General features: G+C 30.4%; 1 protein-coding gene and 1 long non-coding RNA gene across 2 annotated transcripts; one reads left to right on the top strand and one right to left on the bottom strand.

Annotated features, from left to right (window-relative positions):
* The first annotated feature begins 27505 nt into the window (after positions 1–27505).
* Positions 27506–31190, top strand: LOC112714991 (uncharacterized). The gene is made up of 3 exons (XR_003159427.3): positions 27506–28194; positions 28267–28368; positions 30966–31190. It is a non-coding gene; the product is annotated as an uncharacterized lncRNA (long non-coding RNA).
* A 26505-nt stretch (positions 31191–57695) lies between these two features.
* Positions 57696–66874, bottom strand: LOC112714990 (coniferyl alcohol acyltransferase-like). The gene is made up of 3 exons (XM_025766708.3): positions 66397–66874; positions 62469–62882; positions 57696–58435 (listed from the first exon to the last, which is right to left on the bottom strand). Exons 1-3 carry the CDS (start codon positions 66817–66819, stop codon positions 57869–57871), a joined length of 1404 nt encoding a protein of 467 aa, XP_025622493.1. The 5' UTR covers positions 66820–66874; the 3' UTR covers positions 57696–57868.
* Positions 66875–72089: the final 5215 nt, after the last annotated feature.

Here is a 72089-nt window from a genome sequence, read left to right as displayed (position 1 = left end):
AATTTCATCCTGATCCATTTCGTGTTATGCATACAAGATTTATATCCACCAAATCTGATCCTTCCATTTAATTTATTCATAAAATGGACGGTGATTAAATTTGGTATAGCTTAGTTCCAATAAAGTGGAATGGAACAGGTGAAAACTTTCCTAATTTTACACTCATAATATCAATAATTTCATACACCACAAGAAACATCGTTAAAATCGACGGCTAAATCGACGGCTAAGCCGTCGATAATATTAAAATTCGACGGCAAAATAGACAGCAGAGTTGGTCGCTATTAAGCTTGTCGATTTTTCAAAATGCTAATAAAATTGACGGCTTGCCTAGCCGTCGATAATAATTTAATAAAATCGACAGCCCTTCTATCTATAATATGAGTTTGAGAATTTTACATTCTTACTAAAATCGACAACATCGTCGTCGATATTATTGTATAAAATCGACGCCATTTCTGTCAATATTTGATCCAATAAAATAAAACAAGATGTAACAGATTTCATACGCATTCAGCTCTTAAATAGAGTTGACCGGTATGAAGGACTTTGAGTCATAAACTTGAACAAACAAATGTCAAAATGAAAATCATGATCTCAAGTGTTGTAAGAGACTAAGACCAATGTTCACCTTCTCTTCTAGCTAGAGATGATGCCAAGCATCTATTCTCATATCTGAGTGACTCTGTATGTATATGACTAGAGAAGCCTTAATGGCAAACCTATTAGCTGTAAATCTGACTCTGATCCTGTGATCAGGATTAGGAATCTTAGGTATAATAGTGTTGCAATCAAAACATAGAAATCAAGTAAGTGAAATACTAGAAACATCCTCGTACTAGATCTTTGACTATGCTAGACCTTTATGATATCTCTCTTTATAATTAATCACTCTTTTGAGTTGTAGTCGTGCACTATCAAAGTCCTGACTTACTGCAATTACTTGGAGAAATACTATATGAACTAGAAAACTTAATATCTACGTATACAAAAGTTAACAAGAAAATTTGGTCTAATAAATTCAAATTAGTACTAACCGGACAGGCATCCACACAAACATAGTTTGGTTCTATTAAAGTATCAACTTTAGACAAATTGATTAACAAAGAACAAATATGTCTCATGATATCGATAGAACGAGATCAAAAGAATTATATATTCGTTAAAAAAAAATTTCATTATATAAGCAAATATGATTCATGTTTATAAACAAATTTCATAAATAATATAACCAAAGTGCAAAAAATCCAAGTATCTGCAGAGAATGTTTTATTTTTTTTAACGCTAACTATAAATTATAATCAGTCTCATATAGTTTATTGATTAACCCATCCATTTACACAAAAACACACACATGAAAATAGTAAATTACTATATTATTTTCAGGCAATGACCAATTCACCTTTTTGTTTTTTCCACACAAATCAACAAAACAAAGCCTTATGCTGATAGAAGTTACACAAACAGCTTCCACTCACTTTCTTGTTTTCACACATAGACACTTTTAGTATTTGCTAATAATTTTGTATTAACAGAACACTGCTTGAATTAAAGTAGCATTGCATCAATCCTATATTTAAATTTGTCAGAAAGATAACTTTGAAAGCTAATGATATTTTTACTTTTTCTTTTTCAATTTTGATCAGTTTTAAAGAAGATGAAGTATACAAATATGAGTTTGGCCAAGCACACCAAACAAAAAAGTGATTGAAGCTCAATGCTCATAGTTAGCATTGTTGTTGAATTAGGGGAAATAGGGCCAAAGAAGTATATATTACCCGTTCCATATCACAAAACTCACATCACGTGCAGGAAGAGAATTAGGGTTTCGAAGTTGCCGCACAACCAGCAAGGCAACAAAAATTTGTTAATGTTAGCAATTAGGGTTTCGAAGCTGCCACACACAGAGAAAGAAGAGTTCATAGCTAATAAGCAATAAAGGAGCAAGAATTGAATTAGCAGACAAATCGAAAAAGAAATGGGAAAAATTGACCCTCGCTGGAGTCCTACTCGCCTTGGGTTCGTTGTCAGCTAGTGCAATTAGCTGCCGCGCTGGACTATTGAGTAAGGCGCTGGAGGCACTGACCACTGGGTAGGGTTTATGAGTTTCTGAGTTTTGGACGTGGGCAAGTGCTTTTAGTGATAAAAATTGACGGCATATTTGTCGATTTTAATTTAAAAAAAAATTAACACTCTAGCCATCTATTTTATACATTAAATCTGTACCGTACATTTAGTTTTAGAAAACGATCTAAAGCGTTTAAATTTATTGACGGTAATTGTTGTCGATATTTTAAATAATAAAATAGATACCGTTTTCGTCAATTTTAAAATAAAAGTATTCTAAACCCCAAGTTCGTCGATAGTATGACGATAGACTAATGCATCATAAAATTATCGGCATCTTGTTGTCGATTTTAATATTTTATTTTTAATTAAAATAACCGCCGATATTTAGCGTCGAAAAAACACTTTTTCTAATAGTGATACGTATAACATCTATAATTTTAGATATATATATATATAGTTAAATGAATTTTTATAATTAATATTATTCAATTATTTTATTGGATATTTTAAATTATTTCACACGTATACTAATAGTTCAAGATTTTAAATTAATTTAAACTTTTATTTGATATTTATTATATGTAAATTTGTTTATTGATTCTAATAAAATCAATTAATAATTTTATATAAATATTTATTTTATAATTTTTTTTATATTTCATTTTTTATTCTTATTTTATAATAATCTGTATATAAAAATATGAGTTATACAGTAAAAATTATTAAAATATTTTAAATTTAATATCTATAATTTTAAATATATAGCATTTATAATTTTAAACATATAATATTTATATTCAATAAATTGAGACAGATATTTTATCATATCACAAAGACATAAACTAATTGCTTTTGGATGTTTCTTATTTTCAATAAACTGAAACTAATCGAATATGAGATGTTTATTTGAATTTTTTTTATAAAATGTGCTATCATGACTTCAAAACTTTATAGAGAGGATTTGAGAATTTTTTTTGGGAAGAAAGATTGTATAATTATAGATCTAATAATCCAATATTCATTTACTCTACCATATAAATAATCGTACATGTATTTAATTTTAAGCTCACACACTTGAATATATAAGATAATAAATATAAATAATAAAAATAAAAACAGTGTCTTTCATTACATTATTATTATTATTATTATTATTATTATTATTGTACACATATAAATTAACTTCTAGTCAACAAAAAAAATTAATTTCTAAAATTCAACAAATATAATATCTAAAAGTTATAAGTCTAACATCTAAAATTTTAATTCTAGAATTCAAGGTTCTGAAATCCGTACCAAATTGGTCAATTCGGTCGAATTAATCAAGAATTGGTTAATTAGCCGATTCAGCTAATGTCTAAAATCGACTTGTAAAAACCAATAAAAAATCGGTCAAACTAATAATTAATCGGTGAACCGGATAAATCGGACAGCTTTTTTGAAGTTCGGTTCTATCATTCAACACCAAACAGCGTCATTTTGGTTTAATTAAAAAAAAGACAAAACGCGCAGCCCCAAATGCCCCAGTCCCCTCTCCCTTCTCTCCCACCCTCAGTCTCACCAAAATACCAAAATTCCTAATTTAAAGGTGGCAGCTTTGGAGAGCAGAGGAAAATGAGTGGAGCGCTTGTCGAAGCATAGCAGCGATAGAGGAAGGAGGCGGTGGAGCTGTGTCTGAGGTTGATGTGTATGGCTTCCTGAGCTTCTCTGCTTCTCTTCTCTCTTCTCTCTCACTCTCAGTCTCACCAAAATAGCAAAATGCCCCAATCTATCTCACTCCCAGTCTCAGACGCTGCCACTCTTCTGTGTCCTCCCCATCGTCAGCCGTCTCTTTCTCATCGTCAAAAACACCTCTATCTCTGAGACATCTCTCTCTCTGTCTGTGTCGAGCAACACTCTGTGCGAAGTGCGAACGTACCCGTGTTGCCGTGGGCTCTTTGCCGTTGCCGTGAGTTCTTCAATCTTTGCCATCCCTCGACATCTTCGTGGTCTTCTTTATTTTTACTGATTTCTTCTCTTTTTTCACTTTAATTTTTGATTTGTTTCCTCTGTTGTGTGTAGAACAAGTATCTGATTATTTGTTAATTTTATTTATCCTGATTTCTGAGTTGCTTCACTTGTTTGTTGCTTATTTTTTTTTTATTCTCAGTTGATGGTACTATAATGCATTGCTTCACTACATTGTTTATGTTGAAATTTTTTCTGGTTTTGAGTTGTTTATGACTTTGTGCTATGATTCTGATTTTGAATTGTTTATGAGTTTATGCTAATTTTTCTGATTTGGTGATTCTACTTCTTGTTCTTTCTGATTCTGAGTTGTTGATGTGCTATGGTGGAGTATGAAATTTTTGAAAATTTTGAGGTGAATATGCTGATTTTTCTAAATTTTGATTTGTCATTTTTGTCTATTTTAATTTTTGTTAGTTATAAAATTTGATATTTGAAGTAATTTGTTCATTTTTAACTATAGATCATTTCTTATATAAAATTATAAAATTTTAAATTTTATTAACCTAAATATTATTAAATTATTAAAATAAAATTATTAAATTTTTAATAATTTTATTATATATTTATTAAACTGGTTGAACCTTTAAATTATTGAACCAATCACTCTACCAATTCATTGACCGTTTCGCTTCTCGTAACCTTAGAAATTATATTGCATTATATTACCATTGTTTGTAACATTTAATATTCATTTACTGTAACATCTAAAAATTACTTATAACATATGAGACATACTACTTTTTCTAAAGAATAAAGCTCTGCATCCAAAAAAAATCCTTATCCAAATTTATCCAAGTTATTGTAACAACTTTTCAAATTTTCTATTTCTTTCTCCTTCTCCTTCTCATTCTTCTTCTCCTTTTCCTCCTCCTCATATTTTTTCTTCTTCTTCTTTCAAATTCACGCAAGTTCTTCTTCTTCCCTTCTTCTTCTTCTCCTCCTCTTTCTTCTTCTTCCAAATTTGCACATGCAAGTTTTTCTTCTTTCCTTCTTCTTCTCCTCCTCTTAAAGATTATCAATTCAATTCAATTCAGAACATCTGTGTCCATTCAATTCAATTTATAATGAACCAAACATGTTATTAAGGTGAAATAATTGTATAGTACTAAATGAATAAAATATATCCATTATATAAAATCAAATTCAAAATAGCTTTCTGCATAATGAACCGAACACGTTATTAAGGTGAAATAATTGTATAGTACTAAATGAACGGAACATTATCCATTATATACAATCAAATTTAAAACACCTGCGCCTACCATTTAGAGATTATCAATTCAATTCAATTCAATTCAGAACACCTGCGTCCATTCAATTCAATTCATAACGAACCGAACATGTTATTAAAGTGAAATAATTGTATAGTACTAAATGAATGAAACATTATCTATTATGTAAAATCAAATTCAAATCAGCTTTCTGCATAATGAACCGAACACGTTATTAAGGTAAAACAATTGTATAGTACTAAATGAACGGAACATTATTCATTATATAAAATCAAATTCAAAACACCTGTGTCTACAGTTTAGAGATTATCAATTCAATTCAATTCAATTCAAAACACCTACGTCTATTCAATTCAATTCAACTCAAATTAGCAAAATATTAGTGTTATTGGTGATGACAATAACGAAAAAGGAGAAGAAGAAGAAGAGGAGGAGAAGCAAAAGAAGAATCTGCGTGCGTGAAGAAAAAGAAGGAGGAGGAGGAGGAGATATGCGTGAATTTAAAAGAAGAAGAAAATGATGTATGCATGTATTTGGGAGAAAAAGAAGAAGAAGAAGCGCGTATAATGACATTCTTTTAATAAGAGTGGTTTTTATTGGTGTTGGACATACTTGAATAAATTTTGATGAAAAAATATTTGAATGTGTAGCAATCCTATTTTCTAAAATTGTAATAAAATTGGAGTTAAGTGAATTTGTCAAATAAATATGTAAAGATAAGGGATTTTTTTTTCCGATTTTAGGATTGTGAAATTGCATAATCACATTTAAATAAGGGGTGAAAGGCTTTGGTTGGGTTAATTAAAGGCATTATTTTGAGAGTGATTTTGAATTTAATCCCTGATAGAAGAGGTGGAAAATCTATTCTATTATATAAAAATCGAGTTTTTGCATTTAATGATGGAGCTGATGTGGCATGCTTCTGAGAGTGTTTTTCGATTTATTGCTTTTAACTCATCAAATACAAGTTATTATGATAAACTAACTATATCAAATAATTGATTTGATTAGATATTTAAATATCACATAATTTATTATAATTTATATCAATTTGATTTAGTAGTATTTTTTAATTTACTTATTTTAATATTCTGTTAATATTTTTTAATTTATTTTCTTAATTTATTAAACAAAATTTATTGTGTGTACTAATTAATTAATTTGATTAATTTATTAGTTATTAAAATAATAAACATATGAATAAAATAGAAAACTGACATATTTTTAACTAACAATTAAATCAAATCAAATCAAATCATATATATTGAACTAAATTCAAATAATGTGAATTAAAGACTAAATTAAAATAAGATAATTTCTTACTTATTCAAGTTGAGTGTAATAAATACAAATTAATTTTGCTAGATAATCATGGTTGTCTGGTCTACTATATATAGATGGCCACACAAAATTATAAGAATCGTGATTTTTATCGCTTTTACTATTTCAACTCTTCTCTTCTTCTTCTTTTTTTTCTTTATGTATAATTTTTTTATATATAAATGTACCCAAAATGAGAAAATACGGATGAGTATTTTATTGATTGTTTGTTTAGTGAATATATCTCAATTTTTCAAAGTGGCCGATGTATTTTTTTATAGTATTAGATAGAAGAATATTTGTTAAAATGAATATACCCATTGTAATGAATTTTTTTCAATTGTTATATTTTTATGTCAGTCATGTCAATTTTTTGAAGGCACAAGATAATAAAATAGGTTGACTTTAATATCATTAGAAGCTAAATTTAATGGTTCAAATAAGCACTACTAATTATGTTAAAAAGGTAATTTTGTAATAATAATGTGATTTACATATTAATTTTTTTGAGTAAATTCATTTCAAAATGTAAAAATAGACTCAATTACGCTAAAATTTTAAAGGTATTATAGAATTTGGCAACAAAATTAACATTCATTAAGCAAATAAATTTATTTATGGCTTTTTTCAATTATAAATAATAACAAGACTTATGAAAAAATATTAATGTCATCATTCTTATTAATTAAATCATAATATTAGGTAGTTGATAGTTTTATAGGCGAAAATTATTAAATAATTATGAAAAAATTAGAAACGAACAAGCAATAAAGATTAAAAAAATCTATTATATAATACCAATTTCATAATTAAAATTTGTCACATATCATATTCTCATATATTCTATTTATTATCTATTCTATTATATAAAAATCAGGTTTCTGCACTTAATGATGGAGTTGACGTGACATGCTTATGAGAGTGTTTAGCGATTTATTTCTTTTAACTCATTAAATATAATTTATTATGATAAATTAACTACATCAACTAATTGATTTAATTAGATATTTAAATATCACATAATTTATTATAATTTATATCAATTTGATTTTCACTATTTTCCTTGCTTCCAGCCCTGGTTGTTCTCCCTTATTTATAGAAGGGAAGCCTCCACGGTTGAAACTGTTGAACTAAGCTAAACTTCTTCTTCTTCATGCAAAATCGGTTCGGCCAGAGAGAGAGAGAGGAGAGATAACCGAATGTAAAACCCAACATGTAATTACCTCTGTGTCTTCCCTTCACACCAAGCTTCATCAATCCAAACCATCCATCTTGACTTGCACTCCAAGAAGATTTCCTAGCCCTTGATGCGTTCTTGATACATGACAGCTCCTCTTGCTCCACTTTTGCTTCCTCCTTCACGTAGCCTCCTTAGCTACCTTCTGTGATGGCTGAGCACAAAACAGAGACGAGCCATGCCTCTGAGATCTTCTTCCTCTGACCGAGATCATCTTCTTCCATTTTTGGTATGGAGAGCATGAGCTTACTTCACCAAATCTTACCCCTTTTTGGTGAAGATCTCAGCCACAACATACTTTTTGTTTTCTTTTTCTTTCCATCATTACAATGGTCTTTAGCTTGCTTCTAGCTTCTTCTTCATTACTCTGATAGCTTGCAAAAGCTTCCATGCTTTTTCTGTAAAGTGACCGAATGCAAGAAGAGAGATGAGAGAGAAGAGAGAAAATTTTTAATGGATTTGAATAAAGAAATCAAAATGAATTAATTCACTTCCCTTTTTCTGCTTTAGGTAACGTGTAGCATTGATGATAACAATCAAATCAATTGCTAATTTCTCTCTCATGGTTCCATGTGATTAATGATAATTGAATTAAATTTGGAATCTATCACATGAGAGAGAGAGAGATCCGTTGGAAGCAAGAAGCATTTTCTTTCTCTCTTTTCTTTATTTCGGACCAAGCAAGCTAGTGTCTAGCAAAAGATCAATTTAGGCTAATAGTAATAATTGAATCTGGCCCAACTAATCATAGAAACAATTCAGCCACTTAATATAACAATTTTTTCTCAAAGCTGAATGTATTGGGCTTTGTTTACCAAGATATTGGCCCAATTAACAAAACAATTCAGCCAATATTCATATAATAATTTCATAACCAAGGTTGATTCTCCTTCTCATATTGGGCTAGCAATTTTTTCGGCCCAATAACAAAATCTGCACAGCAAAATTATTTAATTAACACATATGAACCAAAATCAAATTAATAATTTTGTAATTAATCATATTAATAATATTTAGTCATCACTAATTTAATTTAGAGTTTTCCAAACACATCAATCTCCCCCTTGATGACAAAAATTAAAATGAAAAAAATCAAAGATTATAGTACTCCCTTTGAGTATTTGGATTCCTTCCCTTCCAATTATCACATGGCTCCCCCTTAATATATGCCATTTTGCCAAGGGAAGCTTTTACCTGTAACTTTTGAAATCAAGCTTACGACACTATGTTATTCAACATATAAAATTTGAGATGTTGAATGGCTTGATTTATGAGCAGAGTTGAAGTGACAAATAAAACTCATTTGTTATCATGCATAAGATTTTCTGCTCAATCAAAACAAAAATAAAGCATGCTTGAGTACCCTCGGAGTACTTTTCAACATATAATCAAGACTCAACATACTTTGAATCAATCAAACTAATTCTTGTAAAAAAAGTTTCTTGCCAAAAGGATTTGTCAACCAATAATTTATAATTTATGAAGCTGTTTCTAAGATAGATCATCATCCAAACTTCATAAAATTGGCAGGTTATTAAATTAAAATAATCAGAGCTTAATCAAACTTATCACAACCAAGAACAGATCATGATAAAACATAAACATAAAAAATCAGATCATGATAAAAACATAGACCAAAACAACACAATTAGAGCAACATATGTACATGGGTAATCATGAATCAACTTGATTTCAGCCCCTGTTTCTAGCAACTTTTCAATTTTTCAGCTTTTCTTCCCCTTTTGTCATCAAAGGGGAACCTGAAAAAAAAATGACAATGAAGCACACATAGATATAACTAGAACCAAATTATCCAAAAGTTCAACAAAATAATAGAGGTCTAAAGTATCCAAACAGCCTACAAAGTATCAAAATAAGTCAAACATAGCCAGAATGCAACAAGAGATAAGTAAGTCAATCATCAGAGAGATTGTATTCAGATCCAGATTCCTCATCCTTTTCAGCAGCCCCCATCTCTTCTTCGAAATTCTGCAGCATCAGACCCACCCTTTCTTGGCACTTCATCCAAGCTCTTTTGTTTTCGTATGCTTGCTTGCAGGAGGTCTTGTAAGAATGCACAATCATTTGGGACATGTTAAAAAACTCAATGAGAACTTCCTTGATTGATTCTGCCACCTTGGATGGCTCGGTTGGGTGGCTTTGAAGATCACTGTCAGAGGGCATTAACCGTTTCTCTTTGGTGCCTTTCATAGTACCTAAAACTCCTCCTCCCTTAATAAACGAAACTTTATTCTCTACCTCTTCATTAATTAAATCAACATTGAAGTGTTCAAAGATGCAGGTGAGAAAAATGCCATAGGAAAGGTTTGCCCTTTTGGTACTTCTAACACATTCCCATATATGCCTTACCACGAGATATGCAAAGAAAATAGAAGATGAAGTAATAATAGCAAAAAGCATAAGGGTATCAGAAACGATTACTCTATTGTGTGAGCCACTATGTGGAGTCAAAATGTGAGTGATAATTCTGTGCAGTAATGCCCTTTTTGGACCGAGAGCTTTATGAGTCAAAACAGTGCCATCCAAAGCAGAAAAATTTTCGCATGTTTGATTCAAAGCGATCTGGAGCGTGACCCCCACTTGCGAGTCCCATTTCTCTGTCATATAAGCTGTTGGCCCCTCATCAACATAACCCAGGGCAACGCTTATGGTTTCTCTATTCAGAGTCATGTAAACCTTCTTTACATAGGAATGGATTGCACCATCAATCAGCTGCATGTTTGCATAAAACTCTCGAACCAAGGCTGGGTATACAGGTTTTTGTATATTGAACAGGAGGTCCATTTCATATTCTCAAAAAGGGTGATGAAATTGGTTCCTTTGGCAGCGAGTGAATCCAAGTTAACTAGATATGAAGCACATAGATGACGTTTCTTCAACACGTCTTTATAAAACTCATAAGACACGCAAGAGTTGAACCTTCCAGGATCAAAGTGTGAATGGCCTTTGTTGTATTTATTCTTGAACTCCAGGGATTCCAGATTTGGTGGTTCCTTTGTGTTACGTAGCATGTAACCTTTGGTCTTCTGAGAGCTTCGGGCAGACGCATGTGGGGTTGCCTTCTTCGGTGGTGAGTGAGGAAGGGAAGTGTGAGACTCCTCTTCTTCTTCTTCCATGATTGGTTCCTTATTCTTTCCAAGCTTTTTCCTGGATGAGGTTTTCTGGGTTATCACTTTCCTTCTCATTGTTTCGGTTTGTTTGGATGATGGTGAATGGGATGAAGAAGATGTGGAGTGTATATGAATGTGTGTATGGGTCTGAAGGGTTGAGAATGGAGGACCTTTTGGTAAGGGGGTTCGGCAGCTCTTTCTTAGGGCAACTTTCTTTTTCATGTTATGAAGAAATGGGGAAAGGAGAGGTAAGATGAAGATAGGGCCAAAGTGAGTGGAGAAAGGTGGAGGGAGATTAGGGGAGCATTTAATGCTGAGTGGAGAGAGAATGGAGGCAGTTAATACCCATTAATGAGCGCGGTTATTAACCAAGGAATGATTTAAAATTAAAACTGAAAGTTTAGCTCCTAGAATCAAGGAATGAGGGAAGGATAAAGATTTGATTTGACAACTTCCCAAAAGCATGATTAAGGCAAACTCAAAAACAGGCCAGAGCAAGGTCAAAGAGATTTTGTGGGGCCCAAGTTAATTAATGTCAGCACAGTCTCCCCCTGTATCATGGCCCATTCATTTCAACCTGAAATTTGTCTCCTGTTTTCCTACGAGACAAAACTAAATAGAGTAAAAAAAATTCACAAGTTTTCAACAGAACCTAATTCTATCATTCCCAAACTACTTCTCAAAGTGCAGAATCTGTTTTCACATAAGGGTTTTGTAAAAATGTCAGCAAGTTGTTCTTCAGATTTTACAAATTGAATATCAATATTTTTCTTTTGCACATGTTCTTTAATAAAATGATATTTAATCTCAATGTGCTTGGTTCTTGAGTGCAAAACAGGATTTTTAGAAATGTTTATAGCACTTATATTGTCACAAAATAAGGGTATACTATTGATTTTTAATTTGTAATCCTCTAATTGAGTTTTCAACCAAATTAATTGTGAACAACAAGTGGAGGCAGAGATATATTCAATTTTGACTGTGGATAGAGCTACTGTGACTTGTTTCTTGCTTGACCACATGTTGAGTGAGCTTCCAAGGAAGCAACATATGCCCGATGTGCTTCTTCTATCCACCCGATCTCTCGCATAGTCTGCATCACAAAACCCTACTGCACAAAAATTATCAGATTTTGGATACCATAAGCCATAATCACTAGTTCCCTTAATGTATCTAATGATGCGTTTAACGGCCGAGAGATGGGATTCTTTTGGGTGAGATTGAACCTTGAACATACACCCACACTTTGAATAATATCCGGTCTAGAGGAGGTAAGATACATGAGTGGACCAATCATTCTTCTATACCTTGTTTCATCCACATATTTCCCATCATCATCCTTTTCAAGTTTAGTGTTTGGATGCATTGGTGTTCCCATTGGTTTGGAATTTTCTAGGCCAAATTTTTTGATTAATTCTTTAGCATACTTCCCTTGGTGAATAAAAGTGCCACTAGGAGTTTGTTTAATTTGGAGGCCAAGAAAGAAAGTTAGCTCTCCCATTAAACTCATTTCAAACTCACTAGTCATGAGTTTTCCAAACTCTTCACACAAGGATTCATTGGCTGATCCAAACACAATATCATCCACATAAACTTGAGCTAAGAGAATATCATCATTAGATGCTTTAATAAATAAAGTTGTATCAGTGGTACCCCTTTGAAAGTAATTTTCCAATAAGAAGGCACTAAGCCTTTCATACCAAGCTCTTGGAGCTTGCCTAAGAACATAAAGGGCCTTTGAAAGTTTGAAAACATGATTTGGAAATTCTTTATTTTCAAAATCGAGGGGTTGTGCCACATACACTTCTCTATCAATAAAGCCATTAAGAAAAGCACATTTGACATCCATTTGAAATATTTTAAAACCCTTATGGGCAGCATAGGCAAGAAGCAACCTAATTGCTTCCATTCTAGCTATCGGAGCAAAAGGCTCATCAAAATCTATACCTTCTTCTTGATCGTAACCTTGGGCCACTAATCTAGCCTTGTTATGAATAACTTTTCCATCCTCACCAAGTTTATTTTTAAAAACCCACTTAGTACCTGTTACCTTCTTACCATTAGAATGAGGTACGAGTGTCCAAACCTCATTTTTGTCAAATTGAGCCAGCTCCTCTTGCATAGCTTTGAACCAAGAGGGATCTTCAAGGGCTTGCTTCACATTGTTAGGCTCTATTTGGGACAAGAGAGCAAAATTGCTTGGTTTGGTTTGCTTTTTGGATGAGGATCTTGTTGTTACACCTTGTGAGGGATCACCAATTATAAAGTCATGAGGATAACCCCTCATGGACTTCCATTCCCTTGGTTTCCGAAGTGATGTTGAGCTTTGATGAGTTTCAGTGGGTTGTTCTGTTCCATATTCTCTTGCTGGTTCAGGAGACAAAACAGAAATGTCTCCTCCATTCTGATGAGACAAAATTGGACGGACAGGTTCTTCATTTTGAACACACTTGGGATTTTCTTCATTGGTTTCCTTATTGACAATATCTTCACAATCTGAATCATTTTCTATCACAGTATTGGGAATTGAATTAGAATCACAAAAAGATACATGTATGGATTCCTCTATGGTTCTATGTTCTTTGAGGTAAATTCTATAAGCCTTGCTAGTGGTGGAGTATCCAACAAACATTCCCTCATAAGATTTTAGATAAAATTTACCAAGATTTTCTTTGTTGTTAAGTACGAAGCATTTGCATCCAAAAACATGGAAATACTTAAGATTAGGAGGGGTTCCTTTCCATAGCTCATAATGAATTTTCTTTAACCCTTTTCTAATGATGGTCCTATTCAAAATATAACAAGCTGTATTTACAGCTTCAGTCCATAAAAATTTTGGAATCTCATTTTCACATAACATAGCCCTAGTCATCTCTTGAAGGCTTCTATTCCTTTTTTCAACAACCCCATTTTGTTGAGGGGTTCTAAGACATGAAAAGTTATGAGCAATTCCAAAATCATCACAGAATTTTTTAAAGTCTTGGTTTTCAAATTCCTTTTCGTGATCACTTCTCAAATGGGCAACTTTCAAATCCTTTTCATTTTGAATTTTTTTGCAAAGGGTTGAGAAGGCATGGAAAGCATCATTTTTATGAGCAAGAAAAAGTACCCAACTGAATCTAGAGTAATCATCCACCACCACTAAACCATAGTATTTACCTCTTAAACTTTGAGTTCTTGTTGGTCCAAAAAGATCAATGTGTAACATCTCTAATGGCCTCTTGGTTGAAATTCCATCTTTTGTTTTAAAAGAGGATTTTACTTGTTTGCCTAATTGGCAAGCATCACAAGTAAGATCCTTATCAAAATTAATATTTGGAATTCCCCTCACCAAGTTTTTCTTAACTAGCTTAGAGATTTAGTACATGCTAGCATGACCCAATTTCTTATGCCATAGCCATTTTTCAGATTCAAGAGAGGTAAAACATGTCACTTTTTTATCTTTCAAGTCCTCAAGAGTCAATCCGTACACATTATTGCACCTTTTAGCCTCAAACAAAATATTTCCAGATTTTTCACAAACAACTAAGCACACAAACTTTCTAAAAATAACTTCAAATCCTAGATCACACAATTGGCTAACACTTAGTAAATTATGTTTCAAACCATCAACAAGAAAAACATCATTTATAGAAGATGAGAAGCTTTTACCAAATTTTCCAATGGCAACTATTTTTCCTTTACCATAATCACCGAAAGTGACAAACCCTCCATCATACTCATCAAACCTTATGAAGAAGGTTGCCTTTCTGGTCATATGCTTAGAGCATCCGCTGTCTATGAACCACATATTGTCCTTCCGCTTGGATGCTAGGCATACCTACAAAATGAGCTCAAGTGACCTTAGGTATCCAAATCTTCTTGGATCCTTTCACGTTAAACCATCTCTTATGTCCCAAACCATTGTAGTCAAAAACAACTTTATAAACTTTGTCTCCAATAATTCTTTCACCAAAGAAACATTGAATAGGAAAGTGGCCATTTCGGTTGCATAGTCTACAAAATCTTGGAGTTGTTGTTTTGCTAAAGCTTGTTGGGTTTTGAAACCTTGTATCATTTGAATATGAGGCCATGTTTTCAAATAAGGTTTTTCAACAGATTTAAAATTCTTGTGAAACCCCAAACCAGCTTTATCATAGAGAGGTTTTTGACTAGCCAAGATTTGATTTAAATTTTTAGAACTTTGAGTGAACTTGGCTAAGTCATTTTTAAGATTTTTGATATTTTTAGCAACTTTTCATTTTCTTTAAAATAGTTTACATATGCAACAATAGAATGATCACTTTCACAGCTTCTAAGTTGAGCTTTTAACTGCTTGTTTTCTTCAACAAGTTCAACAGCAATTTCAGCCTCCCTTAGTTTATCTTTAAGAAAACCATTTTCAGCTTTAAGAATGGTGATTTATTGTTTAAGACTTGCTTATCAAGTAAGAAACATATAATTTTTTCAGAAAGGTGGTCTATCATAAGATGAAGATCTTCAGTGTCAGGGTTATGAAAGACTACCTGTTCAATGTGATCTGCCATGAGACATGGTTGGGACTTGGTCTCTGATCTTCATCATCGTCTGAGTCATTTTCCAAGTCCTCCCAAGAAGCCATCAGTCCCTTTTTCTTTCCTCTCTTTGGCTTCTCCTCCTTCTTCAACTTAGGGCAATCAGATTTGAAATGCCCAGTCTCTTTGCAGTTGTAGCATGTCACCTTGCTGAAATCTTTCTTTTGTTTTCTTGAACTACTTCCCTTGCCTCTTTCCTTGAACTTCACCATTTTCTTGAATTTTTGGCAAATAACACAAATTCATTTTCAGAGGAATTATTACTGGATTCATCATCCAGGGGGTTAGTAACAGATGTAAAAGCAATTACTTTCTTTTTTGAATCCTTTTTCAAATAAGTGTTTTCGAAAGCAAGTAAGTTTCCTCTCAAATCATCATATGTCATGGAATCTAGACCACTACTCTCAGATATGATTAATGCCTTATTTTTCCACTCTTTTGTGAGACATCTCAAAACTCTCCTCACAAGCACAGAATCAGGATACGTAATTCCCAAAGCATCCAAGCCAACAATGATAATGTTAAATCTTTCAAACATTTCAACTATTGATTCTCCTTCCTTCATTGAGAACATTTCATATTCTCTGTTCAGCATGTCTATCCTAGTCTTCTTCACTATGGTGATTCCTTCATGAGTGATTTAAAGTTTGTCCCAGATTTCCTTTGTCGTTGTGCATCGTGATACCCGTCGGTATTCTTCGAAGTTGATAGCACAGTTGAGCAAGTTGACAGCTTTGGCATTGAGCTCCACCTTTTTTCTGTCTTCTTTGGTCTAGCTTGCTTCGAGTTTAAGAGAGATTACTCCTTCAGCACTTGTGGTGGTTGAAAATTGAGGACCCTCCAGGATAATCTTCCATAGTTTGTAGTCCAATGCTTGCACAAAAATCTTAATTCTCTCCTTCCATAGGTATAGCTTTTCCCATTGAAAAGAGGAGGTCTGTTGCTTGATTGTCCTTCTATCAGGTTGTAGGACACCATATTTAAGCCACTATTTCTGCCATCTGGATCTTTTCTCTAAGTTGCAAAACTTGATCTCTTTGAGACTAAGCTCTGATACTAATTGATGTTTTATTAGTGGCTAAGAGAAGGGGGGTTGAATCTTAACCCCTTTTTCGCTTAGTAACTCTTGCTGTCCTTCAGAATACTTGAGAAGATATTTCTTGTTTTTGTCTCGTGCCTAGCCAAGAGACTTTTTCGTTTTGCCTCGTGACCAGCCAGAAGATATTTTTCAATTTTGTCTCCTATGCAGCAGAATCAGAAATGGAGTAGAAGAGAGAGAAAATTACGCCAAGATATATCCTAGTTCAGCTGCTAAGTACAATGCAGCCTACATCCAATCTCCATCACAACAACGATGGAATTTCACTATAATCATTTTTTATTACAGACACCAATTCTCCCTAGGAACTACCCTTCCTATCTGATACAAGTCCAGAATCTATTCCCAAAACTGAACTTGACTTGGTAACCCACCAAGTTTTCAACTACAAAGTGCTAACCCAACTTGCAAGGGGATTCCCACAAAATCATGAAACACAATACAGATGTACAAAGGACCTCTAAGGACATCTATGACTTTTTCTTTTAATTTTGTGCATTCTGCCTTTTTCCGCTCTATGGCTTTTTTTTACAAACCTCACTGTTTGCCTTTTTCCATGAGACTCAAGACAGACAAAATTAAACAGATAAATACAAAATAGAAAATATTGAAGAAGAAGAACTTATGTTAGCTTAGGTAGCTATGTGAACACTGTGCTTTTCACTCTTTTCCTTGCTTCAAGCCCTGGCTGTTCTCCCTTATTTATAGAAGGGGAAGCCTCCACGGTTGAAACTGTTAAACCAAGCTAAACTTCTTCTTCTTCATGCAAAACCGGTTCGGCCAGAGAGAGAGGAGAGATAATCGAATGTAAAACCCAACATGCAATTACCTCTGTGTCTTTCCTTCACACCAAACTTCATCAATCCGAGCCATCCATCTTGACTTGCACTCCAAGAAGGATTCCTAGCCCTTGATGCGTTCTTGATGCATGACAGCTCCTCCTGCTCTACTTTTGCTTCCTCCTTCATGTAGCCTCCTTAGCTACCTTCTGTGATGGGTGAGCACAAAGCAGGGATGAGCCATGCCTCTGAGATCTTCTTTCTCTGACCGAAATCATCTTCTTCCATTTTTGGTATAGAGAGCATGAGCTTATTTCACCAAATCTTACTCCTTTTGGTGAAGATCTCAGCCACATCATACTTTTTGTTTTCTTTTTCTTGCCATCATTACAATGGTCTTTAGCTTGCTTCTAGCTTCTTCTTCATTACTCTGATAGCTTGCAAAAGCTTCCATGCTTTCTCTGTGAAGTGACCGAATACAAGAAGAGAGATGAGAGAGAAGAGAGAAAACTTTTAATGGATTTGAATGAAGAAATCAAAATGAATTAATTCACTTCCCTTTTTCTGCTTTAGGTAGCGTGTAGCATTGATGATAACAATAAAATCAATTGCTAATTTCTCTCTCATGGTTCCCATGTGATTAATGATAATTGAATTAAATTTGGAATCCATCACATGAGAGAGAGAGAGAGAGAGAGAGATCCATTGGAAGCAAGAAGCATTTGCTTTCTCTCTTTTCTTTATTTCAAACCAAGAAAGCTAGTGTCTAGAAAAAGATTAATTTTCGCTAATAGTAATAATTGAATCTGGCCTAACTAATCATAGAAACAATTCAGCCACTTAATATAATAATTTTTGCTCAAAGATGAATGTACTGGACTTTATTTACCAAGATATTGGCCCAATTAACAAAACAATTCAGCCAACATTCATATAATAATTTCATAACCAAGGTTGATTCTCCTTCTCATATTGGGCTAGCAATTTTTTTGGCCCAATAGAAAAATCTGCACAGCAAAATTATTTAATTAACACATATGAACCAAAATCAAATTAATAATTTTGCAAACTAATTTAATTTAGTATTTTCCAAACTCATCAATCACGATTTTCTGGTCTTCTATATATAAATAGCTACACAAAATTATAAAAATAATCATTTTTATCGCTTTTTCTATTTTAACTCTTTTTTTATGTATAAATGTACTCAAAATGAGAAGGTATGGATGAGTGTTTCACTAATCATTTGTTTGACAAATATTATAGTCTGAAAATATCTCAATTTAGACATTTTACCGCTGTCGATGAAAGTTGAACCTGTAGTAATTTACGGTGACCATGATATTTTTTGTAATATTACATAGAAAAATATTTTTTAAAATAAATACACCCATTGTAATTAATTTTCTTTGTCAATCTATTATCTTTTACCTAACAAACAATATTCATGTTGAATATATTATTTTTATCAGATACCATACAAAATTGATTGATAATTCTATGTATAAAAATACTCATGTAGTAACTAAATACTATATTGTTATCTTGATAAAGTTAATTCTCCTATGATTATGCGAATGTATAGCACTATCAAGTAAAAATTGATTGGATTACATTTATTTCCAACGAGGTAGGTGATCTTCTAGGCCTAATTACGGTCAAAGTTGAGTAAAGTTTGAAAAATGCTAACAATACAAATATTTTTTATTTTTATTACCCAATAATAAATATATAAATTAAAACTAATATTGTTTCGTACAAAGTCATAAAATATAGAGCGAATAAATGAGCATTTGTATCCATAAAAGATGAAAACACTGATATATGTATCCATACTAATCGAAACTAAACTTGTACCAACGTAAGATGCCCTTCGTGTGACAAAAATACCCTACGTGGCATTCCAACCCTCCAAAGATAGCGTATTTTTGTCACACAGAGGGCATCTTGCATAGGTACAAGTTTAGTTTTGATTTAGTAAGAGTACACATGTCAGTGTTTTCATCTTTTATGGATACAAATGGTCATTTATTCAATATAGAGCATACTCAAAACATATCAAATTTGTATTAACCGTCATTGTTTATCAGTTACGTTATGATAATTCTGGTTATTAAAAAAGATTAAAATTAATTTAAATATACACAATATTATTTCATACTTTTTATTTTTATTTATTATTATAAAAAGTCATACATATTATAAGAGAACCTCATCTTTTTACCAACGGTTCTTCCCTTCAATGATTTTTATAAAGAAAAAAGGTATAATAATATTGTGTTTGGCAAGAATATATGGAATTTTGAAAGGTTGAAGCATAGGTTTAGTCCTTAACATATTCGTAGACAAAGTGTAAAGTAGATAAAAAGATAGCTAACTAATAAAAGAATAAATGGTTAAAGCTTTCTCAATACTAATAGTTGTAGTGTATGATAGGTGTTCTATAACTTTCTTGGGTTTAATTGTTTCTTTATTATTATATGTTGTTCTGTTTAATTTATGATAAAATGACTTATGATAATCATCTTATCGTAGTAGTGTAAAAGTTGTAGGTATTATATTTACTTTGTATGCTGTTAAATCTCATGTCCTTGATAGATATTTGTGATTGAGTAATTATTAAAAGAAATTGGTTTAATATCTATTTTATATTCTATTTAAATTATAATAGTGAGTAAATATTTTTTTTATAAAAAATAATGCAATTTAAATAATTGTGAAATTAGGATATACCACAGATAATGATAAATATCTTGGCATTAGATCTGCTATAATATAAATTTTTAGGAATATTATATTGTATTATATAATTTAGTTATATTTTTCTTATCTTCAATCTATATTATTTAGATTGACATATTTCTAAAAAAGTTATTCAATTTTTTTAAATTATTAAATCAAATCAGCTACAAACTAATTAATTAAGTTGATTAAATATCTAGATATCTTATAATTTGAGCAATTTACTCAATTAAAATCGGTGTGAAGATTCTTTACTCCAATGCAACATTTTCAATTCGTTTACGTGAGTGTCCTTTTTGGTTATTATGTAAACCGTGGTAGGTAACCACAGTTTTCAATTTGTACATAAACCATGGGCGGTTGTTACGGTTTACACTTAGGAAACGTTGTACATAAACGGCACTGCTTACCACGGATTATGAAGGAAAAATGCCACTAGAAACCGTGGTTGGTCATCACGGTTTATGAAAAAAAGCTGTGAGCATAAAACCTTGTTGGCTACCACAGTTTATGCTTAGAGTAGTATAAATACCTAATCTGCCTTAAGTGTTCTAAGTCTAAATTTGTCATGTGAGTACATGTGAGTATACAGCAAATTCATTGGTTAAATATCAAATTCTTAAATAAAATTCAGATCCATGCTTGATTCGTCATACTCGAATGTACTAAAACATATTTAAGAAATAAATAGAAATACTAAATTCTAAATTCTTAAAAAATAAGTTTAAAAAATAATTTGACAGTCAAAATAATTATAAAATGTTATTTAATTAAACATTGGTTCTTCTTTACTAATTAAATATTGTAAATTTAACTATTTAGTTTTATTAATGAAACTTTGTTTTTTTAAAATATATTGTTAGGGTTTTTCTAACAGCTATATTTATTATTACTCTTAATTAAAGTCAATTTAATTTATTAGTAGCGCTATAATTTAAAGCTATTTTGACTAGCATACAAAAATTAAATTGACTTCAATTAAAAGTAAAATAAATATAGCTGTTAGAAAAATCCTAACAATATATTTTAAAAAAAATAAAGTTTCATTAATAAAACTAAATAGTTAAATTTATAATATTTAATTAGTAGGGAAGAACCAATATTTAATTAAATAATATTTTACAATTATTTTGACTGTCAAATTATTTTTTAAACTTATTTTTTTAAGAATTTAGAATTTAAAATTTCTATTTATTTCTTACATATGTGTTTGTACATTTAAGTATGACGGATCAAGTATGGATCTGAATTTTATTTAAGAACTTGATATTTAACTAATGAATTTGTTGTATACTCACATGTACTCACAAGGCAAATTTACACTTAAAATACTTAAGGCAGATTAGGTATTTATACTACTCTAAGCATAAACCGTGGTAGCCAACAAGGTTTTATGCTCACAGCTTTTCTTCATAAACTGTGGTGACCAACCACGGTTTCTAGTAGCATTTTTCCTTCATAATCCATGGTAAGCAACCGCGGTTTATGTACAACGTTTTCTAAGTATAAATCGTGCCAACCTCCCACGGTTTATGCACAAATTGAAAACTGTAGTTATCTACCACGGTTTATATAATAACAAAAAATGATGCTCACGTAAATGAATTGGAAATGTTGCATTTGAGTAAAGAATCTTCACACCCATTTTAATTGAGAACCCTATAGTGAGAACCCATTTTAATTTTATAGTGAGAACCCTTTCGAGGATAATGTTCTTACTCCCTAAAGATCTTTTCTTTTCAGGTTACAGACGACGAAGTTCAGAAGATATTATTTTTTTTTCTGTCAGGCGATATTTTGTATTGTTTTAGTATTTATGTTTCCCTCGCCTTTGACTTTTGCGAGTCTTGTAGAGGGATAGAATTGTGATGAGATGTTTGAAAATTAATATGTATGTATATATATATTTCCTGTGAGTATTGCAACTTATATTGTAAGTATGAATGTATATTTTCGCAAGATTCGGTCTAAGTTTTAAACAGGCTCATATTTTAGTATTAAATAGTATAAGAGTCGTCGTAATATCCAAGTTATCAGAGTGGCGCAGCTGGAAGCGCGACTTTTGATAGTTAGGGTGTTACATTATGGTATCAGAGCGGCCCTTCCTGTAGAGCCTGAGGAATGGACCTACTATGCTTCAATTGCATACTTTGAGCGTTGTCATGTAGTAGGTCTTATTCGGATAACAAGAATTAGAACTTTATGCACATGACGGTCTATTGATTAATGCCATTAGACTTGCATTGCATAGTTCCTGATATTAAGTTTGGCCGGTTTAATACTAGTAGATTATGTACATGAAAGCACTAATGGGTTATCATAGATGATATACGAGTTTTGGGTAAAGCGAATCGCGAGTTTTGGGAACGCTGAAAACTATTTCTCGAGGCTATTCAGTTATGTCTCTTGAATTATGTTCGTGTCGACTTATTCTTTCATATCCTAACTTGAAGTTCTTGTTTGCTAATCCTTTTGAAGAGTAGTTTGATTTTTCAACTCTATTCCTCTATTCATATGCATTCTTGTTTGATCTTAATTGCATATGCTTGTTTGAAATCCTTGTTGTATCTATCTTCCTCTATTCGAGTTCTTCTTCTTGATTCTTTGATATAGCTTTGAACTTTACTTAATGCGATGTGCCTTTTTACCCCTGGTTCCAAGTCCATTCTTAGAGAAATTGTTGATTCAGTTTTTTCTCTTATTTGACAGTGATTACAACTAATTTTGAGATTTTTATAAAATTGCTGTTGATTCGATATACACTTATCTATATGGAAAACTTTGAAAATTCCTTATACAGTTTAACAACTATTTATTTTTAATACCTCGCATGTAGTTTTACTGGGTTATGGAACTGCACTTACATAATTTTACTACAGTTCCAATGCATATCCTTATTTGATTATGTATTTAGGTATTTTTCAAAATTCTAGAGAGAAAGGATTTTTTTTGCTTTTATTCCGGTTGATCTTCGTTTGACAATTTTCGCCTAATTCATTTTTAATTGAATTTAGTTTAGCATGATACATTTGCTTATGCAACTCGTTCTTTTGAAAATATTGGGCTCATATCTTTCCTTTCTAGCATGGAATAATTCCTTAAGTCTTTGTTTCTATGGATGTCATACTTGACTTTGTTTTTAACTAATCTTTTACATCTTGTGAACATTACCATTGATCTTGGTGTCCCCTCTCTTGTGAATATTCTTCTTATGTGAGTCAGCTTGATTCATTTTAAATTAGTGCCTCGTTTATCCTCTTATTGTCTCTATTAGAGTTCTTAGTCAAAGATTTATCCTTGAGAAGTTACTAATGATTGAGTTGTCTTTTCCTATAACTTTTGTATTCTTTTTGATCAATTGAAAGCTTGTTTGATGTCTCATGCCTAGTGGATCTTGTTTGAACTACCTTGATTTAAGATCCTTTCTTGTATGACTTGACTCCTTTTTAAGTACATTTTAATCTTCTTGAATATCCTTCCGAGATGGTAATTTCAAGTATACTCTCGGAGTTTTGTTTTGAACTTATTAAAGACGTTTTGATTCCTCTTTAAGGATATTGTAAGTCAAATTTTCTTCTACTTGATTGTAATTGAAACCATTGTTCAATTTATGACAAAGTTGTCTTAAAGTTGGCATGCACTATCTTAGATGAAGTTTTGAAAAACTTCCTTGTTTAATGGAAACTTGTCCATTTATAACGCACTACTTATTTCCTGTACCAACTTGTAAGCAAATTCTTACTTCGGAATTTCTTTCCTAAATAGAGTTTAACTTCAACTTTCGTCCTTGCTGTAATTCTTATACACGCTTGTTTGAATATGGACTTTGAGAATTTTTGAACAAGCATTTGATTATTCTTTCGAGTTTTATGATTACTTTTGGTCAAGTTGTGCACCTAACTATCTTTCTAAAATATTTGAGGAAATATTTTAGCTCTTAACCAAACCTGTGTGCATTTTGTTTTTAAAACTCTACATAATCTACTTCAACATGAAATTGTATTAAAACAAAGCCACGTTTATGCTTTTGTTACTCTCTTGAATAATGTTTGTTGCTTAACTTTTCTTTTAGACTATGAAGTGATTTTTCTGCAAGTTTTCGACTCTTTATGAACAATGTATTCGGAAGTATTTTAATCGTGCTCTTGAGTTTTGTGAGCTTTGCCTTAAGTTTGAGATATTCTTTTCTGTAAACCTCATACTTCTTCGAGTCAGCTTGAATTTGTTTCTAATGGTTTCAGTGGCTAAGAGAAGGGGGGGTTGAATCTTATCCCCCTTTTTCTTGATTACACTTTCTGGTCTTTGAGGAGACTTTTCTGTTTTTGTCTCGTCGCTAGCCACGAGACTTTTTACTTTTGTCTCGTCACTTGGCACGAGACATTTTCGATTTTAGCTCCTGTGCAGCAGAAACAGAAATGAAGAAGTAGAGAGAGAAGATTACACCCAGATATATCCTGGTTCAGCTGCTAAGTGCAATGCAGCCTACATCCAGTCTCCATCACAACAATGATGGAATTTCACTATAATCATCCAGATTACAAACTGTAAAGTGCTAACCCAACTTACAAGGAGATTCCCACAAAATCATGAAACACAACATAGATGAACAAAGGAACTCTAAGACATCTATGGCTTTTTCTTTTAATTTTGCACTCTCTGTCTTTTTCTGCTCTATGGCTTTTTTATACAAACCTCACTGTTTGCCTTTTTCCATAAGACTCAAGACATGACAAAATTAAACAGAAAAATTACAAAACAGAATACATTGAAGGAGAAGAAAATCTGTAAGCTTAGGTAGCTCTGAGAATCCTATGCCTTGCACTCTCACTGCTTACTTCTAACTCCTTGCTTCAAACCATGGCTATTCACCCTTTTTATAGAAGAGTGAAGCCTCCACAGTTGAAACCAAATAAACCAAGCTTAACTTCTTCTCCATCACTTGTAACCGGTTCGGCCACAGAGAGAGAAGAGGAAACTCATGCAAAACCCAACATGCAAATACCTATAGTTCTTCCTTGGTCATCACTCTTCATCAATCCGAGCGCTCCATCCTTGGCTTGCTCTCCAAGATGGATTTCTGGCCCTTGATGCTTCATGATGATGATGACTTCATCTGCTCCAATCTCTGCCTCTTCCATCACATCGCCACTCTAGCTACTTCCTGTGGTGGTTGAGCAGAATCAGAGACAAGCCATGCCTCCAAGAATCTTCACCTTGATAGCCGAATCTCCTTCTTTCTTTTTGAGTATGAAGGATCCGAGATTATCTCACCAAATCTTACCACTTTTTGGTGATAATCTCAGCCACATCATACTTTTCTTTTGTTATGTTTTCTTGCCATCATTAGCTTGATGGTCTTGATGCAAGTAACTTCTTCTTCTTTTTGGTAGCCGAGCTTAGCTTCCATTATTTTCTGGACAATAACCGAAGGAGAAGAAGGAAAAAGATGAGAGAGAATAAGCAACTTAGAAGAAAAGCAATTGAATGTGTTAATCAATATCATTACAAAGTTGCTTTTACTTCCCTTAGAGTAGCGTGCAGCATTAAGCAATCAGTCATGTCAAACACAATTTTTCTCTCATAGTTCCCATGCATGTATTCAATTCACTTTATTAAAAATTTTGAATTCCACCACATGCTTGAATTGGGTTCCGTTGAAGGCAAACTTTGCTTCCATTCAAATTTGGTTTCGGACCAAGCTTGGAAACATTCATCAAAATCATTATTGGGCTTAGTAGCAACAAAATTTAATCTGGCCCAATTAGTAACATTTGCTTTCCTGATGAATTTTTGGATCATAAAGCACATAAGAAAGCATTTTCAGTTTGATTAAGTTGGCCAAAGTAACAAAAAAAATTAATTCAGCCATATTAATCATATATTTTCAAAACTAAGGCTGAATGTGATTGGGCTTGCACCAGAATTATTTTTTGGCCCAAATAAATCCTGCACGGCAAAATTAATTTAATTAACCTATATAGATCAAAATAAGATTAATAATTTTGCTGTTAATAATGTTTGATCATCATCAATTTAGTTTAGAGTTTTCCAAACTCATCAGTTTCAAACTAATGCACTGATTTTCTTCTTATTGATCCTATTGAATTTCTTGATCCAAGGGTTATATTTGAAGTTGTCAATTGATTTATTTCTAGCAAACTTCATTGCTTGAGCATCTTTGTTTACTTGGGATTGCATACATTCTCTCAAATCTATGAGTATTATCTTGACATTTGTCTCTCCTTTCTAAATCTTGTATCCTTTTGAGTAGACTTGAGAATTGTTTTGATGTCACATGTGATCTGTAGACGTAGTAATGCGATATGTTAGTTCTTTAAGACGTGATATGTGTATATGGAAGGTGAAGCGGTAGGTGTATAACGTTATAAGTTGTGGGTGTTTTGTTCCTTGCAAGCGAGCTTGCGGGTGTTAGGCTTATGATCGACTATGAGGTTGTAAAGTGTTTGATGGAGTTGGGAGGCTGAAGTTCTGAAGTGGGTAAAAGATCTATGAGAGAACGTTATGTCCGCTGTATAAATACCAGTATGCTTTGTAGCCTTTTACCTCATTAATTACCACTTCATTTTGTGGATGCCTACCTTGATTTGCACCCTATTTTGCTACCTCAAGTTTTTGTAAAGTCTTGAGATCATATAACCTTATGCATCGAGCCTATCTAGTATTTTCTGCTTTACACCATACCTTATCCATATATTTAAATCTTATGGTTATTCGGTATTTGAGCATTTATACATATATGCTAAGACTTCTTATTTTTCTAAAAGTATTTGAGAGAACTAAGACTACGTATTATCTTATGTATTACTTTAATTTTCGAGGACGAAAATTTTTATAAGGTGGGTAGAATGTAAGACCCAGAACTTTTGAAAAAGGACTATCATGAGATAATTTCAAATTCAATATCTTTGTAGCTTTAATTTCAGAAATTTCTTATTAAAGATAATTAAAGCAAGTTTCGATTAACTGAATTTGAAATAAATTAAGATTATTATCCAATTTTACAATTATTGAATTATTTTCTATATTTAAATTATAAAGTTGGTAGTTATGAAATAATAAGAATTTTATATAATCTGGACTAAATGATTAATATTTTAAAATATTAATACTGCTATTTTGGAAAATAAATAAATTAAGTATATTATTTCTAATCTTTGGATTTTAACATTTTATTGGAAATAATTTGTGAAATCGATAAACAAATAGTATTTTTATACATTATTATTATTGGATTAAATTTATTTCTAATTACTATATTATCCCTACTTTTATTTGAAATTACAAAACTACCCTTAGCTTAACCCTCAACCTAATTTTCAAAGTGATGAAACCTTAATTCCCAACCCAGCAGTCGCAACCTTCCTCTCCCTTCAGCAAACAATCAGCAAAAAATAAAAGAAAGAAAGAAAGAAAGGGGGAAGCAGGGGAAGGGGCTGCAGAAGAAGAGAGGGAATAGCTGCGGTGTGACTGCCACCCAGCTGTCGCCGCCATCCTCCACGTCGTGCCGCCACTGTTCGCACAGAAGAGAGAGAAAGACGTTGAGACAGAGAACGGCACCGAAGAGAAAGACAGGCTGAACGTGGGGCCTTCATCGACGCCCTCGTCGCTGACCAACTCGCCGCCACTGGTGTTGTGTTGCGCTGTCGTCATCCTCAACACGGAGCCCAAGTCATCGTCATCCATGGTGGGCCGAAGAGAGAAGCTTGAACAGGAGAGAAAGAGAGATCAACCGAAGGGGGTTCCTGTTCTGCGGCCGTGCCTCCACCGTCGCAGATCCTCTACTGCCCTTTCACTACCGCTGATGTCCCCCGCCACCGTTGCTCGCTTTCGAAGCTGCTGCATCACCACTACTGGAGGTCTGTCCTGATCTGGTCTGAGGGAGGGGAAATGCGAGCGAAAGAGGAGACGGAGAGTCATCGCCGCTGCTGCTGAACCACGAGAGCTGCTGCCGAGACTCAGTCATCGGAGAACGCCACTGTTGTCGTCAATGGCCGCTGTCGGTAAGGGTTTTAAGTTTGGCTTCTGATATTTTGGGCTTTAGAAAGGTTTTTAACGCCACGTGGTTGTTACAGTCGCCGTCACCAGGGTTTTTGCTCGCGACTGTCATTTGGGGTTATTGTTGGAGCTATGGACGGGTCGATTCGGAATCGCAGCTGCTTCATCTTGTTATTTTGGTATGTAATTATGTTTCGAAAAGCCTCGTGTTAGTATTCTGTTGTGTTTGAATATGAGTTTTGGTAACGTGGGATCAGGTCCTGATTATTATATGTTGCGATTAGAGTCGTTGTGATTGCTAAAAAAGTGGTTTAGAGCGGAGGTTGCGGCTGTCGTAGTTGCGGGCCGAGAGAAAATGAGTTGTGATGCGTTTTAGAGCTTTTGAGTTTTGACAATCGAGGTAGGGGCTTTTCTAAAAAGCTATTTTATATCTGGAATTGTTATAAATAGATACTAGTGTGAGAATTATATACTTAGTGATTATACCAGTCTTATGTATTATTTGGCTACTTTGGATGGATATGATTATATGTTTTGATTAGATTATTGGTTGGTTGTGATAAATGGATTGTTGCTGAATTGTCTCTTTAAAGATTTGGAAATGACTTTAATCAGTTGATAAAGATTTGATCTTGAGGCGACTTTTGATTATTGTTTGGTTTGGATAAATGGATTGTTGCTGAACTGATTCCTTAAAGTTTTGGAAATGAGTTTAATCAGCTAACAATGATTTGATCTTGAGATGATTTCCTTGAGATATGAAAATGAGGTGAATGTTGGATTTAGTTTGCTTTTGAACTGATTTTAGGTTTGAACCGTTGAAAATGATTGTGGATTGGTTTGGATGGGACCCAGAAAGGGTGGCAGAGTCCACGCTTTAGGGAAAGTGCTGTCAAAATTCTGGTAGAATCCGAAACTTTATGAGTTAATGGCTTCTACTATTTTATTTGAATTATTAAGAAAGGGATGACTTATGCTTTTGAAATGAGTTATTAAAAAGGAAATTGTGATTTACTCTTGTTTCTTAAGAAAAATATTGTATCTCTTTTGGGAGCAAGTTATTTAGATGAAACTTATGTTTTAATGCTTTTTTAAATGTTAAAAGGGTTATGTCTTTGAAGTTGACTTGAGGGTTTCAATTGGAGGAGTTTCAGTGACTTTGAAAGAACCTAAACGTCTATTGAGAAGTTTCATTTTAAAATGTTTTGGAAAAAAGTTTTAAGTACTCTTTGAATTCTGAATTTTTGCTAGACTAAAACAATTTTTGAGTAGTTGAAACGCTTTAGAATTTATCATGAGGTTGAAGCTGGTTTTGTTTAAGTAAAGGAAATGGCTTTGAAAGGAGTAATTGATTACATGATTCGGTTTGGCTTAGATCGTATTTTATTACTCAAATCAGGAAGTCAAGGTTTTAAACATTTTAAGTGAATTTGAGGAAATTAGTTATTTTATTCTCCCCTAAAGACTTGAGACTCTGCCGAGGGACTTTTGTTATAAATCCCATTGTTGGATGTATGATTTTGAATATTTCAAAATAAATCTTTAATTTGCCGTGGTTTTGGAAGTTTTGGAAACAGGATGACGAGGGTGGCTTTATTTCTAAAAAGGGAACTTACTTGAGTAAAAGTGGCTTATGAGTCTGAGATGATTTGAGGAATGAGAACTTTAAAGCCAAGGCTAAAAAGAGTTGAAATTTGATTTCAAAGTGAAGTGAATTGAGAAAAATTGATTTATGGTTTGAATGATGATTTTATGAATTTGATGATGTTGGATAGTGGAAGTGCTTTTTTGTTATGAGCCAGAATGGCTGTGTATGATAATAAATTATGGCTGATTGCGAAATATGTTTTGAGCCGAATGGCTGACTATGAATTATGAATCTAAGCTAGATGGCTGAGATGAATGTTGATTTATGGCTGAGAATAAATGCATATATGCTGAGTTATTGATATTGTGATTGTTGCACTTCCAATTATCTGAGATACAAGTTTCCCTAGGTAGTAGCAGTGGCTAGCACGTGCTCCAGGTTGAGACTCGATACTCTGTTGACTCTATGTCGTAAGTGTGGCCAAACACTGTGAAAGTTCCGGATGAGCTTGCCCCCGTGAATATACACCAGTGAGGGTGTTAGATGTGAATTATGATTATGATTATGAATAACTCGAGTTGGGGATGGACGATAGAGGGACAGTCCAATGGTTAGCTACCAGGACTTGTCAGGTTGGCTTTATAACCGACAGATGATATCATCAGCTACTAGGACAGGCATTCATCATATGTATCTATGTGACATTGTTTGGGTATGCATATTGTAATTGGTTTGCCTTTGTGATTACTTGTGATTAACTGCTAATTGTCCTACTTGCAGTAACTATTTGTTTGTGCTTGAACTTTTCTATTTGTGTTTGCGACTGAGACTCTGTTGGACTGTGGTGGTTGTTGTTGTTTGGGTTGTTTGGGCCTAGAGCTGTGGTTGATCATGAGGTGGGCCGGAGGCCATATCTGGTTGATGTTTCTGGGTTGGAAAAGTATGAAAAACTATTTTGGTTTAGCATAGATAAACCTTTTGAACGGCTTTTGAAATTTTCAAGAAATGAACAGTTCCTCTTTCAGAAGAGATTTCAGAATTTTCTTTTATAGTCAACCGTGCTTTTGAAAAGATGCATAAGGCAGTTATTAATTACTGTAACGATTTTATCTCTCGTATCCTTTTATCATAATTCTGCAACCCTATAATGAGAACCCTTTCGAGGATGATGTTCTCATTCCCCTACAGATTTTCTCTTTTCAGGTTACAGACAACGAAGTTCAAAAGATATTATTTTTTCTCTGTCAGACGATATTTTGTATTGTTTTAGTATTTATGTTTTTCTCGCCTTTGATTTTTGCGAGTCTTGTAAGAGGGATATGATTGTGATGAGATGTTTGAAAATTAATATGTATATGTATATACAGTGAGTTCTGCAACTTATATTGTAAGTATGAATGTATGTTTTTGAAAGATTCGGTCTAAGTTTTAAACATGCTCATATTTTAGTATTAAATAGTATAAGAGACGTCGTAATATCCAAGCTATCAGAGTGGCGCAGCCAGAAGCGCGACTTTTGATAATTAGGGTGTTACACCAAATACTTGATTAAACGGACAAATGAGATGACCATTCAACCAATCTATTTTTAAGTTGTAAAATATTTATAATAATAATTATAATAGATATTTTTCATTTAAATTTTAATAAAAAAATTTTATATAATTTTATGTATTACCCGTACAGGATATGGAATATACACTAATTTTAGAATATAATTTTAAAAAATTTTATATTCCTTTTTTAATATAATATTTGCGTTTCATTAATAATTATTAATGTATTAATTATGTGACTCGATAAGTGTTTTAATATATTTCCAAATCATAATTATAAGTTAAATCTATTAATTGCTTGGCTTTTAAGTGTGGATAATTTATTAGCTGTGTAGCATTACTGATAAAGAAAATATTAATTATGTATAATTGATAATTATATTAAAATGATTGATAATTAAAATGATTAATAATTAATATAATTATTTTTTAAATGTTATTTTTTGTATGATTATAAAGAATATATTTTTTTAAAATATTTTAAAAAAAAGAGGTATACATGTTGATACCAAAACGCACTATATGTTAATATTTTTAGTGCCAGAATATCTTTTATTGTGTAAAATAATATAATGATAATGATAATACATATTATATAATAAGTAACATTAAAAAAATTGGATTTTTTTGAAATAAATTAAAAAAATATTATTTTCAAAAAAAATTATTTCAAAAGGCATTATTTTGAGAGTGATTTTGAATTTAATCCTTGATAAAAGAGGTGAAAAATTTCAGAATATAATTTTGAAAAATTTTATATTCCTTTTTTAATATAATATTTGTGTTTCATTAATAATTATTAATGTCTTAATATATTATTAATGTACTAATTATGTGCCTGGATAAGTGTTTTAATATATTTCTAAATCATAATTATAAGTTAAATCTATTAATTGCTTGGTTTTTAAGTGTGGATAATTTATTGGTTATGTAGCACTATTGATAAAAAATATTAATTATGTATAATTGACAATTATATTAAAATGATTGATAATTAAAATAATTAATAATTAATATAATTATTTATTAAATATTATTTTTTATATAATTATAAAAATATATTTTTTTAAAATATTTTGAAAAGAGAGAGATGTACATGTTGACACTAAGATGCACTATACGTCAATATTTTTAGTGCGAGTATTTTATATTGTAAAATAATACAATGATAATGATAATACATGTTATATAATAAGCAACAAATTAAAAAAATTGGATTTTTTTGAAATAAATTAAAAAAATACTATTTCCAAAAAAAATTATTTCAAAAGGCATTATTTTGGGAGTAATTTTGAATTTAATCCTTGATAAAAGAGGTGGAAAGTTTTAGAATATAATTTTGGAAAATTTTATATTCCTTTTTTAATATAATATTTGTGTTTCATTAATAATTATTAATGTCTTAATATATTATTAATGTATTAATTATGTGAATGGATAAGTGCTTTAATATATTTCCAAATCATAATTATAAGTTAAATCTATTAATTGTTTGGCTTTTAAGTGTGGATAATTTATTGGTTGTGTAGCACTTCTGATAAAAAAATATTAATTATGTATAATTGACAATTATATTAAAATGATTGATAATTAGAATGATTAATAATTAATATAATAATTATTTATTAAATGCTATTTTTTATATAATTATAAAGAATATATTTTTCTAAAATATTTTGAAAAGAGAGAGGTATACATGTTGATACCAAAAAGTACTATACATTAATATTCTTAGTGTCAGAGTATTTTTTATTGTAAAATAATACAGTGATAATGATAATACATATTATATAATAAGTAACAAATTAAAAAAATTGGATTTTTTTAAATAAATTAAAAAAAATTATTTCCAAAAAGATATTATTTCAATTTTTTTATATAATAATTTTGTAAATTTATTATAAAAAAATCATTGTTAAATATGACTTATTTCTGTGTATTTCTGGAGACGAAGATAATGGTTGTCATTACTGTCGAAGATGTCGAAGAAGTTATGTTTGTTGTCTGTATATTTTTGTGTACTTCTATGTACTATTGAAGACAATAATAAAAGTGTAGGAATTTGAGTTTCATTCTCAGCCAATTATTTATAAAGCAGTTAAAAATGAAGTTTACCGGGGTGCCACGAACTCACCCTAAAATAGCGCATTCAAAAAAATAAAATTCTGAATAATAATAATTTTTTTAAATTTATAATAGAAAACAACCTTAAAAAATCTCTTAAAGTTGTATTTTATAAATTATTTTAATTTTTAAAATTAAAATTTGATTTTTTTATCCGGTCTGGAAAAATTGAAAAAGAAGTCATATTAATTCCAAAAAAGGATGATGAATTAACTAATGGTAAATATCTTTGAAAAAAAACAAAATAAGAAATGTTATTAAAACATTTTTCTTTCCTAAGTTGCTTTGCATTTTAATAAACATTAACTATTTTTGTAAGAGGAATATTAGAATGTTATTAAAATTTATTATTTTTTGTTATTATTTAATCATTAATGTTTAAAAATATGAGATAAAATATATTATTAAATTATTAAACTAAAAAAATTAAATTAATAACTAAATAATAGTTAAAAATAATAAATTTTAAATTTTAAATTTTAATAATTTTCTGACATTTCTCATTCTCTTAGGCTCCGTTTGTTTATAGAAACAGGACACTGAGACAAGGATACTGAGACATAAAATTGTGTTTGGTACAGGAGACATAGACAGAGACAATGTGTCCAGAGACACTGAATTAGTGTATTTTGAGTCCACAACTTATTTTTTATTGTATTTTGAGTCCACAACTTATTTTTTATTTTTTTCATTATTTTTGTTAATTTTTTATAATTATATCTTTTATTATTATATTTCTCATCTCAAATTTTTTGAATGAAAAAAAATGAGAATAAATTGGATTTTCATAATTTGTTTTAGTTTATCACCGAACAAAATACAAGAATACAAAATTTTGTATATCTATCTATCAATATCTTATCTTGTCCTGTTTTCAGAAACAAACGCAGTCTTAATGTATGTTTAAGTCACCAAAAAAAAAAAAAAAAAAAACGCAGTCTTAATGTATTTTTGCTGAAAAATGGTTGATCAGCGACAAAAGACGATATGAATTTATTTAGGCTATAAATATGATTTGGAGTATGCTCATGATTTAGACTATAAAAGCAACTACATATGTATTGGTGACACTTATTACGATTTGTTAGTACATATATAGTGTGTCAAACTGAGAGAGATGGCAATTAGAACAAAGCCTTTTGTAGTGGTAATTTTAGTAGCTATTCTGGTGACAACACTCTTTGCAACAATGGTGGTGAATGGAGATGTGACTTCAACTTCTTCTCTTCGTGTTACAAAATTATCACGTGCCGTTCGCATGCTTAGAGTTACTCCAAGTGGGCCTAATCGATTGCACAATGAAATGGAACAATCCTCTATGTATGGTGCTACGGAGTCGACCGGATCAAGATGATCCACATGCAATCACTGCATAACGGCCTAACCTTCATGTCTACACAAAACTCGCGAATAAATTAGTCAAAAGTTAGATTCAAAGTGTGATCCAAATTCTTAATGTTATGACTGTGATTTATTAATGCAATATTTTTATGTTCCGAATTTCAAGTCTATTCTATATATGCCTGGAAATCTTTTACTTACATCTTTTACTATATATTCTAGCCAACTCACCCAAATATTTTTTTGCCCGGAAAAGTCTGAAATTAATTAGGATACCAGCTAACTCCAACCAACTATAATATGGATCACAATAAAAAGGTTAAATAATACAAAAATAAATTCCTAAATTTAATCCTAAATTAAAAAAAAAAAACAACCACACACTCCCTCCATCTCTTTTCACTCTCACTCACGCTGTTCATCTTGTTGTCTTCCTCTTTCACTACCACAGCGTCCTCAATCGCGATTCACAGCGTTGCTAAGCATCGCAGAGTCCTCCCTCGTAAATCGCCATGCCCAAAACCACCTTAGTGTCCTCCCCCGCCCCGCATGATTCGCAGCATCTAAGACCACTGCAGCGCCTCTTGTTTGCGATTGGCCGCTCTAAGAACCACCTCATTGCCTTTCCCCTCGCGAATGTAGCGTCGTAGACCGTCTTCTTGAAGTGCGTTTTTTTTTTTTAATTTTTTCTTTTAACTATTTTTCAGATATTTCTTTTCCAAGATTTCAGATATTTCATTTTATAGTTTTTTATGTGAGTTATTAGATATTTTTTTTAAGTTTTTGGATATTTTTTTCTGAGTAGGTGCATTCCTTTTTTTTTTATTTTTTCTTTTAACTGTTTTTTGAATTTTTTCTGATTAAATGGATGTTTTTTAATAATTTTTGGATATTTCTTTTTGAATAAATAGATTTTTTATGTAGATTATTGATGTTTCTTTCTTAATTTTTGAGAATTTTTTTTGGAGAGAGGACGCGACAACATGTGTTTTTTTAAAATTTAAAAAGTTAGTTTAAGTTAGCTGATATTTTAGTTAGTTACTTAGCGAAATTGTTTTCGCAAATATGCTCTATGCCATTTTAACTAATAATATTAAGATCAAGTAATATATTTTCTTGATGAAAATATGGTGTTCATTTAATTTGAACATCCAGTTTGTTTGAGAAAACTCTCTCTGGACCTGAACCTGTTTTATATATAAACATGTAAATGATACAATCTTAAATTATTATGTCTTTAATTAGTTGCATGAACCAAGAGAGTGGTAGAGTGACTAGCGGAAAGAATACCTTGAATTAGCTCAACATAATTTTCAAATTAATTTCCGCCAACACCTTATTAGAGTCTTTATCTCGAGCAAAATTATCATTGTCGATGAGCTAACAAAACCATGAGTCTTCGAACCACAAATTAATAAGGGTGTGTCTGATTTTGTGTGTTTAGTTTCTGTTTTTATTTTTAGTGTTTTTTGTTTCTTAAATTTTGTAAAAGAAAATATAAAAATAGTAAAAATATTACAATTTTATTTTTGTTTTCACCTTCTGTTATTATTTTTTTCATAAAATTCAATATATATATATATATATATATATATATATATATAATCAAACGCACCCTAAAATTTTTTAGATTTTACTAAAATAGAATCCGCTTCTTTCTTTAGCTTATTTATTTTTAGAATATTTGTATTATATAAACCCAAGTGTACGTTATTGTTTTATTGATTAAGTTAGCAAGGTAATAACATGTTAAGTTTTACATATCTCCTTTTACTTTCCTTTTTTCTTATTGTGTGTGACGGAATTTTATATTTCAACAAACCCTAATACTACAGAAATAAAAAAAATACAGCTCAAATTTATAATATTTAAAAATAAATTTTAATTATTTTTAATTTATTTTTTTATTATTAAATATTTTCGTATAAATTAATAGGAGAATTGGTCACAAAAATATCCTTATCATAAAAAAGAAACAACTCTTTCCTTTAATCAATACCCAAAACTACCCGGTGCTCAAGGAGCATGGATGTGTTTGATTTTTATGTTGAAAAAGAGAAAAGTGTGTTTGAGCTTTTTTTGTTGGATTAAAATTTGTTTTTTATGTATTAATTGTGTTTTTATTATTTATAAATTTATTATCTTTTAATAATATTTTTTTATATTTTTTTGTGCATATTATTATTTTTTGTTTACATAAATTTTTTTATTATTATTGTTTTTTTGTATAATTTTTTTTACTTGTTATTATGATTCTATTAATTTATTAGAATATTATGAAAATATTACAAAAAATATTAAAATTTGTTTAAATATTTAAAATAAAATTATAAAATAATATAAAATAATTATTTAAATTTATGTGTTTTTCCGTAATTTTATATCTAAAAATAATTTTAAATAATATAATTAAATAATATTTAGTTTATTATAATCTATTTTAAATAAAAATTATTAAACGTAAACTATATTAATACTAACTCATTTTTAATTAAAATTAATTTTGTAAAATTAATTTTAAACAAATTTTCGTTTGCGAGACATTGTTGACTTGTTGTAAACAACTTCAAAGAATAAAAAATATCCAGGAATGATGATTCATTAAGGCCTAGCTAGATGATGATATTAATGAAAAGAACAAAGATAAAACCACTGCCTAAAAAGCATGGGACACTAAAATATAAGGATTAATATCTACATATAAGTAATTTTGTTATACAAGTTTTATAAGTTTTTTAATTGATATTATGCTTAAACGCATTTTTTATGCACATATATTTCACCCGTCTCTAACAGATTTTTAATTTTTGAAAGAATTTCATTTCTTTTTTTGAATTTCTTACCTTTTCTTTTTTCTTTTTTATTTACGTGTTTTTCTCTCTGTTCTCTTTCTTTGTTATTCTCGATTTTCATTATTTTTTGACATCGAGCTCTGAAATCGTTTTTGAAAATAATGGATAATTCAACTTCAGATTGTCAGATGAATCAGTGCGTGAACTTTGTCTGTAAAATTTGCTGTTAATTCTTTCTTGTTTGAATTGAATCTAATGTACTAGTTCTGATTAGAATTAATATAATCTTGTCCATTTTATATTAGACATTTGGGTGTAGATAAATAATATTTGGGTGTAATTTTATAAAAGTTTGGGTGTATATACAGTTTATGACTTTTCATCTGACGGAAAGTGAATTGTCTTATTCTTTTAGTTGAATTGTTTTAGTGTCTGTTTAGTTATGATTCATGAATCTGGTTTTTGTTATTTTTTTATGATGGTTTTATAGTTGTATTTGCATTCTATAGTTTATGCTTGTTTTAATATGGTGTATTTTGGGTGTATTTTGCAACCCTTGTTGACTTTGATGGCTGATTTTAGTGTACACGTAACATAAATCATTTCTGTATCTACAGTAAATTTGGGTGTAAAAACGAAGATATTTGGATGTAAAACGAAGATATTTGGGTGTATTTTTATTCTGATGAGTTCTACATAATTCAGAACTCTTCCTTTTCCTCCTCCTCATCTTTTGCTGCTTCTTCTTCTTCATCTTCTTATTTCATATATTCTCATAATTCTTTTTGGGAGGAAAAAATCAAATAAAGAAAAAAAACATAATTTGCAAAATCAAAAGAAGAAGGAGGAGAAACACGACGATGAAGATGAAACACACGAAGTAAAAGGAGCAGAAACACAAAGAAGGAGGAGAAGAAGAAGAAAGAAGAAGAGGAGGAGGAGGAGAAACGCAAAGAAAAATGACAGTTATAATTTTCATCGAGGAAGAAGAAGAGTCGTTCATAATGGTGAGTAGCGCACTTTAGAAACAAGAAGTGGTTGAGTAACGTGCATGTATTTACTCTTAAATGTAAGAGTGTAATGCGTGTATTTTGTTGGACTTGTGCCAACTTATAAGACTTATAAATCAAAAAGACTTGTATATATAGCATACCTGTTATAATATTAAAGGAGTTAAAAAGCTAAAAAAGATACGTATGCAAACTCCAACGGCGACTGAGTTTGAGAGTTTTCAATAAATACTTTTTAAGAAAATAATTTCACGAGTGAAGTACCAACCCGGCCCCTGTCCATTTCCAAGAATGACAACGCGACCCCTCAAAATAAAATTGATCCAGTTCGGTCCCTGTCCCCGATTTCCGTCACACAAGGCGGTCCCCATGCGTTTTTCTCCGGCGAGGCTTGACAGAAAACGCTGAGCTGGCTCGTTCGGTGCTTGACATGTCATAAGAGGTGGATGACGTGTTCAATCAGTGCTGAGCTGGAGAAATTGAAATGGACAGGGGCTAATTTGTCCTTCCTAGTCACCATATAAACGACGTCGTTTCAGTGGGAAGCAACGTTTCTTGTGCTTTTCAGAAGGTGGGTTTCCATAAAAACCCTTCTCCCATGGCTGAGACCATGGGTTTCTTGTGCTAATGTTCCCTTTCAACAAAGTGCTCCTTCTGCTGAGACCATGGCTGCAGCAAGTTCTGGGACTGCAGCAAGGCTTTTCAAGTTCATTCCTACCCCTGGGTTTATACCTCCGAGGAAGACTTGATATCTGATATGTTGCTGTTGACATAGCTGATAAGAATGACTCCTTTTGTTATTAGTCTAAGTGTCAGTATTTAGAAATCTAGGAAATATTTTGGAAGCTTTTAAGTGTTTGTATGCATGTTTAAGTCATTTTGAAACTCTATTAGACTGATGTATAAGATGTTTAAGTCAGTTTGAAACTTGATAAATTTAGGAAACATTTTGGTTCAAGGCTACATGTTGGCCTTCTTTTTGGTGTTAGAGGGCTATAAGTTGTCCCTTTCTCATGCTGAACAAGGACATGTTTGGTTATTCTGTGTTAATATTTTATATAAGACATCTTCTGGGTTTGTTTATCCAACATTTTCTAGTAAGAAATCTGTATGACTACATGCTGCCAGAATTCATCAAAGTAGTAATAAACCTTTTTTCTTGCATCAAATCATAATCTCATCTGAAATAACATACATACTTCTAAAGTAATACAACTTATGATGTAAATAACTTACACTTGTAAAAAACAACACACACTATGAACCTAGTGTCACAGAAGGTTCTTGCTACTCATATGCCTCAAAAAAATTTGGAGATCACAATTCCAAATACAAAAGCAATAACAAAAGCTTTAACACTACCGCCGCTAGAACCACTATTGGCATTACAATTTTTAGCTTCCAATTCTAACCCACTAACTCTTGCTTCTAGTTCCCTCAGTTTTCCAGCATCAACACCAGCAGCATCAGGAATTTGACTCTGATCTCGCGTCCAACCCTCTATATCAGGAGAATTTATGGGAAACTCTTCAAATGATGTAACATAATCATCCAACCATGCAAAAAATTTACAATGCGATTTTGTGCTCTGTACAATATACCCACAGCTCATAAGATGTCACATTTGAGTTAAAATCAACAAAACTTAAATTAAATTTCAAATTACCTGAAAGTGTGGACATCCAAAAAATAACCGATTAGGGTTCAGTTCTGTTGAAGAGAGAAACAAAATAGCATGCGCCCCACACCAGCATCGTGGAGCAATGAACTTCTTCTTTTTCGGCGCAGCAACACTTCCTGCAGATACACTTAGAGGACTTCTGCCATCATCTTTAAAAAATTGTCTTCCACACCCATCTATGGAACTTGACGCTGGTTCGTTGCTGCTGCTCATGGCTCTGTTAGGATGTCGAGGCTGGGAGAAGGGTTTTTATGGAAACCCACCTTCTGAAAAGCACAAGAAACGTTGCTTCTCACTGAAACGACGTCGTTTATATGGTGACTGGGAAGGACAAATTAGCCCCTGTCCATTTCAATTTCTCCAACTCAGCACTGATTGAACACGTCATCCACCTCTTATGACATGTCAAGCACCGAACGAGCCAGCTCAGCGTTTTCCGTCAAGCCTCGCCGGAGAAAAACGCATGGGGACCGCCTTGTGTGACGAAAATCGGGGACAGAGACCGAACTGGATCAATTTTATTTTGAGGGGTCGCGTTGTCATTCTTAAAAATGGACAGGGACCGAGTTGGTACTTCACTCATAATTTCACTTTGTGAAAAAGTGAAATAGATTTTTTCTTTAAGTAAATTTTATAGTGTTTTTTATTATGGTGTGTAAATTGTTTAATTTATTTTTAAAAATAAAAAATAAAATATTTAAAATTTATTAAATATTATTATTTATCTTTTTTAATAAATTAAGTATAATATTAAAGACATGATAACATTCACCTCCTCTTTATTTATAGATCAATTTTGATATTCTTATCTTCACATTTGTGACAGGTCACTCATGAGTCAGTCATACCTAGGTGACAACCAACGGTACCATACTGTGCACATATACCCTAAAATATCTAATATATTAATTAGCAATATATAAATAATATATAGGAGATTGCATATCTAATTTCAAAACAGCAATATCACAATTTATAATTTTAAATGTGTGTTGAAAATCGTAGATATTCTTATTGCAAGTCCTTTTTGCCTAAGCTTAACCACAAATGAATTAAATTATATAAGAGTATAGTAAATAACTTTGATATAAATCTAGTAACTGATAAAATAAATAAGACCTACAGTACAATCAAGTGAGTTTAATTCGGATAGATTCTTTCAATTTTTTTAATTGTTTAGAAAAATATAATTTTTTTAAATAAAATAAAAAATATTAAATAATTAAATATCACACCTTATCAAATAATTGAAAAAAAAAACGATCTACCCTTATCTAACATTTATAAAAAATGAAGAGTGTATATACAATAAAAAAGAATGAATAAAAAATTCTCAAAAAAAAATTATAACACTCTTACTATCAGAATATTATGTTTAAATCATGATATCGCTAATGCCAAAAGTATTATTTATATTTATTATATTACTTATTTACATATTATAGGAGCCTTTAAATAAATGAAACTAAAAATAAAAGGTATTTTTTTGTCATACATATATACATACATATATTTTATATTCCAATTATTATAAGGTAATTAACAATTATTACAACTCAAGCAACTACATTTATTGTCATGAATAAAATGAATTAAATCTTAAAGTGGTCTGTAAACTTGTAATCGAGCTTTGAACTCGTCTCTAAATTTAAAATTGTCCCAAATTTATCCTTGAACTTAACAATGATCATCCCTGAAATATTTTTTGGCGACATATTGATGACGTGGTTCGACAGAGATCACGCTGGACTTGTGAACGTCGTTGTTTCCTTTTTGACCCCAAATACAACTGAAACGATGTCATTTTAAGTATTAAGAGATGTTTAATGCATTGGTGTTACTGTGCATCTGCCTCTCACGAAGTCTCTTCTTGTTCTCCTAATCCCTGCAGATACCTCGCAGATGCCGGTGCCACCACTACAACAATAACATCAATTTCTTAACATAGAATCTCTGCCTCGAATGGATACTACAACTCTCTCACAGTTGGAACTCCATGTCCTGTCTTTCTCCTACCTCTCCGTCTTTGTTCTCTATCCCACCCATTATCACCTTGTTATCCCCAAAATTGATCCCTCTTTCTTCAACGAGAGCACTAGATCTTGCTGCCAGACATACTCCCGTCCCCTTCCTCCCTCCCCCCAAGTCCTTTCTCACCAGCCGCCAATACCGTATTGTTGGCCTCCTCCTCGTCGCTAAGCTACCTTCTATCCTTTTCAATGGTCTTGAAAATGTCGAAAATCATGTGATCATCGATTATCTAAAATATTTTATTAGAAAAAATTAAAATTTGACAATTCGCTCCGCCTTCTTCCGCTTCCGCGCTGGTCGCTCACTACAGAGGTGGTGCTGTCGAGTGGAGAGGAGAGCTCGCTATGGTGAATGTCGGGGAGAAGAAGAGGAAGAGAGGGAGGAAACTGAAGGTAAAGGTAAACTTGGAGAAATCTTATTATGATGAACAAGGAGCAGTGATCAATCTAATGGAGCTAGTGAAGGTGGAAGATCACACTTTCTAGATATTAAATTGGGAGTAGAGTTATAAACTAATAAATAGAAATTAAATTGAGTCAAAATATTATAATTGTCACGTAATATAGCCGTTGATTATCCATTATGGCTTCCCTCCATACACGATATCACTTCTTTCACGAATATTCGTCGAAAAATACTTCAAGGACGACTATTGTTAAGTTTAGAGACAAATTTGAGACAATTTTAAGTTTAAAGACGAGTTAATTCGAGGCTCAATTGCAAGTTTAAGGATCACAGTGAGGAGAAAAAGCCAAAAGAGAAAAGAGGCAAGAGAAAAATATTAAAAAACTAAAAGAATTTTTTGTGTAATTGATTTTTGTTGAACTAGGATTATTTTCTTTGTCAAGTTGGGATAGCACTTAGTGGTGACTAGGTTTAGGTAGAAATTTAGTGCTTGATACTAGATGAATTAGGTTGTAATTCATTGGTATTAGTATATGTAATCAGTTTAATTATAATGGAAATTCCACCATGATTGTGGTGGGGATTAGATATAGATTTCATGGCACAAAGAAACTGAACCAAAATACATACTTACTTAATTCTTTTTTTTCTTTTTCTATCTTATTCTAGTTTTAGAGACACACACACATATATATATATATATATTCTGCATAATCTGCTTCTACAAAAAACTTTTTTTCTAAATTTAATTTGATTTAACCCTTTCTCAAATTCTAGCAGTATTATCAACTACTTTAATATAATCATGTTAGTTCTCGAATTTCAAATTTTTTTTTTCAAACAATATATTATAGACTTCTATAGTTCACTTTTTTAAAAAAAAATGGGTTACTACAATTTTACTTCTGAGACTCATACATATTTACCATTTTTAATTCATTTTTAATGTATATAAATTAATTGAAAAAATCTTCTCTATTAAGAACTGATTTAATACTTTTTAAATTTTGTTTATTATTTTTTATCATCAAAACTAAATCTAAATTAAGAAACTAACACTAACAACCTCTTCGGTCTACATTTGAGATATTTTCATAACATATTTATAATAATTAATTTTTAAAAAAATTATTAAATTAAATGAGTTTACGACGATTCAAAATATGTTATGATTTCATATGTTAGATATTTAATTTATTTTTCTAATTTTATACTATCTTGATTTTTACTATTTTATTCTTAACAATTTTATCACTTTATATTCAATAAGTTCTTTCAAGATATATTTTTAAGGCAACTATTCTAATAAAGATGTCAAAAATATTTTTTTAATTTTATAATAATTTTTATTTAAAAAATATAACTTATTTGTTTGGCCATACTTTAAATAAAAATAATACTTTTATAATATATAAAGATCAAATCCTACAATTTATCATCTAATAATTAAAATGAAATATATTCATATGATGACAATCAATAAATTTTCATTAAAATAGCCACCTATTTATAATAACTAATTTTGTCACGAGTCATGACATTTGTATTAATATATTATATTTTTTGAAATTTATTATCAAAACGTTACTTTTTTAAATTAATTACTCAGATACCTCCTTTTATTAAGGTGATAACTGATTTATTATTTTATTTTTAATTATAATAAAAAATTGTAAAATAAAAAAAATAATATTTAAATAACTAATTTTAAAAGAATCACCATTTTAGTAATAAGTTAAAAAAATGACACATTAATAAAATAAAAAATCGGCTTGGCTTTAATCAGTTATATACCATATAGTCCTCCCAATCAGAAAGATACACAAGCACTACTCTTTTCTACTTTAATTTCTACTATATTAGTTGCCTAGTTGGTGGTGCAATCGCAAAGGAGATATTGCACTTTTCATTTAATTGCTCTAAGCTAAATTAAAGGGCTATCTCCACCGCCGACATTAATTATCACTGGTTGGCTTTGTTTCAAGCTTTCAATTGCAAGGGTACAAATTAAACACTCCAGCCGCTTTCTTTGTAGCCGTCATAATTGATTAACAGATGAGTTATTGTAATTGTCATCATATATTGAAAATTTCGGCCCAAAATGGTGGAAAGCATTCAATCCATTTCTTTGGAAACTTTTGCATCTTGGAGCTCCATAAATTTAGCGGCACCCAGTAATAAGATGCTATAGATCTGGTTGAGTAAAATTTTATAAAAATGCGTTTGTGTTTTTTAAAAATAGATATTTTTTATTTTGTACTTGATAAGAAAGAGAGTAAGATTGCATATATTTGTATAATTAAAGACATATACGATGGAGTTACAATTAATATAAAGACTTAAGATGGTGTGATAGAAGAATTTTTTATTAGTATAAAATTACACTAGGAATCATCCTTAGTCTTAGAAGTACTCATAGAGTATATTCAAGAGCCTGTGTCATAGTGCATATTTTTTACTGATGATATTGTCCTTATGGGAGAGTTAAGGGAAGATCTAAATAAGAAGTTAGATTTATGGAGAGAATCTCTAAAAATGTGTGGTATGCGCATAAGCTATAGGAAGACGGAATATATAGAATATAAGTTCGGCCGCCGAAGGAAAAATCCTAATACATATGTGAAGATTGGAAAAAAACATCCTACGAAAAGTAAAAGGTTTTAAGTATCTTGGATGCATCATACATGATAATGTAGAGATTGAACATTATGTAAATCATAGGATCCAAGCAGGTTGATCAAAACGGTGGAATGCGTATAATTTTATATGTCACAAAAAAGTGCCTTTAAAAGTTAAAGGTAAATTTTATCGCACTACTATATCAGAGTGGCTATGTTTTATGGTACAGAGTGTTGGACGAGCAAAGGAGAGCACGAACATAAGTTAAGTGTGATAGAGATGAAGATGTTGAGATGGATGAGTGGTCATACACGATTGGATAGAATAAAAAATAAAGATATAAGGGAGAGAGTTGAAGTAACATCTATTGTGGAAAAGATGGTAGAATCGCATCTTAAGTGGTTTGAACATGTGAGAAGAAGACCGACAAAGCACCTAGTCAGGAGAGTGGATGAGATGGAAGATGGATAATGAGTGAAAGGTAGAGAAAGACTTAGGAAGACCATCCATGAGGTGGTCAAATGAGATTTACATGTAAATGATCTCTCTGTAGACATGATACATGATAGAAGCAGAGCTCAATGGCGCGTTTGATTCATGTAGCTGACCCCACTTAATGGGACAAGGCTTTGTTGTTATTATCATATTTGATAAATTGAAAAAAACTATATATTTGTGCTTAAAAGATAAAAGTGCTTTTAAAAGCATCTAAAATATTTTTTTTTTAAAGTTGGCTTGTACTTATCAAAATTAAAAAATCTAATATAACCTTATACAAATAATCTCTAAATTTAACTTTTATATTTATATCTATTGTAATATTTTATTTTAAAAATTATTTTATAAATATAATTATAATACTTATATTTATTGAAAGTTATTTTTAATTTGATATTTTTAAATGCAAGTGGTGCTGCAGTTTTCATAAACTATTTTCATAAAATGAAAATGTTAACAAACGAAACTTTAATGTTCAGGGTCCAAATTGTGTATACAATAACTAAAATTATTGTGCAAGTTGTCACAATTAAAAAAGAGAATTTTAAATATTGTGCACAATATTAAATTACTATATAAATATTAAATTTTTAGAATAGTACTTTGTTCACATTACCATTGAAAAAGAAGGAAAATATACAAATTATAAAAAAAAGTTGTACAATATTTGAAAATATACATTTAATGATGAAGGGTGAGTTCAAGCTGCATCTAAAGGAAGTGATTCAAGAACTAATGGAGTGTGAGGAGAATATTTCTCTGCACATTCTCTTGTTGAGAGAAATTGCAGAAATTGGATTAGTGATTGAACTAACTCTATTAGTCACATGTTTGTGTATTTATACGTAAGCTTGCTCAGAAGACTAACTGACTAACTATAAATAGAGTTAATGCTAACTAATTCTAACAAACTTAAAGCAGTGCTAACTAATCTAATCAGGCTTGAAGCTTCAATTATCAAGTCACGCCTTTCCTCAAGTCAGGCACATGTATGTTGAGGAGCCTGAACTTGCGATGACATGAATTGAATAACTTGGGAATCAATGCTTTAGTGAGGATATCTGCAGCTTGCTCTGCAAACTTAATAGGCAGTAGTTTGATCACTTGTTCCTTGGCTTTGTCGCAAACGATGTGACAATCCGCTTCTATATACTTTGTTTTCTCGTGAAACATTGAATTAGCAGCTATGTGTAATGCTGTCTGGCTGTCGCAGTAGATGGCTATTGGCTTCATTGGTGGAATTTTGAGCTTATTTATGATGAAACGTATCCACTGGGCTTCACATGTTGATGCCGCGAGAGCCTTGTACTCAGCTTTTGCTGATGATGTGGTCACCACATTTTGCTTATTGCTCTTCCATGTTATCAAACTTATTCTCAGGAAGAAGCAATAGCTCGTTATTGGCCTTCTCGAATCGGGACATGTAGCCCAATCGCTATCCGAATAGCCAATTACTTTAATATTGGACTTGGTGGAAAAAAATAGGCCTCATGTTGGGGAGGATTTCAAGTATCTTAGTACTCTTAGGCAAGCTTCGAAGTGTTTGTCAGTGAGACATTCCAAAAATTGTCTTAACTTGTCGACTGCATAGCTGATTTCAGATCTTGTATTTGCTAAGTAGAGTAGGGCGCCCAATTAATCTTCGATATTCAGTGTTGGTCTTTAACCTTGTTCCTATTGATTTTGATAGTTGACTGGAGTAATTCATTGGAGTTGTGGCACTCTTGGCAGCTAGCATTCCATAATCTTCAAGTAGTTCAAGGCATGGTACATTGCAAATCCCTACCTACTTCTGTCAAACTCGATGCCTAAAAAGTATTTAAGTTCACCAATGTCCTTGATCTAGAACAGTTCGTGCAAATGATCCTTGACAGCCTAAATCTCAACCATACAGTTTCCTACCAAGACGAGGTCATCCACATACACAAGTATGACGGTGAAGGAAGTATCAGAGCCCTTGGTGAAGAGACAATCATCATGCTTCGATTGATGGTACCCAAAACTGGTGAGAGTGGTGGCAAGTTTGGTGTACCACTGTCTACTTGCTTGTTTTAATCCAAAAAGCGACTGCGTAAGCTTGGAAACCAAAGCAGAATCATCAACCTTAAGGCCTGGTGGTACTTTCATATACACATTTTTAGGGAGATTGCATTGGAGGAAGGCCGTGTTGACATCAAGAAAAATTTTGAGTGTGTTCATTTTAACCACAGAGCTGAACGTATCGAAGTAGTCATAGCCAGGAACTTGGGTGAAACCCTTTGCAACAAGACACGCCTTGTACCTTTCAACACTTCTATCTACTTTGAGTTTAGTTTTGAATACCCATTTGCAGCCAATCGCACGTTTCTCTTTCGGCAGAGTAGTAAGAAACCAAGTGCTGTTCTTCTCTAGAGCTTCAAGTTCTGCACTAATGGCCTGCTGCCAACAAGGATGCACAATTGCTTCTTGATAGGTTTTTTGTTCTTCAACAGTGGAAAGTGCTACGATGTGAAGGTGGCAGTGACTCGTAGGATAAGACATCACTTAGTGGATACTTGCATCGTGTAACACCCTACCACACAGTGCCTTACGCTTAAGTCATAAAGTAGAGGTGGCAAGATATTACGACCTCTAAAGGAAAAGGATATGTACATAAATATAGTGGATGAAATCATATCAAGAAGCCTTGAAGAATAAGCTAAACAAAAACGATAAACAGAAAATCGTGTCACACTCGCATGGATATTCGTAGAACGGACAAGTGAGATCAAAACAAAACTGAAAACATATGTATATATCAGAGTTCCAAAACTTAGATAGCAAGTTCCAGACTCGACCTGCGAAGCTAAGGTCGGCCAGAGTATATAATTATATATATTTATATACAATCCAAAATAAAACTCAAACTACAAAATAAACATCTGTATCTCCAAGTCAACCTCTAGGAGGGACAAAATACAAAATGTACATGCGAAGATTCTATAAACATATATGTATAGCCTAAAAGAAAATATGACAGTCCAAAAGATAGTACTTCGCTTGTAAGAAGGCTCTCCGATGCTCAACGAGGTGCCTCTCAACCTGCATCTAAAAAACAACAAAATATATATGGAATGAAAATTGGAGGTTCTCAGTATGATAAAGGTACCCACATAGTTAATATAAAAGGTCCCGGAAAAGCTAGAGGCATTTCTAGAACTTCGACACTCATATTTCAGTTCAAGGATTCAACTACACCAGAAATTAGGTAAGTTATCTAAAGTATTCAAGTTCTGAATCTAAATTTAACCGAACATTCCACTTTCTGTCTCCTCTAATCCTCTGAATCACCCATGGGACAACCCCCTTCACACCTCTGCCAAGAGGGGTTTCTCAGAAAATATACACATATAATTCAAGCAAGGAAAACACAGATAGAGAAGTATTTACAGCAAGTAGAACAAGTAGCAGATAAGCAGAATTAAACAGTTAAGCAAACCAAAACAATGCACACTCAAGCAGACAAACAAATTCATATGATGTATGCCTGTCTTATGGCTGATGAGTCTCATCTGTCGGTTATACAGCCAATCCGACATGTCCTGGCAATTAACCATTAGACAGTCTCTCTGTGTGCGCATCCCCAAGCTCAATAATATAGTATTCCATAGAGTCAAACTCCAAGCTCAATAACATAGTATTCCATGGAGTCAAACTCCAGGCTCAATAATATAGTATTCCATACTCAAATATAATATTCAATATATATATATATATATATATATATATATATATATATATATATGCATGCCCATAGGGGGAATCCGGAGAGTTAAAGTGTCCGGTCACATCTTACGACAGAGGGTCAACAAATAGTCTCAAATACACAAGCCACATAATAATCTCTTTCCTTTTTAAAATAACACTTCAAATCAAAACTCCAATTCTTATAGAAATTTTAGTAGTATCTCCTCTAAAACTCGAATTTATGCCAACCCTTCAAGGGTCCCAGCTACCAACCCAACACCTCTCAGTCATTCAAATCATTTCCAGTAACAAATTATTTCAAGATCGAACAAATAGCAATATTAAATCTTTTTCCAAAATCAACCAACTTCAATAGCAAATTACTAACAACAGCTAAACCACACATTTTATACCATATACATAATCCGTCAATTATACATTCAGTTCATTCCTATCTTAAGGTCTTTTAGCCTAAGTTTTCACATGACATTAAACATTAACTACGAGAAACCAAAATCATACATTCGTACGGAATCAAAATATTCGAAACTCCAGTGAAACTTTCTGACCGAGCCATCGAAGAAGAAAATGTCCAAAATCGCCTGTGCCTCCTAGAACTCCCGTTGGCCGAAATCAAAGGATAGAAGAGCTACGTCGCCGTCAGCTTCCATCGACCAAAAGTAGTGCCAACGTGTAGAGGAGGAGGATACAAATACTTTTATCGAATTAGATTTTTTATTGGGGTTACGGATTGCAAGAAATCGAAGCCAAAAGGTTGGAGGAGGTTTACATTCTCACGTTTCTCTCTCCCGGTCACTTTTCTCTCTCACCACTCATTCTTTCGTATACTATATATATATATATGGCAGCGCAAGTATAATAAAGATAATAAAGTAAATGTTACTTATTCCTTCGGACGATACTATTATATATAAAGCTAATGACATAATAAGGCTAATGATACTCATAACTATATATATATGTATAAGTATACAACGACTTTTCATTAGGTAAATGGCTGCCGCCTTTTATATATATATATATATATATATATATATATATATATATATATATATAGTTAAATGTATATAAATTATTAATATGATATTAGTAACTTAAAGATGAAAGATATTTAGTGAAGTATTAGCAAAATTAAGCTCACCAAAGAGTACTAATAGTTACTCATATCGGCAGTTATCGAATTCGATAATAATATTATTAATTAAATTCTATTTTTAAATTAAAATATCAATTACTCAAATTAAGATATACATATAAGTTTTATTAATTATAAATTACTAGAATTATAGTTTTATTTATGTAAAATATTATATATATATATATATATATATATATATATATATATATAAGAATATGAATTTGATTGAATTTAAATTATTATAAAATTAGTTCAATTACTGATAGTAAAATAATTTTCTAAAAATAAGGAACTCTAATTTTATAAAGTAAATTATAATTTATTTATATTTATATTTTTTTAAAAAATTGAGAGTCGCTACATATCGGGTTGCAAGAGTTGAAGATAATTAGCAAGTTGATTCTATGGTTAATAAGGAGCAGTGAAAGTCTCTTAGGTAAGAGGGGGTCTCCATTCTCTTGAGGATATTCTAATAGGCCTAGCAGACAGTGTAGTGTTTTGATGTTATGCAATAGTGTGTGATGCGGTTTGAAATGCATGCTGTGATGGTGAATGATTATATAGTGATGCGTGTGAGGAAGAACTCAAAACTATTTGAGGAGATGTGTTTGGATTAGGAGATGCACACCGTGTATTATTGGATGAGAAGTGAGTGATATTTTGTGAATGAGAGTGAATGGTTGAATCAAGAAGATCTATGAATTGATGAATATGATTTTCTGGTTCTGGTATAGAATCAAAGATGCCATAAGTAATCGAATGAAAAGGAAAAAGGTGCTCATAGAACTTAATATCTCTAAAAAGAAATATTTCTCTAGTCTTTAGGTCATAGAGAAGGTAGCCTTTAACTCCTTGTTGATGTCCAAAAAAACGCATTTTTTGGCTCTTGAATCAACTTTTTTTCGATGAGCTGAAGTGGTGGTAGCATAAGCAAGACAGCCAAATACTCAAAAGTAGTTGATATCTGGTAGTTTTTCATATAGAATTTGGTATGGGAACTTATTTTTTAAAATTGTGCTGGAAATCCTATTGATTATGTGAATGGCTTGAGCACTTGCATAGTTTCAAAAACATTTTGGAATATTTGCTTGAAACATGAGTGCTCGAGTCACTTCTAATATATGTTGATGTTTTCTCTCAACAATGCCATTTTTTTAGGAGATTCAACACAACTAATTTGGTGGATAATACCCATGGCTTCATAGTATGCTTGCATTTGAAACTCTATTCCATTGTCAGTTCGGATCTTTTTAATTGTTTTGTTGAACTGAGTTTGGATTAGTGTTACAAAGCTCTTGATTAAGTCTTTGACTTTAGACTTTAATTTCATAAAAAAAAAAGCCATGTATATCTATTTCTATCATCTACAATGTAAGAAAGTATTTGTGACCAGCAGTAGATAAGTGATTAATGGTCCCCATATATTTAAATGAATCAAATCAAAATTATTTTCTGTCTTTGACAAATTGTGTCCAAATGCCAATATATCCTCTTCCTCTTTCTCTGATAGCTCCTCTACCATGCTTCCTTCCTCTATTTTCTTGAGCAGTGTTGCTTGAAGTGCTCATCAGAGTTTTAGCATCAAGTATAGATTCAGGCTGATGTATTTGCCTTTCTTGCTGAAGTAGCAGGGAGAAAGCTTGATCAATCTTTGACATTGGATTTATCAACATGACTTGAGACTTTACATGAGAATAAACTTCATTCAATCCTTTGAAGAATCACACGACATATGTACTTTCTGACAATCTCCAAACCACACACATAATTAGTTGCTGCACACGTTACACAAGAGATATAGGTCGTAGGTTTTTAAGTTCTTCTCAAATTGCCTTCAATTTGGTGAAGTATGTTGTCAGAGAGTTCACCTTGCTTGATTGCGCTTAGCTCATCATCAAGTTCGACCATCTTGAATACATCTCATTGACTATATTTGTGTTTTAGGTCTCGCCACAAATCTGCTGCAACATCGTGCCAGATCACACTTTGAATAATTTCTGGACTTAATGCCAAGGTTATCTAAGAAATAATGTAATTGTTGCATCTATCCCATGCTTCATACAATGGATCATTCACATATAATTTTTCAATTGAACCATCAACAAATTTTACCTTATTTGTTGACTTCAACGCTCTCCACATTGCTCTTTCCCTACTGTGGTAGTTTGAAGATGCCAAGATCGTAGCGATCAGAGGGGATCCTGAACTTTTACCAAAATGCAGGTAGTACGGGCTTAGCGGATCTGTGAGAGGACTTATATTGTTCCTTGCATGCTGAGACTGCATGATGTTAAATTAATTCATTATATTTGCAAAAGTGTGCATGTCCATGTTTGAAAGCTCGTTTTTCTAATCTGGCGTCATATGTATCAATGAATCTTTTAGCGTTCAAGATTCAGAATTTTTTCTCTAAATCGGAAAAACAGAAATTTTGCTAAGTTTATTGTAATATCATCAATCTCTATCGTGTGAGTGAAGAAAAGAGGAAGAATTGGACAGAAGCAAAGAGAAATTGGAGGTTGAAGAATTTGGGGAAGAATTGGATCAGGAATTGAATATCAAGGGTTTTGATGCAAGAAATTGAAATTGAAGTTGCGAATGAGGATCCGATGCGTCAATCACAATCAAGAATCGAATATCTAGGGTTTGAGACAAGAAATTGGAATTGAAGTTTCGAATGTGAATTCGATTTGATGCGTCAATTACTTCTCTCACACTGTTTGTTCGAATTTACTCGACCTTTAGAATTTAGCCTCCACGCTCACTGCACTATAATGAAAGGTGAGTTCGAGCTGCATCTAAAAAGAATAACTCAATAATTAATAGAGTATAAAAAAAATTTCTCTTGCACATTTTTTTATTGAGAGAAATTGCAAAAATTAAATTAATAATTAAATTAATTCTATCAGCTACATGTTTATGTATTTATACATAAATTTATTAACAAGACTAACTAACTATAAATAGAGTTAATACTAACTAATTCCAACAAATTTAAAACAGTACTAACTACTCTAGTCCGACTTAAAGTTTGAGTTATCAAGTCTTATTTAAAAAAATTGCAAGTAAACTATGTCGAAGCTTTCACCGATAATTTAAAGAAGGATTTCTCTTTAGTGACAAAAGCAATTAATAATTAAACTGCTGAGAAATAAATATTAAATATTTTTTTGAGAAAAACTAGAAAGTGCGAATAATTCTCAAATATGCAGGGTGTAGGTTTATATATCTTAGATATTTTCTAGGTGTCATCTCTATTGTTCATTAGTAATAAATTATCATGCAATTGTGGTTTGAATAGGAAGAAGCAGATGTCATGCATTAAAAAACACTATATTTATCTCTTAGATGTGTAAAACGGTATAGAAAGAATACAGTGTAATGATCTTAAATATAGTAAAACTTTTGTCGAAATTTAGGTTGTCGTTTTTATTCAATTTTGAGATATTTATTTTAAATAAGTTTCTTTATTCTGTTAATTTTTTTAGTTTTAATTAAATTTTTAATAAAATTTTTATACTATTTTTAATTTTATAATTAAATAATTTTTATACGAAAAATATTATTAAAAATAGCATAATATTTTTTTTTAAATATATATAGTAAAAAATCTAATTAAATTTTGAATTATAAATATTTTTAATTTAATTTATAAAAAATATCCAATTAATTTTAATATTTTTTACATTAAAAAAAATTAATTATAAAAATAAAAATAATATAAAAATTTTAATTAAAAAATTATAAAAATCTAATTATAAATTAATAAAATTATAAAAATTAATAGAATAATAAGACTTATTTTAAATATTAATACAAATTACTATTCTTATAAATATTATCTGACCGTATATAGTACAATTTATTTATACGTGTACAGTACTATTTACTTTTACACATATGGACTAACGGGATCCACGTTTAATATAGAGGGGCATTTGTCCTCACAAATTTTTTTAAAAAAAAGTAATACTTATATACATATATACCATTTATTATATTATATTTGTCTTAAAATAAAATATAAATAGTTCTTTTATATTTTATGTTAAAAAATATTTTATTAAACTTAACACATAATAATAATTATATTGTTAAATATGATTTAGTATAAAAAATAAATAAATACACTAAAAAATTAGTGATAATTAATTATATTATATTAGTTAATTAATTAATAATTAAATTGAAACTTAGTTTTCTAATTAAATACAACTTAAATTATTAGTAATTTTTTAAAAATTGTTTAAGATAAAAAATATATTATCTATATATTAATATACTGTAATTATTTTGGTTAAAAAAATTATTTATACTATAAAAATTATAATAAGTAGATTTGACAAATAAGTAAAATAATTATTTAAAAATATATATAAAAAATATTTAATCATGTTAAAAATAAAAAAAAGTCCTTATAAATATTTTTTTTGTTATTTTAAATATTATACTATGTGTATGAAATTATATTTTTATTATTTTAAATATTATAATAATAATTGTGTGTATATTTCTAGTTCTTATCAATATGTATTAGATAGTTCTAATTTTAAATTTTGAATATATTTAAACCAATTTAGATTGATCAAGTGATCAATTTAGTCGTCCGCTTAAATAAGTATTGAGGGTTCGAATTCTGTCTCGTATGTATAGCAACTCATTGCCGGCCAATTGTAGATTCTTAAATGAAATTCAAATTCATGACGGATTAGTCCTTAACTTGTTGAATATCTTGGAAAGAAAAAAAATATCTATACCTAAATTTTATTATATTTTTGTCCTCATTACTAAATTTTTCTGGGTCCGTAACTGGACTAACGTATATGGTTATTCGTATAATGTATACATACAGTAGTATTGATTTATACGATACCATTTATATTTACGAGACTACTTACAAATATATTTTTGTTCATATTTTTTATTGTATTGTAATATCTTACAAAATTTATTTTATTATGTATATTTTGGCGTCTATTATTACATTCGAATATCTCTAAATTTATGTTGTGAATCAACTCTTGATGAGTCCAAGACAATTTATATTTACATATACGAAGAAAATCTTAGTTACATTAATATTCACTAAATTCAATAAAGGTCTTAAATAAATATTCATTAAATGTTTTATACTTCAATCTTGAATCATATATTTACTAAAGAGTTAACTATCAATTTCATATTTGAAATAATTTTTGAATTATTTAAAAATATAATAAGAATAACTAATAAATATTATATTTTTTATAAGTGACAAAAATAATTTTGTATTTAATAAATAACTTATTTATTTGATTTGAATTTTTGTAATAATATTTGAATAAATATTTAGAAAATACAAAAAATAATTCAAAACAAAATTTGATCTCTAAATTTTTTATTTTTCAAAATAATTTGGTCATTCAAAATAAAGAAATTTTTTAAAAAAATCATTTGACATAAAATAATCTAATTTTAAAGATAAAAGCTATTATTTTTATAATAATATTTACAAAAAATTGTATTAACATCTGATATTTAAAATTTTTTTAAAATAAATATTTAATATTTAATTTTTTGGTCATATTTTTAAATTTTTAAAAAATTTATTTATTATTAACATCTTTTAAAATCATTTTTAGCAGTAATGTAAATTTTTTTAGTACTATTTTAGTAATTTACTCACTAAATTATTGTACTCGGATACTTTTTATATATCCTCTCCGTCTTCTTTATATCTAAATTCAATAAATGTTTTAAATGCATATCAAATTAGATGGTATACATTAATTGTATTTAATTAATTAATTTGGATTTTACCTAAATTGCTAATAAAGGAACCACAAAATTTATTATAAAGCTGTTTATGAAAATATCCTTATTTAATATAACTAATTTAAAATGTAAGTATCTATATTATTAATTGTGTTTAATATTGTGTAGTGAGTAAAAAACAAAATATTTAATAAATATTACATTAAATCAAGAAAATTTCTTTAAAATAATTGATATTGTGAACTAGAAAGAGTTGTCTGGTTTGTATAATTTCTTTTAAACTATTCCATTTTAATTTCCATAATATATATTTAGAGGGTGCTTATTAGGAAAAAAATTATTGGATGTTGCTTAATTATTACTTTTCAAGGGAGGGAGAAGGTTATGGTGGTGATGGTGAATCGAAGGAACAAGAAAACGAGGACAAAATTAAAATAAGAAATGAATTTGGATAATATGGGGGTTGAAATATTAAAGTTATTTTAGATATTGAAGATAAAAGTGAAATAATTAAAAGTTGGAGTGTTTTAAATTTTAAATTTTTCTTAAATTAAACTTGGGAAATACTATATTTCATCCAAATTTCTTTCAGTATTGTTAGGTGACCAACATTTGTTAGCCAATAATGAGGCTATTTTTCTAAATGTAGTTATGCAACTAACTTTAATTTCTTATTTTTCAATGATTAGATTTATTATCACTCTCTTTTCCTCTCTTCTCATAACAAATAATTCATGGCGTTTTTTCTTTCATCTAACAGTAGAATCAATTCAGTTAATTTTTGTATGTTGTTATAAGTTTGAGTTATAAGATTCAGAAAATTGTTTATCCATTAAGTTAAGCCATTCACTTGGGATTAACTAACTAAAAAGTTAATAATGTTAGTCATAATTAATTATTGTTATGTTAGACTAATTTAGTTATACTTAATTAACAAAAAAACTTGGATGTATAGTATTATTTAAAAGTTAAAGTTTTCAATTTCAAAATTCATAGATAAGATTTGAATTTGAAAAATTATATAAATAGAAAAATATAATTATTTTAAAAAAATAAGTACCGATATCACAATTAATTATACATAGTTATGATGTATAATATTTAAAATGTGAATGACTATTTAAAATAATAAATACTCTACATATTACACATAACGATAAATAAAATATTTATTTAGTTTATGTAAAAAACCTCTAAAATAACAAAATATCTAAGTAGAAATTAATAAGCAAATTATGGTCGTTCATTACATAGTAAATGTAAATATATATGTATATATGAACACAAGTATTTGGTTTTGATTAATGATCTCATCTCAAAGAAGTTTAAGGATTATGCAATAAAGAAAGAAACATATTGAAATGATCTTAACCAACACACATATAGAACCCCTTGTTCTTCTCCCACTTGTGTTTATCATTGGTTAAGGTACTCCCAAGTTAAAGGCATAAAGAAATGAGAAGCCTCAGACTCAATGGTGTGTAATTGTTCCTTCACAAGGTGCATGTAAACAACCCAATCACCATTCACAAGAGGGCTTGGCATTGGCATCACATAGCCAGCATTTCCACCCCAAGGAAAATGATAAGAACCAAACACAGCCTTCCCCCACCCAAAATCCACCTTCTCCTCCGGGAACCTTTGTCCAGACGATATAACGAAAGCCGGCCCCTCCTCGGCGCCATGGCAATAGATCTTCGCCAACCCAGGAACCGGCCGGTGTGCTTCCACCCAGTCAATAAGCCCTAGAAAGTGCTCCTCTGTTACTGCCACCTCCAAAAACTCATGAACCACATTTGCAACCCACCATAATGGTTTCTCCACCAGCTCCTCCACCAGTTTTTGACCAAAGGGTATGGAAAGCACATTTCCAAAATAAGAATTCATCAATGATTTTTTTCCTTTTTCTCCATCACAACTGCTACCACCACTATCGGCTAGCCTCTTCCTTCCATCCACCACTATGCCCATTTTGGCAACAACCTGCTACATCATTATTAGAATTAATAAATACAAGAATACAATAGATAATAGTTGAAAAGATAGAAAATAAGTGTGGTGTTCAATTGTGAAGTGGAAGGTTCTATGAATTATAAATGAAAGAGAGAACTAGTTTAACAATCATGTTAGGTAATTGACAGGTAACACTCCATAACAATCAATTATTAATTCAGCTGCAAACAAACAAACAAAATTATTCAAAATTAATTGAAAAGAAATATCTAAAATTAAAAGAAAAAAAATCTAAAATATAACAAAAAAAAAACATCTAAAATTAAATAAAAAGAAGAAACTAAGATTATTGTAAAAAAAAATTCAAAATCTAACCAAAAAAATATTCAAAATATAACAAAAAAAAAAAACATCTAAGATCATGGTAAAAAGAACTCTTCTAATTATGGTTAAAAAAAATGTGTTACTTTCATATGTTTTTCATACTTAGATTTTGGATATCTAAATTTTAAAAGTTTTGGATTTTTTTTTTTAAAATGTACAATTAAAAGTAAATAAAACTAAATTATTACAAAAAGCATAATTTTGGACGTTTTTTATTCTTTGATTTTAGATGTTTAAATTTGAGAGATATTTGAGTATTTTTTTAGAATTGTACAACTAAAAATAAATGAAAGCAAATTATTAAAAAAAAACATCATTTCAAATATTTTTTATGCTTTTGTTTCGGATGTTTAAATTTCAGATGTTTTAGATATTTTTTTTTGCACATTTACATTAAAAAGTAAATGAAAAATATAATACCTTTAAATTTTGAATGTTTAAATTTTAGATATTTTAGATTTTTTATAATTTTAGATGTTTTATTTTGTTAAATTTTGGATGTTCTTTTCAACGATTTTAGATGCTTTTTTGTTAAGTTTTTAGATGTTCTTTTTTATGATTTTAGACTTTTTTTTTATTAAAATTTTGAATGTTATTTTTCAGAACATAAGAAAAAGAAATATCTAAAAATTAAAAAAAAAGAAACATAAAAAACTATTAAAAAGAATCATCTAAAACCTAAAAAGATGAAACATCTAAAACATAAGAAAAAGAAGCATTCAAAATCTATAAAAAGACACGTCTAAAACCTAGAAAAACAACATATCCACAACTATTAAAAATAACCATCCAAACTAAAAATAAAAAACATATAAAATATAAGAAAAAGAAATATGCAAAACCTATAAAAAGGATATAACCAAAACTTAGAAAAAATACACATCTAAAACTATTTAAAAAAAATCATCCAAAAACTAAAAAAAAGCATCCAACATTATTAAAAATGTATCTAAAATTAAAAGAAAATACATCCAAAATTATTGAAAGAAAGACAACAACTAGAAGGATAGATAAAATTTTTTAATGTCTATGTTAACATTCTCTCGCTTCTCGACTCTAAAAAGACGAAAACGGCTTAAAAGAAACAGAAAAAGAGGAGAAGAGAGATGAAGGAAAGAGAGAAGGAATATTTTTTAATGTAAAACTTTTTTTTAATTTTTAAATAAAGATTTTTTAAAAAAATTAATTGCTTAGTTGTATAGTGTTAGTTTTTTTAGATTTTCTCTTAATTTAAAAAAAAAAAAGAAGAAAATACCATATCCTTCTTAACTCACATATACTTAACTGATCATTGACTAGAGTTGATTTAAATTGTCTAAATTTAACCAGAATTAATGTTACAACTATAATAAAATCAGTTTGTAATTAACTTATTCTTTAAATCTGTGTTTTGTATAATTTTTAAAAAAAAATATTAGCCTAGTTCAAGTGTACAATAACTACTTCTTTTTCATGCTCTTTTTTTAGAAAATGAAAAAAGAAAGGGAAATTTCTCTCGCACCATTGTTTCATATTGCCTTCCTTACCTGTCCATTCTCTCGCTACTTAACTTTGTATATATCTACATATCATTTGTTCATTTGTTGGATGTCACAAATATTTAATTATGCTCAAATGAGCACTATAATAATTTGACGATAATTTTTAATATGTAATCATCTCGTTCTACTTTCTTTCCTTCTCTCTTTTTCCCTAATCATTGTCCCTTGAATTGATGCTTCGCAAAAAGACTAACACTCACTCCACATAATATTTGGATCATATATATAAATTTTGGGGGTTTCCTAAATCAAAAAGTAAAATATTAATATAAAAAAATGACAATATATTTGTATAGAAAAGCGCGCGTGGATGTGCATCACAAGGACAAATTAGAGTGGCAAAAACAATAAAGAGGGAGAAGGTAGAGAGCAAAGAACCATTGAATTAGTGAGATGAGTAACGGAGGCAAGAAAGAAGTTTTTTTTTCTTTTGGAAAAGTTTAGGGAAGCAATTTTATTGAATTTTGGCTAACATGTACCAGTAGAAAAAGGAGAATTATTGGATGAAATTTCACTCTAATCTCACATCATTAAATTATCATTGATGACTATTTAATGACTGCCAATTACAAAAATTACTGGCGCCTAGCATTGCTCTTTTCCTTTTTTAAAAAAATCGTGGAAGAGACGAAGTTTTTCAAAAATATGGATTGGGCTAATATATTTTAAAACGGGTAAAATATATTTTTTTTCTTTAATTTTTATGACTGCTTTTTAAAAAATATCTGTAATATTGAATTGAGTCCAATTTTAATTTTTGAGATTGACAAATTGTACTGATTTAGTTCTTGAAATTTCAATTATTTTTAGTCCCACATATTTGAAAAAGTATATCACGTTAGTTCTAAACATATTTTTTATTACTGGAACTCAACACCATAAATAAGGTAACTTAGTCCTTGTCACACTAGACATTATAACAGTTAGATGACGTGAAAGAAAATTGTAATTGAACCAATTTGGTTCTTCTCTGTGCATACTTGGAGGTCAAGAATCATGATTACAGCGCATATATAGAAACCCTCGCACCCAATAACACAAGAACTAAAATAAACTCTAACACAGACTCATGCTCAACAAAAGTAGGATCAAAATGTCAAATATGTATACATTGCAAAAAAACACCAAAAAAGTTTTTACCACTCGTTACTAACCTCTGTGAGCAGAGTTACAAATCCTTGCAGCTGTGTTCAATCTCCACGCACATGCTTATACACATTTTTTGAAAATTAATATTCAACCACAAATTTCTTCTCCTCCAACAACCACTAGTTACTTTCAGCCATAAGAAAGAGAAATGTTTTTGTTTTAAAGTTTAAAGGAGAAAATACGAAGAGTGATCAAAAGGGTGGAGAAGTAACATTTTATTACTCTAGAACTCTCAAACAACGTCATTTCAATCTTTCTTTAACGCTAAAACATATATGACGATGATGTTTCTTTTCCAGCATGACAAGAACTAAATCACATCATTCACAGTGTTAAGCTCCGGTGACAGAAAATGTGCTTGGGACTAACATGATGTATTTTTTTGAATTTAAGAGATTATGTTAGAACAATTGGGATCTTAGGGACTAAATGAATTTAATTCATCAATCTCAAGGATTAAAATGGGGCTCAACTCTTTTAATGTTTAATTTCATTCAAATTCTTTCTAATATTTTTTTTCATCTAATTTTGTCCTTAATATTTTTAATTTTGTCTTTAATATTTTTAATAAATTTAACGTTTGGGTATAATTTTGATACAAATAATAAATATTAAAAATAAATTAAGATTAAATACAATTAAATATTAGAAGTATTTTAAAAAAAATTACAAATATTAAAAACAAAAAATATATTTTATTTTCTTTAAAATTATACAATGACATATATTTAAAAATAAATTAATTATAAATTAAACTTATTATGATTAAAAAATACATTTAATTAAATTTAAATAATTTAGATTAGTAGTAGAAGTACTCACCAAACAAAAGAATCAACTAATTAAAAATTGACCGGATAGATTACATGTTAATTAGGAGTGGACTGGTTAAAAACCACCTAATTATTTTACTTCTTTAAACGTTAGTCATTAAATTAGCTTCTTTTATCGTTCAATATGGTAGTTTTAATTTTACGCATAACACAAACCTTTTTGCCTTTGATGTCTGTTGAAGCTGCACGAGCAACCATCTTCCACAAGAACGCGGAGAATGACTCGAGTTTTGTGCGCTTGGTGGCGCCATTGTCGGTGGCGAGTGACTGCATGTGTTGGAGCTGCTTTGCTGTGACATAGTAAATGCGACTAAGGAGAGGGGTGGTGGTGGCAGCTGGTGGTGGGAGCTTGGAGATGGGGATGTACATGCTGTGGAGGGAGGGGTGGATGAATCCTGGGCGGCGGGGACTGAGAAGGGAGCGACGGAAGCAAGGTTGTTTGGGCTTGGGCCTGGTGGGTTGGGCCATGTTGGCCCATGATACAAGGAACATGTTTGCTGAATATGCATCCGCTATTCGATGATCAAATGTGCATCCCACTACTATCCCACCACACTTGAGTGATGTTGCCTGCATGGTTAAGTACAATTAGTTTGATTTCAATTACGTTTGTTTGAAGGAAAAATAGGAGGAAAGAGAATAGAAAAAATAAAAAAAATAATTATTTTTTATTATTTAATTGAGAAGAAAAATTAAAAAAAAAGAAAAAAATAGTGTATCTATCAATTTTTTTTCTTTTTAATATTAGAAAAAAAAGGAAGAATTTTTTTTTTTTTACTTTTAAAGTTTTAATATTATTCCTTCACTTCTTTTAATATATTATTTGATACCAAAAAAATATTAAATAATCATTTCTAATCATAAAAAATTTAGATGTTAACATTTTTACTTATGAAGGTCAAAAATTAAAATTATACCATAAAAGATAGTTTTTACAAATAAAATTTTTTGAACTCTAAAAAATTAAACAAAATTTTCAAATTACCTTTTAATATAATCTAACTGTAATTTCTAATTTTACCCTACACTATCACACCCCCAATTCCAAATTCTACCACCACTCTCATCCCTAACTACCACCGTCACTTATTGCCATCACCATCACCATCTTAAAGAGCTCCCTCATCACCATTAAAATCTTGCTGATCTTGTACGCAATACAAGAGTCTTAGTCAATCAATGTCCCCACTATGCTCGCCGTATCAACCTTCGTCTCGAACTTCACGTCTTTTCCGTCATTCTGTACTGTGAAGTCGAACTTGTTTGCTCATTCTGTTGTCAAAGTGTTTATAACCCTGTTGTTTGACTTTAGCATGTGCAGCGACTGGTATACTGGAATTCCATGGTACAACAACACCGACATCTTCTGTGCGTCCGTGAGGTTCTTGTGCTTGGGCATCAAACTATTCATGATAGTGTATGTCCATGAGGTAGAACACGGTCAAGCCATTGTTCACGCTATTCTGAAAAGTTGGAAGAACCTTTGAAGGTCTGAGCAAGTCTGCGAATGACTTGCAACCTTTCTCGGATTGGACATGATGTTGATGATGTTGATCTGGCTAGGGACCGCAGTGGGTGCTTCTGCTTCGGCGAAACTCAATGCGCTGCTGATTTCGAGGATGGAGATATTGTAAGGGAGTTTTTGATCGGACTTAACGTAGAAAAAGTGGAGTCCGTCGTTGTCTTTGGAGGCAAATCCTACTTTGTTGCCCTTGAGGTTAGTGAGATTGACGGCAGACAATTTCAACGACACTGCTAGTGACCTGGAACATGGAGGATCAAAAGCAGTAGAGGTGGTAATGGTGATGGCGGCAGTGATAGTGGTTGTTGGAGATAAGAGTGGTAGTAGGGTTTGAAATTAGAAGAGTGGTGGTGTGAAATAAAATTAGAAATTATAAATAGGTTATATATATTAAAAGGTAATTTAAAAATTATATTTAATTTTTTAGGATTTAGATAATTTTATCTGCAAAAATTCATTTTTCATGACTATAACTTTAATTTTTATTTTTTATGTATACAAATATTAGCGTTTAAATCTTTCATAATAAAAAATGATTATTTATTCTATTTCATTTTCTTATTTCGAATTTCACAAACTGAAATTTTATATTCTGGTGTATATTAGTTACCAAACAAAAAATATTCAGTGTATATATATTTATGTGTGCGTTAAAATTTAGATGAGGAAATATATAATCCTTAATATTATATTTTTGTTTCGACAAACAATTTGTATCAAAAGACAATTCATAATTTATTTTTTTATTATTTAAAGTATTAAAAATTAGTTTCCAATAAAACACTTTAATCATCCATCTGCTAGCTAAAGTATTTTCAAAGAAAATTAAAGTCTGGTTTATCCTTTTTAAAAAATATTTTGTAATTACTTTGTTATTTTTATTTTTACTTAAATGAATTTTTTATTCTTATAAAATGACCGTATTTTAGTTTTAGTTCCTGTACTTATTCTTTGCTGGTTTTGGTCCAATAAAATTGAAAGATTTTGGTTTTAGTCCTGTTTGTTTACTTTGCTCCGTTAAATATTAAAGAAATCACTTCGATAAAGATACTAAAAATATTTATTTTAAAGATGTTTATATATGTTATGGGATATTTTTATTAAATCGGTTAATAATTTATTTTTTAATAAATTATAACAAAATCAGTTTATTATAGCAATAATAATAAACTTAATTGTCCGTACTATAATTATTAGACTCGATTTGATCCGACCAATTTATATAATTTAAACCGAATCATGTTTAAATTTTTTGATAAAAAGATAAATATATTTCTGATTTTTGTTTAAAAAAAATCATAATCCAATAGGTTATGTAAATTGGTCGATTCGACTGAATCTGATAACAATTAAGTTTATTGTTATTATTATAAAAAATCAATTTTATTCTAATTTATTAAAAAATTAAAAATAATCAATTTATTAATATGTTTAATAATAATACAATATATAAATATCTTTACAAAAAACGTTTTGGGCGTCTTTGTAAAAGCATCCCCCAATAATATGCTAGATTAAATGCTAATACGTAATGTATTTGAATTTGTCATATTATCGATTCTCATGGCATATCAGCACTTAAAAGAAGAAACTAATAAAATGGAGCCAAAGTCAGAACCTTTTAAATTTCACTGAACAAAACGATCAAGCAAAATTTTGTAGAAACTAAAAAAAGAAAAAGTTAACTTTTAATAAGGACAAAAGACTTATTTAAGTTTTTTTTTTTAGGAAGTAATATATCTAATATTTAAAAATTATAGAGTAGTTTGCTAATTTTATAATATAAACTCTACTTTCTCTCGTCATCGTCTAATATAAAATTTATTAAGAATTAATTTGGAATTTATTCAAAGTTTTATTTTAAAATATTAAATTTAATACAAGTTTATAAAATAAACATTGTCACTCCTAAATTCATAGTATCATATTTAAAAATAAAATGTTATTATCAATTTAGAAATATAAATATGCAAGTACTATATTATATATTTATTAAAAAAGAAAATATATACTTTTCGTGGGACTATCCCATGCATATTACTCTTTTCATGATATGCATAACTAATCATTATGTACTTTTATTAGTTATACTACCTTAGTCTTCTTATTGGAGTTAGATAATGAATAAAAAAAATTTAGAAGACTAATATTTTTATTGAAATTTGGCCAACATTTAATTAATAAATAAAAAATGAGTAATTTTATAATTTATATTATTGAATATAATTTTATACCATTAAAAATATTATTAATAACTAATTAATGACTATAAATTATAAAAGTCATTAGTCTCTAACACTCTTCTAATGAATATTATGATTACTATTTATATATTTAGAAAAAAATATAAACAAAAAAATTCTTATATAAAATAAAATTATTAAAATAAAAATTCAGATATAATTATTTTTATATGAATTAATAACATAAAATTATTAATAATTTAATTAAAAATATTAAATCATCTAATAATTTTAATTATTAATTTTATATAAAATTAATCTTTGTTATTAAATATTCTAAAGATTTACGTACGTTTTAGTAATCTTGTATTATTATTACCTGGACCACAAACACGCCACGCTTCTTCTTGGGAACAAGCTTCCCTTCAATGGAGACATCAGGATTGAACAAGTTGAGACACTGAAGCTCAATGTCTGCGACAGCTTCAACAAAATCAACTCCACGGTTGTTGCATAGCAACTCGGGTTCACCCGCCGTGTTGGCCACCACTTCGCCGGCAAATGCATAGTAAGACACAAGAGCTTGAGAGAGCGATTTCTTCAAACACCCCACCATGGATGCAAAGCTATTCATCACCATTGTGTTGTTGTTCTTGTAGCAGAAGAAGACTCCAACGTCTACCGGAGGAAGGAGTAGATCGAGGTTAGAGAGTGGTAGCCAGTGTTCTTGAGTTGGTAGAACCGCTGCTACCACCTCTTCATTGGTCACACTCACGTTGAACTCTCCAGCAGCACTATCCATTATTAATTATTGTATATATGTATTTGTGTGTAGCTGATTGGCGTACTGGTGAAAATCGTTCTTTGGGTACTATACGGATTTATAGGCAGAAGGTGCTAGATAAGAGAAGATAAAAGAAGACACGGTAAGGTGAGTTGGTTTGATTTTCAGCCAATGTTGGTTCAGCTGTTTCTTATTCGTTTATTGTTCATTTTAATTATTAAAAGAAAGTGATTATACAATGAAAAAGTATAGATAGATAATGAAAATACTAAATAATGTGAACAATAGATATATCGAATGTTCATTTTACTCGGTATACAGATGGTTATTCTAATATTAAGATTTAAGTGGGTAATTTAAAAGTGTAGTGTGTTTTTATTTTATTAGTGGTTGTTTAAATATTTTTATTATTTTTTTATTGTTAATAATGTTTAAAATTTAAATGTGTGTTAAAACTTAGAAGTATATTACTAGATCATTAAACTAAAAAAATTAGGTTTTGCTTAAAAATGATAGTTAAAAGAATAATAAATTTTAGTATTTTTTAAAGTATTCATCATTTAACATTGTGGATGGTAAATATATTAGAAGTTCAAATTAAGATAATCGTTTATGTTACGATAAAAATTACAATTTATTTTATTCTAAATTTAGTTTTTATTTAATTTAAAATAAATAAAAATAAAAATTCAATTCATTTGTAAATTTTTTAGATTTACATTATAAACAAAGTCAAATTTTTAAAAAAAAATTTCATCATTCTAGAAATAAGGGGGAAAATAATAATTTTGTCATGCTCAAAGAATTTGATTACTAAAAGAATTATGTTGTATTAATATTAAAAATCAAAGAGACCAAGAGTATATTTCAAAAGCAATTGTATTGACTTGAAATTATTCATAGATGAAGAAATGTATAAATTTTGTTAGCCACAAAAAAAAAAATGGTAAAGCTCAATAAGTTAAGTGAGGACAACAAGAACCAAAGAGTCACTAAAATTCAAATTTATTTAACTATATTTAAATTTGATTTGTTGATAGAATTTCTCAAAAGATTTTATTTTTAATTTGTTTAGTAATACTTTTAGGAGTTTAAAATCAAATATTATCTAATTTAAATTAGTTACAGTTAATTTTAAAGTAATATCTTTTATTTAATTTCAACTTTTATAATTTTATTTTAGGAAGATTTGACCTATATTAAGGCTTATCTATTAGAAAACTATTTAAACATTTTTATGAGAAATTTGAATAGTTTTTTATGAATAAATTTTATGGTGTCTATGATGCACAAATTTTATGTATTCAAATAATGAGGTGAGTGATTGCTTTACTTGTTGCAGGAAAAAATTGAACGATCCAACCTAAAGGTAACTCTTAGTGTTGGTTATTACAATTTTATTCCTTTGATCGAAGTTGTCAATGACAAGTTTTTTGAAGATTTAGTAGAAAAAATCCATCGGTGACCTAGGTCGCTAAGAATACATTTCTTAGATGTCTAGTAGAAAAATAGTATCCAACTATCCTTTTAACTTAATCTTTTCATTTTCATTGTGTCTTTTGTTCCTCTTTTTTTCTTATCATTTTAGTAGAAAAACACTATCCAAATATTATTTTATCTTAATTTTTCATTTTCGTTGTGTCTTTGGTTCCTTTTTTTTTTCCTTATCATTCTAGATGAGATTTTGGTGAAAATTTTGGCTGAGGTGAGGGTAGATGTTGAGAAACATCTGGGTGTGGCTCAACAAGAGAAAACTCATATGGTGAATTAAAGTCCAAAAAAATAGTAAAGAGTGAAAACGATAGGGTTAGTTAGAGTTTTCATCTGACGCGAATACAAATCTCGCCTCAGATAATTGTATCTCCACTACATGGTCTCCGCAAGGAAACAACTCTAGCAAGACAATGTACTTCAACATCAATTGCATCTGTAAGAACAGTTAGAGAAAGGGAGTGAGAATCTACGGATTTTCCAACAGGATACCAATGGAGGAAAAAGATCGTATATCGGGCCTAGGGTAAATCTGTATATCAGGAGAGTCACAGATATACGTACTAGTCCGACTTTAAGGTTATAGTCTCAGTCTGTTTATATCTAATGTTATAGTCTACCAAAGCAAGCAAGCAGTAATAACAAGCAAGTAAGACAAGTCACATAACACAGTAATAGAGAATAAATATAGAACACAATCACAGAGAATATGCGATAAATAATATGATGCATGTTTGTCCTAAGCAGGTCATGAGCTTAGTCTGCGCAAGTGTCGATTGACTACCTGCAACTTGATATTACTTGGGATCAGACCTAGTGTTAGACAAAAATATTATTTTTATAAGAAAATGATGAAAAAGAAATAATTAGTCATATGGTGATGTTTTTGTATATAATATCTATATTTATTTTAATTAAAATTAAGTCATTTGACAGTTTGTTTATTTATTTAGATTTTTTGAATCGATATCAAGTAAGGAGTGCAAAAACAGTTACGGATGCAATTCAAATTCTCCGAAAATGATGTACAAAGGGTAACCATTAGTTGGCATTAGCTTAGTCTATAAATAACGCTTTAGAAACACATTGTAGGGAGTTTAATTCTTTTGGAAAACACTTAGAAACCTAAAACACTCTTAGTCCCTTGGCATCACAGAGTAAAATTGGGAATCTTAAGTAATTCCTTTGAACTCAAACACTTATAATTTGCTTTTTTCAGTTTCTATTAATAAATTTTCTCTACTTTTATGTATTCTTCTCTTTACATATTCTTCTCTTTTACGTTTGTGTTTCTTTCTTCATCTTCTCTTTAATTTCTTATTTATTTTAATTTCTACAATTTACTTTGCCTCCAGTACCTTGCATTTATGTGTTTATTTGTTACTTTCATTTGTTTTAATTTTATTTGATATTACAATTGCGACATTGAGATACCCACATTTTCTTTTAAACATAAACAACATTTGAGTAAAATAAATTGGCACGCCTAGTGAGACATTGTCAATAGATTGTAGTTTGTCAAAAGAAAAAATCAGGAGTTTTGAATTTACATGTGGTTACCTAGTGGGAAGATTGTGTTTCCAGAGACCAAAAAATCAGCGTCAGTTGACATGTCAAATACATCTGTAGCATCTTCTTCTACTTCCAGCGATAAGACTGGAGGAAATGAGTCCGGGAATTCTCTCATGATTTCAAAAGCAGAGCCTACCTTACTGTCAGTGAGGCATGATGGCGTTGGTCATGCCCATCCAGGGTTAAATGCAACTCACATAAATACTGTGGGTGGGGTGGCCGCCTTATGGCTTGCCATCGGGGTATGTCCCCCCATGGTGATACAAGGATTGCCTATGCCTCTCTACTCAATTTTTCAAAATTCTCTTTACCAGAATCCATATGGCATGTCAAATGTACCTATTTCTGGGGTGTCAGGTTCACATATATCATAACAAAATTTTTTACATGCTATTAACATAGGAAATAACAATGCATCTAATTCTACTACACCCACTGTTACTAGGGTAGAGAACTCTAGGCCTGTGTTTCCTGAAATATCAAGAGCAATGTCTGTTAATCAACTTAGTCAAACTGTTGGATCTTTAGCAAATATTAGGCAACAGATGGATGAAAGCCACTATGATCTAGTAAACATGTTAACTCATCAAATGGTGACAGTCTTAAATCCACTTTTAAAAAATACAAACACTAGAATCGAACAATTAAATAGGTAAGTTAATAGAATTGCTACTGTGGTAAATTTAGAAGAAAATGATAACCATGGTTTGGGGATTGATAATGTCAACTAAAATGGTGGAGCAATTCCTAATTATGACGTTCATATGCTTAGACATGGTCAAAATGCTAATGATATGTTGGAAAGACTTAGGCAAAAAAACTTAGGGGCATTATAATCTAGCTAGGAATGTTGAACAATTTTTAAACCATTTGGGATTTAATGTTGGTTGTTTAAATAGGCTATGTTTCGTGTATGCTTTTCCTGAATGTGTCCAAACAAGCAGAGCTTTCAAGAGGTTAGAAAAATCTAAAATCCCTTACAAAATTTTTTGGAGAAGAAAATGAGTCAACAGTAAAGCATATTACTCGATATACTGTTGAAATTGGGGAAGCAGCTTCTAATGAATATCTCAAGATGAGATATTTTCCTTCTTCTTTAACAAAAAATGCATTTACGTGGTTCTCCAACTTGAGATCAAATTCATTCATTCTTGGGCTCAGTTATATAGAAATTTTCATAATCAATTTTTTCGAAGTGAATTGAAAATTAGCCTTACGGATTTATTCTCTATCAGACATACAGAGGGAGAATCCATTGACACTTATTTGGCATGGTTTAGAAACATGAGAAATAAGTGTTTTACTCCGATCCCAAAAACCGAAGTTGTCAAAATGGCTACTAATGGACTAGAATTTAGAGTTAGAAAAAAATTTGTTAACCAACATACTTTAGACCTTTTTCAGTTAGCTGAGAGAGTAAGACAAATAGAGCAAATTAAGAAAGAAAAAGAAAATTTTAAAAAAGGTTCTAAAAAGGTTGCATATGTTAATTGTTTTTCCGATAATAGTGATTCAGATGATAAAGAAGTTTATATTGCTGAATTATATGGAGGTCCTCCTTATGTATGCAAGTCTTTGAAGCCTATTAAAGAGAAAGAATTTTTTTTTTCATATTCCAAAGTTGAAAATAAGACTTATTCTTTTGATATTTCTAGGGCAGATCAAATATTTGAAGTTTTATTAAAAGATAAGCAGCTTATTTTACTAGAAGGAAAAAAGATGCCTTCAGCTAATGAAATTAAGAATAAAAATTTTGTAAGTTTCATCAGGTATTCTCACACACCACTAATAATTACGTCTGTTTCAGGGATTTGATACAAAAAGCCATTGAGGAGGAAAAGCTGAAGTTTGAGGATAACACTATTATGAATGTGGACACTAAACCGTTTGCTGCTGATTCAAATTATTTTGAGCCATTTAATTTGTCGGTCAACATGGTAGGAATTGACGCTACAATGACTAGTGCTCAAGATGAAGATAAAGACCTAAGAATTTTTTAGCAAGACAAAAAGGCAGTTTATCCTCGTCTTGGTGAAAATTTGTTAGATTTTTTGTTAAGAATTAAAGAATCTGACAGCACCATCACTATGTGCCCAAAGTGCAGTGCTATTTTTGACAATAAAACTGTAAAAGAGTTTGAAAAATATAAAGTTTAAGAGAAAGAAAAGGATGAGTTGAAAAAGAAGATTGCTGAAAAAGAGAATGAAATTAATGAGCTAAAACGA

Source organism: Arachis hypogaea, chromosome 10 (genome assembly GCF_003086295.3).
Source record: "Arachis hypogaea cultivar Tifrunner chromosome 10, arahy.Tifrunner.gnm2.J5K5, whole genome shotgun sequence".
NCBI classification, from domain to species: domain Eukaryota; kingdom Viridiplantae; phylum Streptophyta; class Magnoliopsida; order Fabales; family Fabaceae; genus Arachis; species Arachis hypogaea.
Note: the sequence above shows the minus strand (reverse complement) of the source record. Positions and strands in the feature narration are given on the sequence as shown.

Excerpts from the sequence above, each read along its gene's own strand:
- LOC112714990 (XM_025766708.3), bottom strand. The coding sequence starts at position 66,819 with ATGGATAGTGCTGCTGGAGAGTTCAACGTGAGTGTGACCAATGAAGAG. Across the intron at positions 62,883-66,396 it reads GTGGCGTGTTTGTGGTCCAG|GCAACATCACTCAAGTGTGG; the intron begins GTAATAATAATA and ends TTAACCATGCAG. Across the intron at positions 58,436-62,468 it reads CAGACATCAAAGGCAAAAAG|GTTGTTGCCAAAATGGGCAT; the intron begins GTTTGTGTTATG and ends ATGATGTAGCAG.